Here is a 59,995-nt window from a genome sequence, read left to right as displayed (position 1 = left end):
ACTATTTTTTGATTCCAGGTAACATATTCAAAGTGAGTGGGACACCTCAACTTAATAACATTGTGTTGCAGTGCTCCCAATACAACAAATGATTTTTAATACTACTTCTGTTTCATTTTTATTTCTGTCCATTTGTAATTATTTTAGTGAATTGCTCACTGGAGTAGTTAGTCACTTGCACTGCTGTCTATGCGGAGGCTGAAAGGATAACTAATAGCACTAAGCATATTCTTCCTACAACCTTTCTTACACCTTCTCACAATAATTCTGCCAATTATTTCAAAGGCAGGAAGAGGAATTTTAAAAAAATACTTCTCTTGAAGGCAGGAGATATGCAGTTGACAGATGCAAAAATGAAACAGCACAAGACATTGCAACCTGCAAAAGGGATAGTTAATAAATACATCACAACTTCTACTCTCAACTAATGACTATTTATGCTTGCGCTGAGAATAATGTATGTATTGATGCAATGCAAACAGGATGTTCAGTGATGGATCCATGTAAATAAGGCCCAGAATAAGTTTGGCTGACGTTTCTTTATCTGTCAGAAATAATAAAAGGATTTCTAGTAACAAAATTCTGCAACTCATCAGGCAATGCAGAGAAGTGAATGCTTACTTTTTTTTTATTTTATTGCCAATTGTGTGCAACAAACAAAGCTAGAAAGGAACTGCAACATTCTGATGTTCCACAGATTAGTCTGTCTGTCGTTCAGCTCTGTAAAAGTAGTTGCACAGCGTGTAGAATTCAGCAGGTGGAATGAGGAACAAACTGGAGGAACATCTGCATGAACATATTGAGTCTCTGCAATTATAAATCCAAAATAGATGTAGTTTATGTACAAGACAGAATATTGACAATATTTTGCTTTCTAGACATTTAGTGGCTAAAATCTTGCAGCAAAACTGAATGAGTGTGAAACAGTTAATTTTTTTGAGAATCAGGCCTACTGTCAGACTTTGCTGTCTGTTAGCAGCAGCTGATGCAACAGCTAAACTTGACTGCTAAAGCTCTCGATTAACAATACAGCATCCCAAGATCAACTCCCACCATGATAGTTGTGAAATTCAAACTCAGTAATAAGCTGGCTTTAACAAATATAAATAAGGATCACCTGAAAATTTGTGGATTAAAATAGCCAGTCTGATTGTCTAATGCATGCGATAGGAGGTGTTCTGTCATCCTTACCCGGTCTGATGCATATGTGACTCCAGATCTACCAAAGATTTTGACTCTGAAATAGCCCGTTGAAGTATTCTGTTCAATGGCAATAAATGCTGATTAATCAGGTGATGTCCATTCCTGAAAAATGAATTAAAAAGAAATGAAAGGGGAGAAAGCAACATCTCCCTTGCTTAAAAATACACTCATTGACCATGTTACTAAGTATACCTGTACACGAGCTCGGTGATGCAAATATCTAATCAGCCAATCATGTGGTAGCAACTTAATGCATAAACGCATGCAGATACAATGACAAAGTTCAATTGCTGTTCAAACCCAGCATCGGAATGGGGAAGACATGTGATCTAAATAATGTTGGCCGTGGAATGATTGTAGTTGCCAGACAAGGTGCTTTCAGTATCTCAGAAACTGCCAGTCTCCTGTGATTTTCACATACAACAATCTGCAGAGTTCATAGAGAATGGTACAAAAAAAGTCAAAGAAACATCCAGTGAGCAACTGCTCTGTGGGCAAAGACCCCTTGTTAATGAGAGAGGTCAGAGGAGAATGGCCAGACCGGTTCAAGCTGACAGGATGGTGATAGTAAATCAAATAACCACGCGTTACTATAGCAGTGTGGAGAAGAGCTTCTTTGAATACACATCAAACCATGAACTAAGACCAGAAACATACACTCACTGTTGCAGTTCAGAATAAAATGTTTGCTCTGCAGCCGTGCCCACTTTCCACTATCTACCTGTGTGTGAAAACAGAAGCAGTGAACAAAATGATAGTTAGAGCTAGCAGTAGGTGAGCCACCAATTAACAATGCAATCTGCCCTAGTGATACAAATTGCAATCTATTTAACGTTCTACCAGGAGGACTATCTGCTGTCCCTCCATTGGATCAAATTTAAATGGCCATGTAGTCACTTCAAGCTGAGTTTCCACATGTCTTGGTTGAGTGGTATAGTAATAAGTGGTATGTTTTCATCCATAGATAACACCAATCCTAAGGCAGACAAGATTTTTACTTTGCCTCATTCACTCTAAGTATTAAAATCAAACCTATCATTTAAAATCACCCTGCATGGTTATGGAATATAAATTGTGCTATACTTTGAACTTAATGGTTGTTATTATCTCCTCTGACACTCATTCTTCAGGAATGCAGCACTTATCAAACTGAGAGAAATTCTAATCACCATTAAATATTCTTCCTTGAGGCTGTGCTCATCTTCCAGTCAACTGCCATTTAAAAGGTCTTCTTTCTTCTGATTGTTGATTACCAATTTGTTAGTTAAGGACAACATAATGTACTCACCTATATTTTATTAATTCTTCCAAAGCTTTAATAGTTTGTGCAATTAATTTGTGAAGTTCTGCGATCCTCATATTAATATCCTTGAATATTTACGATGACAATCCCAAAGGGAGTGATCAGTTGCCCCAGAAATTCAATACTGAGGCATATTAGGAAAGAACAATACAGTAGTTAAAAACCAAAGATACTTTCAAATTAAATCTATACACCAAAGTTTGAAAATACTTGAAAGTCAAGTCCATGCAGTTTTGCTTGGTTCAGAATGGTGATGTTTTAGACAGACTTTTCTCAGTTAACCTAAGATATGAATTTTTTCTATTCACAAAACTTAATTGAAGGTTCATGTTTTACAACTGACATTTTTTCACTATTAATAATCCTTATCTTCTGACGCATGAATTTCAGTAATTCAAATCAGTTTCACAAATTAGGCTAGCATTGAGTAGTTAAAACTATTCAATGTGGTAATATCTTACAATAAAAAAACAAATCCTGACCTCATGTGAAATATAAACTCATGCCCCCTAAGTCCCTCAATAAACATCTCCCCCTCCTTAGCCCAGGGAACTGTTATAACATTAGGAATTGTTTCTCTAATAGGCATCATGAACATTATTCAGACTTCACTGCACTAGCCTCCAGACGAGCCATATACTTCCCCACTTGTTGTTTATCATCTTGTGCATCTTACACTATCATTAAGTTTTCCTCCCTTCCATGACATCGTGGACCTTCTCTTGTAGACGTCTCCTCTCCCTTTTGTCTTCACATCCTAAATCTTCTTTCACTTCTAACTTCTTCCAGTTCCGATGAAATGTTATCAGCCCGAAATATTAACTGTTTTTCTCTCCATGTCTGAAAGAGGGGTTGAAAGGGATAAGTAAGAAAATGAAAGGCCATTTGTATGCACAGTGGAGGTTGAATAATATGTGTTAACCTCAGTCAAAGCAATAGTTCAGAATGTTAAAATCAGCCCCTTAGCTAGGAAAGCACAGATTTTTGTCAAGAGACTTGGTGTGCAAGTACATATGCTTCACTTAGGGTCAGAATCTGATATGGCTACAGTATCATACTCTGATATACAAAAAAAATCGGTGCTGCCCATTCAAAGTTGCAAAACGTTACAATCAGGCAGCAACCCGCGATGTGCTGGAGGGACTCATCTGGACAGGAAGGTCTCAATCCAAAGACTTGACAATCCATTTAACTCCTCCAGCACACTGTGTGATCCACCTGCAGTCTCCTGTGTCTCCTTTAAGATCAGGAGGCAGGCTCTGTGATCCGAGCAACGTCATCTATAGCAATGGAAAGCAGAACGTTTATTGGGAAACTGACGAATGGAGGCAGGTGATGGGTGAGAGGGTCACGTAGCATGGGGCAGCACGGTAGTGTAGTGGCCAGCACAATGTTTTACAGTACTAGCGACCCAGATTCACTTCCTGCTGCTGCCTGTACGGAGTTTGTATGTTCTCCACGTCACCACCAAGTGGTCCAGTTTCCTCCTGCAACCAGGAGATGTACCAGCTGGTAGGTTAATTGGTCAATTGTAAATTGTCCTGTGGTAGGGTTAAATTGAGGGACCGCTGGGCAGCGTGACTCGAACGGTGGATAGTTCGGTAGGAAGGTACTGTTATTGTTCTGGTAATCTGCAGTTCTGAGGAGGTAAACAAAGATCTCCAAAGTGTCCAAGAAAGGGAGGTGTTCAGAAAAAAGTTAGAATCTTCAGCAGTACAACCTATAAACTTTTGTTGATACACAATAGCAAGGAGGACATGCCACGTTAGCCTTACACCTTACTAACAAAGGTGATTTGCAAAGTTCTGTCTGTCATCTTTGATGCACATTCACATTCATGGCCACAGTACCGTTATCCAATTACTGCTACTGATCTCTAAAGTTATTTTTGAAAGTAAAATGAATGGTTAAGCTTAGCAGAGCCTTTCAAAAATACCATGGCAGATTAACCAGCATCATTGTCTAAAACACTGTTGGGATGCAAGGTGATCTTTTCTTGCACGTTGTCATATCTTCATCGTTTATCTGGTCACCGAACAAAATATGACATAGCAAATGGAAATTCACCCCAATGGGTGACCCTTCAATGTCAAGCCCTCAGTAGAGGCTAGTCTGAAATGTTGGTAACACTTACCTCAGTGTGTAACTTGTATATTTCTCAGTGCCTACAGGTGAGTGTTTTGTCAGAGAGCTGGGTGATTAAACTTGAAATTTTCCTTTCAGTCACCAAAGAGGGACTTTGCAGACTAATTATTCAAATATGAAGGTTTGCATTTGCCTAGTAAATACAAACTAAATTTGGCCCTTCCATGCTTCAGTCTACCTTTCCAACTATATATTAATTCATAATTAGCAGCAAACGTCTCTCCCTTACTTTAAATTCCTATTTGCATGTGGAGTCACTTTCTTCAGTTCTTAGTTGCTGGCATTCAAAACCAAATAGAAAATTATGAAATAGGTTAAGGATCAATGGTGCAATCATTTACCTTTGTTTGTCACCTGGTTCCACCACAAGACACAAAAGTATCACAAAATTTTATATACTCAAAATACAACAGGAAAACTGAGCAAATTATTGTTCACAAGTCCTATATTTAAAGTTGCTCCACTAACCTGCTCAATCAAAGATCCATTTGCACGTGATCCCGGTCTTTCAAAATTATTTTATCTTCATTTTAATATTTTTTCAACATTTAACCAAGACCAATCGGATTCTAGGTATAGCACGGAAATTAACCTTTACAAATAGATATTCAGAATGGAAAGCCTCCATCGGAACATTCGATGCAATTTACACAATCAATTGTTACAAACTTTATGGTGAAATGGAGGATTATCACAAAAGGACTTTGAGAGCAGCAAGACTGTTAGCATAAGCTTATTATTGTTCAATCTTCTTTGATCATCTCACAGATTCTAAATTTCTATTCAGAGGCAAAATCAGAATCGGGTTTGATATTGTAGGCATGTGTCAAAAAATTTATGGTTATACAGCAGTAGTACAGTGCAATACATAGTAATAAAAATGAGAATTACACTATTTATTTAATTTAACTATATAGTGCAAAAAAACTTGTGAGGTGGTGTTCATGCGTTCAATGTCCATTCAGAAATCAGATGGCAGAGGTGAAGAAGCTTTTCTGATTTGCTGAGTGTGTGCCTTTAGGCTCCTATACCTTCTCCTTTACAGTACGAATGAGAAGAGGGTGATGGGGGCCTTTAATGACGGCTGCCGCCTTTTTGAGGCATTGTCCCTTGAAGGTATCTTGGGTGCTAGTGCCAATGATGGAGCTGACTGAGTTTATAACTCTCTGCAGCTTTTTCAGTCCAGTGCAGTGGTCCCTCCATACCAGATGGTGATGCAACTGGTTAGAATTCTCTCCACAATACCTCGGTAGAAATATGCTTTAGTCTTCAGTGACATACCAAATCTCTTCAAGCTCCTAATGAAATATAGCTGCTGGCATGTCCTCTTTGTAATTGCATCAATATGCTGGGCCAAGAGTAGATCTTCAGAGATGTTTATACCAAGGATACTATGTCTTTGATATGATTTACTTTGTTTACCTGGAAAACAAATTAGCAATGTACTGGAGTTTATTTCATTATTGGAAAATAAATTAAGGTTACATTCTGTTTGATGGGAAAACATTTTAAGCATAGTTTTTGTTTGCCTGTTATGATTAAAACTGCAGTTCAAGGAACTACTTCCTAAGAAGCAATGAGATGGATCTTTGGTTGCCATGAAGAGTTGGTTCTGCATGGAGAGAAGGAAGAAGGAATGGAGGTGGGATAAAGTCTGATCTGTTTGTAGAGATAAGAACATAGAGAAACTGTTGCACATATGCAATATATCGATGCAGTTACAAAACAAGGCAGAACAGTCACTATATTTCATTAGGAATTTGAGATTTGGTACATCACCAAAGACTCTTGCAAATCTCTACAGAAGTATGTGGAGAGCATTCTAACTGGCTGCATCACGGTCTGGTATGGGGATGGGGGAAACTGCACAAGATCAAAATAAGCTGCAGAAAGAGAAACAGGAAGCTGAATGCACACATTTAATGTTTTAGGAACAGTTTCTTCCTTTCTGCATCAGATTTCTGAACAGGCAATGAACCCAACAACACTACCTGATTATCTCATTATTTTTGCTCTCTTATAATTCATAGTATATTTTATACATCACACTGTACTACTGCTACAAAACAACAAATTTCATGACATTTTAATGACAATAAACCTGTTTCTGAAGATAAGCAGAAACAGTCATGCTCCAATGAAGCTTAATATAGGCTTGAGAAACAGCTCCTCATCTTCAGCCCTGGCCTGGTACGGCCCACAGGACTTTGCACTGAATTCAACACTTTCAAATAACCAGCCTTTTCAGTTTATGCCAGTGCTGATGTATCATTAACTCAGTATTATTAAATTTATAAATTCACTGATGATATCACTATTGCTGGCAGAACTCAGAGGGCAACAAGAAAACTCCCAAGAACTAGATAAATCCGTCAATGTCAGCAAGACCAAGGAATTGATTGTGGGCTTCAGGAGAACACCCACCAGTCCTCATCAAAGGACATTGGCTTTGTGGCAAAAAAAGCACATCAGCATCTCTTCCACATCAGGTGACTGAAGAAGTTTGGCATGAGCCCCCAAATCCTCAAGACCTTCTACAGGGGCACCATTGAGAGCATCCTGACTGGCTGTATCACCGCTTGATATGGGAACTGCACCAGTCTTGATAACTGGGCACTGCAGGGAGTGCTACGGACAGCCCAGCGCATCTGTGGATGTGAACTTCCCTCCATTGAGGACGTTTACAGTGGCAGGTGCAGAGAGAAGGCCTGGAAGATCACTGGGACACCTGTCACCCCAACCATCAACTGTTTCAGCTGCTTCCGTCTGGCAAACGCTGCCGCAGCATTAAAGCCAGAACCAACAGGCTATGGGACAGCTTCCTTCTACAAACCATTAGACTTTTAAATTCACATGTCTGTACATTGCGACAGAGTCATAACACAAAGATTTTTACTCCATCACCTTGTGGGATGGATATAAGATTTAAATAAACAAACAAACAAATACATAAGGATAAATGGAAAGAGTGAGCAAGTACCTGTGGAGAGGTCAGCATCTCAGAGGGTCTATCTTGGGCCCAACACATCAATACAAACACAAAAAGGCAGGTGAGCAGCTCTAAATCTTTAAGAGTTTGAGGAGATTTGATGGGTGACTTACAAATTTCTATAGGCGTGGTGGAGAGCATTCTAACTACTTGAATCCCCGCTGAGTATGGATCCTCCAGTGCACAGGATTGCAAGAGGCTGCAGAATGCTATGGAGTCACTCAGTGTAATCCTCCCCACCACTGAGGACACCTTCAGGAGACGGTGCCTCAAGAACATGGCATTCATCACCAAAGACCCTCGTCATCCAGGACATGCCTGAAAACTCACACTCAACGATCCAGAAACAGCTTCTTCCCCTCTGCCACCCATGACACATGGACACTCCCTCGATATTCCTTGTTTTTGCATTATTTAATTATTTCTGTAATTTATACCTGACTATGTCTTTGCTCTATCTTGTTGCTACAAAATAATAAATTTCATGTCATGTGTTGTGTAAATGATAGTAAGTCAGATTCGGATTCTGTTCCTCTCTGCATTTGCTATCTGATCTGAATTTCCATCGTCCTTGTTTATTTTGCATTTGCAGCAATGATTGGGTTCTGAATCTCCTCACTCCAGCTGTCTTTTTTTCTCCACTCTCAATTATTGCCCTCTCTTCAACAACTTCTGTCACCTGGGCAATCTAACTTTCCACCCTATCATAGGCATTCCCTTTGTTCTCTCGACCCATTCCTCTGCCATTTACAACATGCCTTACTCTCACTTTTCTGACCCTGAAGTAAAGTGAGCAACCTGTTTCTCTTCAAAACCATCTGAGTTATTTTAGAAAAGCAGAAAAAGTCAACTATGATATGAACAAGTGGTAGTATAGTAAGCATCAACCAAACCATTTAATTCTAGATAAAATTAGAAAACATCATTCAATTTTAACACAATTTGTTATAATTAGATAAAATTACCATTGTGTGTATTGAATCATACTCATTCATGAAATTCTGCTGCCTCAGCTTGTGAACCAATCCTGTTGCACCCACTTCAAATGTAGAAGGTTGTATCGAGTGTCAGAACAAGAATCAGGTTTATTATCACTAACATATATCATGAAATGTGTTGTTTTCTGGCAGCAGTGCAGAGCAAGACAGATCCACAATCCACACGTACTCAGGTCTCAAGGAGGGGATGTGATTGCAGAGAAAAGTGCAAGGGCAAAGGTTTTGAAACCAGTTGATTAGTTCTGAGGGGCTGATTGAATGCTGAGATGTAAATGATAAAAATATATAAGTCAGACTGACTTATATGTTTCTGTTGTCCAAAACCAAGTGGAGAATCAGTGAGAATGCATCTGCTGTATATCTCTTCCGGCTGTAGGCAACTTGCAGCGGGTCCAGGACATGGATCAGGCAGGAGTTAATTCCCGCAATAACCAGCCTCTCAAAACACAGTAGAAGTGAGAGTGCTGGGCGATAGTCATCGAGTTAGCTCACCCTGCTCTTCGTGGGTATCAGTATGATTGATACCCTTTTGAAGCAGGAGGAACCCCTATCTGCCGTAGTGAGAGTTTTCAGACATCCTTGAACACTCCCGCCAGTTCATCAGCACAGGTTTTCAGTACCCCGCTAGGCGATGCTTTGCAAGGGGTCACTCTCTTGAAGTATGTTCCGATATCAGCCTTTGAGACTGAGATCACAGGGTCGCCAGATCATATGGAGATTCAAACAAGTGCGGTTTTATTCTCCCTTTCAAAGTGTGCATAAAAAATGTTGAGCTCATGGGGGGTGGTGAAGCATCACTGCCACTTATGCTGTAAGGTTTTGTCTTAATGGCACACAAGTAACGGCACACCAACCCTTCACAGATATCGTACATCCAATTGTGTCCATAAGTTCAATCATTCATTAAAATATAGAACCCGCAGCATGCAATCTATAGCTAATTACATTTTGCCTGACAAGATAGTCAGATGAAAAACAAATAAGCTTGAACGTGCTCTCCTCTGCTATATTACAAATGTAACATTACACAGGGAACATCATTTTTTTTCCTTCTGGTGCTTAATTACCACATTTATCTTAAATGATTCAGAAACACATGAAAAAAAACATTGCAAGAAAAATATGTTAGCTGCTGTGGACTTCAAAATCCTGACAGTGGAGTCATTAGTCAAAATATGTTTCAGATAATAATAAATGCTATTTACTTTTTGTTCCTAAAAATAGCTTCTTTGTCCATGATTTATCATAAAGATTTGAGTGTTCTAATATAGTCTAACTGTGAAGCTTTGTTAATTGAAGGAAACCTACAACAGTATTTCCAAGAATCAGTACACAGAATACTGCTGTTTTAATCCATATTAATCTCTTTAGGTGTATGGGTTTTCAAGGGAAGGGTATCACCTCTGTAGGAGAGGTTGTTATGTCCATTCTGAGCAGCTCATTCAATTTTGGTCCTCACTGGACTCTCAACTCTCACCTGTGGTTCTAAGTAGCTGTTTGCACATGACAGCGGCCACACCACTTTGAAAGGTGAGAGTAGCCAGTGGGCCTCACACCCTGGTGAGACAGGAACATACCTGTCCCAGCATGTGAAGACAGCTCTGGTGGACTGGGCAATGAGATCAACAGTGATACCCAACAGCCAGGAAGGCGGTTCTGTAAGGTTTCATAGAGATCGAAGAGCATGACATGGCACAGAAGAGGCCATAGTCATCTACTGCATCCAAGGAAGTCCCCAGTTTGTGATAAGAACATAAGAAATAGGTGCAGGAGTAGGCCATTTGGCCAATCGAGCCTGCTCCACCATTCAATAAGATCATGGTGATCTGGCCATGGACTCACCTCCGCCTTCTTGCCATTTCCCCAGAACCCTTAAATCCCCTACCGTGCAAAAATCTATCCAACTGAGTAAATATTTACTCAGTAAATATATTTATTATGGTGAATTCCACAGGTTCACTACTTTCTGGGAAAAGCAGTTCCTCCTCATCTCCATCCAAAATCCACTCCCCCGAGTCTTGAAGCTATGTCCCCTCATTCTAGTCTCCCATACCAATGGAAACAACTTTCCTGCCTCCACCTTATCTATTATTTTCATAATTTTATGTTTCTATAAGATCTCCTCTCATTCTTCTGAATTCTAGTGAGTCCAGTCCTCGGCAACTCAATCTCTCCTCATAGCCTAATCCCCTCTTCTCTGGAATCAACCTAGTGAAGCTCCTTTGCACTGCCTCAAAACTCAGTATATCCTTCCTTTAGTAAGGAGACCAGAACTGCACGCAGTACTCCAGGTATGGCTCTGTACAGTTGCAGCATAACCTCCCTGCTCTTAAATTAAATCTACTTGTCTTCTTGATAGCCTGCTGAACCTGCAAACCAACATTTTGTGATTCATGCACAAGCACTCATAAGTCCCTCTGCACGGCAGCATGCTGCAATTTTTTACCATTTAAGTAATAATCTGACCTTCTGTTTTTCCTTCCAAAGTGGAAGACCTTGCATTTACCAACATCGTACTCCATCTGCCAGACCTTTACTCACTCACTTAACCCATCTGTATCTCTCTGCAGACTCTCCGTATCCTCTGCATAATTTGTTTTGCAACTCAATTTAGTGTCATCAGCAAACTTAGATATATTACACTCGGTCTCCTCTTCCAGATTGTTAATGTATATCATGAACAGTTCGGGCCCAGCACTGACCCCTGTGGCACACCGCTCACCGCTGATTGCCAAACAGAGTAACACCCATGAATCCCAATTCTCTGCTTTCTGTTAGTTAACCAATCCTCTATCAATGCTAATAAATCACGCCCAACTTTTATGTCTTTTATGTGGCACTTTATCAAACACCTTCTGGAAATCCAAGTAAATAATGTCCATCCGTTCTCCTCTATTCACTGAGATCATTATATCCTCAAAGAGCTCCAGTAATTTTGTCAAACAGGACCTGCCTTTGCTGAAACCCTGCTGCATCTACCTGATGGATCCATTTCTTTCCAGATGCCTCACTATTTCTTCTTTAATGATAGCTTCAAGCATTTTCCCAACCTCAGATATTAAACTAACTGGCCTATAGTTACAAACAGGAGAAGATCATGCTGTGTTGCTCAGATTTCCAGCATCTACAGATTTTCTCTTGTTTGGCCTATAGTTACCTGCCTATTGCCTATTTCCTTTTTAGAACAGTGGCATGACATTCACCGTCTTCAAATCTGCCAGAGAATTTTGGTAAATTATCACTGAAGTATCTACTATAACTTCTGCTGCTTTTTTTGTTCAGTATCCTGGGATGCATTCCATCAGGACCAGGGGACCTTTCTATCTTCAAGCCCACAAGCACCAGTTTGCTCAGCACTACCCCTTCAGTGATAGCTATTGTATCGACGTCCTCAGCTCCCATCATATCCATAGCATATCTTTTTGACATGTTAGACGTGTCCTCCACTGAGAGGACGGACACAAAATAGTCATTCAAAACCTCAGCCATTTCCTCATTACCCAATATCAATTCCCCCTCCTTGTCTTCCAAGGAACCTGGGTTCACTTTAGCCATCCTTTTTCGCTTATGTAATTATACAAACTTTTACTAACGGTTTTCATAATTTGTGCTGGTTTATTTTTATAATCTGTCTTCCCTTTCTTTATTGCTTGCTTGGTGGTTCTTTGTTGTTTGTTAAAGTTTTTCCAATCTTCCAGTTTGCCACTACTCTTGGCAGCTTTGTACACGTTTTTAGTTGGATTCCTTCTTTTATTTCCTCAGTTATCCAAGGCTGACTCTCCCCATCTTTACTGTCCTTGCTTTTAACTGGAATATACTTTTGTTCAGCACCATGATAAATCTCCTTGAAGGTCCTCCACTGATCCTTAACCATCCACAATATAGTCCGTGTTCCCAGTCTACAATAAAACCTCCCTCATCCTATTGTAGTCTCCATTGTTGTGGCATAATACACTGGTTTTAGATTGTTGCACCCTCCATTTGTATGAGAAACTCAGTCCTACTGTGATCACTCTTTCCAAGACTATCCCTAACTACAAGATCACTAATTTTACTTGTCTCATTGCATAGGACCAGATCTACGATAGCACATTCCCTTATCGGTTCAGTAACATGCTATTCAAGAAAGCAATCACAGATGCATTCTATGAAGTCCTCCTCAAGACTGCCTTGACCAACTTGATTCACCTAATCTATGTGTGCTCGTACCACTGGACCTGGACTTCCGACGTTGAGAAGTGGAACTGTCCCAGTGCTTCAGCTTTTCCACTCTAAAAGCCCCCCCACACAAGTCCTCTGTTGGTGTTGGATACGACAGGCAACCAACACAACTACTTAGCCTTGGAAAGAAAGGACATCATTTCTAAGTGTAGGTTGACATAAAATTAAATGGTTTCAACAGTGAGGAGAACACCAATAGACGTCAAGGGAACAAGGGCAGACTGGGAAATTGAGCATAAAATAGTCAATAAAATTAATGCAGGGAAGTGTGAAGTGATTCATCTTGTTCAGAAGGGGCAAAACAGTGTCATTGCCATAGCACAGTTTTAAAGAGATCCTGGAACATAGATACACTGTCTTTAAGGGTTAAAATAGTCAAGAGTGTAAAAGCAGGGAAGTTAATCCACAGAAGAGAAATCTGCCCACATTCTACAGTGGATGTATCGGGAGCATCCTGAGCAGCTGCATCACTGCCTGGTTCAGGAATTGTACCATCTCAGATCGCAAGACACTGCAGTGGATAGTGAGGTCTCTCTTCCTGCCATTACAGACATTTACTCCACACGCTGCATCCGCAAAGCAAACAGCATTGTGAGGGACCCCACACACCCCTCATACAAACTCTTCTCCCTCCTGCCATCTGGCAAAAGGTACTGAAACATTCAGGCTCTCACGACCAGACTGTGCAACAGTTTCTTCCCTCAAGCCATCAGACTCCTCAATACCCAGAGTCTAGACTGACATCTACATCATTCATTATTATATTGAAATTTGTCCTCTACTGTACCTATTGTTTTGTTTATTAATTATCGTACTGCCCTGCACTGTTTTGTGCACCTTATGTAGCCCTGTGTAGGTCTGTAGTCTAATGTAGTTTTGTGTTGTTTCATGTAGCACCAGGGTCCTGGAGGAACGTTGGTTCATTTTTACTGTGTACTGTACCAGCAGTTTATGGTCAAAATGACAATAAAAAGCGATTGACTTGACTTGACTTGAAAATCATGAATGATGTTAAGTAAATCCGGAGAAACCATTTCCAATGGCAGAAAGCCAATAAAAATAGAATGCGCATTTAAGGTAATAAAAATTATATTTTTTAAAGGGTGATTTGCTGTGATCTGAAATGCACTGACTAAAGTGGGTTGGGGAAGCAGATTTATTATTAACGCCCAAAATACAACCAGAAAAGTACTTGAAGGAAAGAATTACAGGGCTGTAGTGAGTGGGATTAATTGGATAGCTCTCCTGAAGTGCTGACAAAGACATAATGGGCCAAACAGACTCCTTCTGCACTGTGACATCCCGTGATTTTATAAGCTGTGCCATACCCCTCCCACTCACTGAAAAAAAAGATAGTGCATCAAGCATCCTACAATTGCATGTTTTTTGTATATTTTTAACATACTCCACATGAAGCATAAAATAAAACTATTGCAATTGTTTGATAGGAATATATTTGTACTCAAAACATTTCATTTCATCCTTTATTCTTCACTGTCAGCATATTTCTGCCACTTTCCTACACTTCATTTGAAGTGTTATATTTTTTGCTAAGATGTATTATTATTCAAACAAAGGTTGATGTACCTTTGTGCCCTACTATATTTTATTTCACAGATGAATAACCAGTAATAGCAGAGAAATCAAAATAAATTTCAAAAAATGTTCATTTCAAAAATAAGCCCCTGAGAAATAAAACACTCATGAAAAGATCATAGTTCTGATATTTTTACAAGCTTTGCTATGCTATATTGTGCAGCAGAACTTGGGAGGAGCACAAAGTCCTCCTAATAATCAGGAAAGACATTTCTGAGCAGACTTAGCATCCCTCCCAGAAGTAGTCCTGTGAATGCCACTTTAGTTCAATGATAAGTTAGGGTCACAAAGTAAAACATCTTTTCTCTGCAGAGGCAGCTGAGTCTCAGAACCACCGCTATGGCCTTTCACTTCAAAGCTTTGAATCTGAACTTTCTATTTTAACATTCAACAGAATATATTACTGAAGCAGTGACCTGAAAGGTCACACTGACTACAAGTAACTTCAAAGGGATTAGCACAGATACCTCCGGCAGTATTGGGAAGACTGTGATTTATTTTGTTTAAAACATACTTTCATCTTTTGTGTTTTATTCAACCAAAACACAAATACAGATTCTGTTTATTTTGGCATCAAACCAATAAAAGGTGAAGATTATAAAGTTGGGTGTTGGGTGATCATTCGAACAGAAATAAAAAAAGAAACTTTTGCTACCACTGCAATGAGTCACTGTAGGAAGAGTACTGATCAGCCAGGTTCTGATTCTTCATCTAGTTAATAGATAAGACAGGTCAAATATAAAGGTACTACAGCTGGGATCTTAAAAACAAATGTGTTGTTTGACCCCATTTTACTTAAATCTCAGGGAGTCAAGTTAACCCCTATATTTAACATAAACATCTTCCCCTGTCACTCCTCTTCCTTGCAAACAAGATCCCTAATTGAGCTGACTTTGCCGAGTTTGGAATAGAAAGAAAATCTAGAAACAAAACACAGTGATGCACCATCAATAACTCACACTGAGACATAAGGCGAGATATCGGCTTTTATTGACTGGAAGAAGGAACCAGGAGTGAGTGTCTATCATAAAATACCCTGGAGACTGAGGCCGAGCGTCAGGCCTCAATCACCTTTATACAGGGGTCTGTGGGAGGAGCCACAGGAGCAGTCAGCAGGGGGCGTGTCCAGACAGGCACATAGTTCACCACACACAGCTATCACACAATGAGACACCTTTTAAGCAATGGGAAGATATCATTAAACAAAATAAGAATCATTTAGTTATTTTCCCTATAGTGTGAAAATTCAAATGGAATGGCAACTCAATTTTATTTGCAATATTCTGTGCTGATTTGAAAATATTGTCTGCTACCTGTGAACGGCTGAAGCTAGAGTCTGCAAATGAAGAGAATTCTGTCGGTGTCGGATGTGTTAGCTAAGGAAGATTAGAAAACCGGCTAGAAAGATTTCCAGTAGGTAAGTAATGGCATACATTTAACAAAATACTTCAGTATTCTCAAATATTTCAACTTTTCAGAAATAAATGATTCAGTCACGTGCTCTCCTCCTTGTAGATCAGGGCTCCATAATTCAGTGCCTGCTTTGAAACAAGAAATGCCACTAAACCTGCCTTTGAATGAACTGCTGGAGTCCTAGCAGTGAGGCCTACTGATTCTAAAGGTGGTGAGATCCTGGCCTGAGGGTGTCATCTCTGCACTGCAGGACTGCTTTGATAACACAAACTGGAGAATGTGCAGAGAGGCTCCTACCTATGACCGTTAACATTGAGGAATATGTGGATTCTGTGACCAGCTACGCAGAGAAGTGTACTGAGGATGTTACCATCATGAAACATGTCCATATTAGGGAAAATCAGAAGCCATGGCTTACTGCAGAGGCCTGTGCCAGGCTGAGGGATCATGATGAGGCCTTTAATTCGGGAGATGCGTTAGCTCTCAGAGGAGCAAGAACTGTGCTTTCCCGCTCCACCGGAAAGGTGAAATGGGTGCATTCTCGGAGTATTTATAGTTACTTCTGTGTTACCTGATGCACCATCAATAACTCACACTGAGACGTAAGGCGAGATATCGGCTTTTATTGACTGGAAGAAGGAACCAGGAGTGAGTGTCCATCATACTATGTCCTGGAGACTGAGGCCAAGCGTCAGGCCTCAGATCGCCTTTATACAGGGGCCTGTGGGAGGAGCCACAGGAGCAGTCAGCAGGGGGCGTGTCCAGACAGGCACATAGTTCACCACATTACCAGAGCCAGAGGCGCCTGTTGCAGTGAATTCAGAGGATTACAGGCTGCGTCTACCCTGTGCATCAGTGACCAGGATACTTCACTCCCTGAGAGGCTGAATGTCTTCTACACCCAATTCGATGTGCAGAACGAAGTGCTGGTGAGGAAGGCACACTCTCCCCAGGGGAGCAGACACCCCACCTGGCTGAAGCTGAGGTGAAGAAGACCCTGGCTACAGTCAACCCACACAAAGCTGTGGGGTCCGATAATATACCAGGTCAGGTTCTGCAGGAGTGCGCAGCCCAGATGACAGATATATTCAACATCTCTCTGGAACAATCCATTCTTCCCTTAGTTTTCAAGGTGGCAACCTTCATTCCAGTGCCAAGGAAGGTGACAGTAACCTGTTTATTGTCCAGTGGCATTAACATCAATCATTATGAAATGTTTTGAGCAGCTGGTCATACCTTTCTCTCGGCTACATTAGACCCTTTTCAGTTCCCTTATCGCTCAAGTCAATCCACTGAGGATGCAATAGCCTCTGCCCTCGACTCTGTCCTATCCCACCTGGAAGATGGGCTCTCACATGACACACTGCTGTTTATAGACTTCAGTTTGACATCCAACACCATCCTACCCCAGAAACCGGTGGGGAAACTGTCCTCGTTGGGTCTCAACACCTCCCTCTGTAATTCTTAACAGTAAGGCCACGCTCAGTCTGGGTGGGCAGCAACATCTCTCGTCCCATGATGCTGTGCACTGGCGCTCCCCAAGGCTGTGTGCTCAGCCCGCTGCTGTTCACACTGCTGAGGCATGACTGCATCGCAGGATCCAGCTCGAACCGTGTCATCGAGTTTGCGGATGGCACAACAGTGGTTGGCCTTGTCAAGAATGATGATGAGATGGCGTGTAGAGAGAAAATGGAGCAGATGGTGGATTGGTGTGAGAAGAACAACCTAAACCTGACTGTGGAGAGGACAAAAGAAATCATTGTCAGACAAACCAACCCCCTCTACGAATATGTGTCTCCTCCACAGAGCCCCCAGTGCCTCAGAAGATTGAAGCAAGCAAGAATCCTACCCCACCATCTTAACTGTGTTTTACAGCAGCACCACTGAGAGCAGCCTGACAAGTTGCATCGCCATCTCGCAGGGAGCAGTCGAGTACTGGACCCTACAAACGACCGTGAGAACAGCTGAGAGGATCATAGGGGTTCACTGGGGGACATTTATCAGGAGTGCTACATACGCAGGGCCCTTAGTATTATTAAGGATTCCACCCATCCATCCAACATCTTCTCTGAGTTTCGAACATCAGACAGGAGACTCCGACACACAATAACAAAAATGGACAGGATGGAAAACTATTTCTTACCTCATTAGGCTCTTAACTCCCAGCCGCATTGTATTCAAAGTGTCACTGGTTAATCTGTTCCGTACTTTACAGCATTTAATATTATTGCACTTGAGCTTGTTACTTATGTGTGGTTCATTTGAGGTTTTTATCCTTAACTTCATAAGTTATCATGTGTTATGCATGTTAAGTGCTTTACACCCTGGTTCGAAGAAATGTCTAATTTCTATATACATTAGAATCAGAATCAGAATTGGGTTTATTATCACAGGCATGTGATGTGAAATTTAACTTATCAGCAGTTCAATGCAAAACATAATATAGAAGAAAAAAATAAATACATAAATCAATAACAGTATATGTATGTTGAATAGATTTTAAAAATCTTGCAAAAAGTAAGGTAGTGTTCATGGGTTCATTGTCCATTTAGGAATCGGATGGCAGAGGGGAAGAAGCTGTTCCTGAATCACTGAGTGTGTGCCTTCAGGCTTCTGTACCTCCTACCTGATGGTAACAGATGGAGCTGATTAGATTTACAACCTTCTGCAGCATCTTTCGGTCATGTGCAGTAGCCCCTCCATACCAGACAGTGATGCAGCCTGTCAGAATGCTCTCCATGGTACATCTTTATAGGTTTTCGAGTGTATTTGTTGATATAACAAATCTCTTCAAACTCCTAATGAAGTATAGTCGCCGTCTTGCCTTCTTTATAACTACATTGATAAGTTGGGACCAGGTTAGATCCTCAGAGATTTTTGCACTCAGGAACTTGAAGCTGCTCACTCTCTCCACTTCTGATCCCTCTATGTGGATTGGTATGTGTTCCTTCGTCTTACCCTTCCTGAAGTCCACAATAAGCTCGTTCGTCTTACTGACGTTGAGTACAAGGCTTTTGCTGCAACGCCTCTCCACTAGTTGGTGTATCTCGTTCCTGTACGCCCTCTCATCTTCATCTGAGATTCTACCAACAATGTTTGTGTCATCAGCAAACTTATAGATGATACTTGAGCTATGCCTAGTCAATATACTTTACATACGTGTATGTAGTTAAATGACAATAAACTTCATTTGTCTTGACTTGTCACTGAGGTAGCATAAACACAACAATCCCTGTTGTAATGAGTGACTGGGTTGCATTGCAATCAACATCATAAAGAGCAAAGAATTGATTGTGGGCCTCAGGAAGGGGCATCAGCCCTCATTGAGGGGTCAGGAGTGGAAAGGATGAGCAGCTTCAAGTTCCTGGGTGTCAGCTACTCAGAGGGTCAATTCTGGACCCAACATATTGATGCAGTCATGAAGGAGGCATGCATGAGGAGTTTTAGCATGTCACGAAAGACTTGCAAACGTCTACAGACGTACGGTGGAGAGTATTCTGACTGACTGCACTACCACCTGGTATGGAAGTATCAACATTCAGGATCACAAGAGGCCATAGAGGGTTGTCGACTCCGCCAGTTCCTCCCACCGTGAGGGGCATATTTAAGAAGCAGTGCCTCAAGAAGGTGGCATGGATTATTAAAGTCCCTCACCATCCAGGACAAGCCTTCCTCGTGATAGTCCCATCAGGGAGGTGTAACAGGAGCTTGGAGACCCATACAATATTTTAAGAACAGTTTCCTCCACTCCACCACCAAATCTCTGAATGGACCATGAATCCATGAACACCACCTTGTTATCTATCGTCCTCACTGTTTATATATTTCTGTAGCATAGTCATTTTCCATTTTGCACTGTATTGCTGCCACAAAACAACAAATTTCATGACACCTATCAGTGTTAATAAATCTGCTTTTGGTTTTGATTCAGATTCTGTATGGTTGATACGTTTCTGCCAAAGCGGTTAAAAAGCTATTTATTAAAGCTAGTTCTAGTAATAGCTATTATTAAAGCTATTATTAAACTATTAAAGTTATTTAAACAACTATTATTAAAGCTAGTGCTTTATTCTTAATGTTAATGTGGTTTTATTGTTTCAACCAATTATTTCAAAACTACTTTTAAGTTGTTTAGCAATGCAGTTTATTTTAGGTGTTATCTAGCCAACTTTCAAAGCAGACATGTGCTTGTTGCCTCTGCTAAAATAGCCCCTCTGCTGTGCAGAACCATACTGATGTACCAAGGGCTGAGCTCAGCTCCCAGCAGAAAACTGCCAGAGGCTTCACTTCAGTGAATGGCCTGTCCCAGGGATGGACAGCAATGACTCTTGTGCAACGGAGTACTTCCTAATTTATCCAGCTCCAGTCAGTATGACTTGATAAGGAAGGATAACATGTCTGACTCATTGTGTAGAGCATTTTAATGTTGAAATTCCAGGGTAAGACTGAAAGATTTGGACAATTTGATTTTCAAAAGGCATTTGATTTGGTAAAACACAAAAGAGCATTACACAAAATCACAGCTCACAAGGTTGGGTTAACATTTTATGACAAAGAACAGATTAAAAGACCAAGAGAACAGAGTGGGAGTATATTAAATTTTTTAAAATGTAAATGCTGGAAATCTAAAATACAAATGGAAAATGCTGAAAGTACCCAAGCAGGCCAGCCAAAGTAAACTGCTTCTTTTGTGCACATGGCTTCCTTCCCAGTGCCAGGATAGATTGCTGATCAGTTCATCCAGTGGCCTACCTCTCAGGCTGAGGGGCCTGCTACATGTCATGGGCACCACACACGCGGCTGGCCCAGTATGTGTCTTGGACACCTTTCTTTCTCTCCTTCTGGCAACCCCTGTACAAAGACCAAAAATTTAATATTTCAGGTTGAATATTTCAGGTTGAAAACTGTGAAGGAGGGAAAATATGCTTCTTTGGGGTATACAAAGGATGCTTTGAGAATGCAGACCATTTTAGAAATGGAAGTAATAGAAGTGGGTTAATTCTACGATCAAAAGAGTGAAGCACACTATATTTTTTTCAGAGTAACACACACAAAATACTGGAGGAACTCAGCAGGCTAGGGAGCGTCCGTGGAAAAGAGGAACAATCCACATCTTGGGCTGGGATCTTTCATCAGTTGACTGGTTCCTCTTCTCCATAGACGCTGCCTGGCCTGCTGAGCTCCCGCAGCATCCCGTGCATGCTGCTTTCGATTTCCAGCATCTGCAGATTTTCTCATGTTTGCGATATATTATTTTCAAAATAGGAGAGTATGATTATTTTTCAGAGTAAGGTACAAAAAAAGAGATATTTTTAAACAAAATAGTTATTAGAAACTGTCCAGAGAACAGTAACCATAGAAACTACCTGACACTGTCATTAGCTAGCTAATCTATTACAACATTGCATATTGTAGGTTGATCTTGATCTTGACTTTATGTAAAAAGTGTGACAGTAAATCAAAAATTGCATGAAAAAGAAAAAAATATATATTTTTATTTCTATTGGGTTTTTTCTTGAAGACACAACTAAGTGGGATCTTCAGAAGAGTCGGAATTTGTGGAAGAATTGAAGCTGTGCAGGGAGGTGTGGGGAAGAAATGGGTGAGGAAGTAGGGATTTTGTGAGAGCTGAAAGAAGTTGGTGAAGGAGAATGGAGGAGTGGAGAGTGGGATAAAGTCAGGAAAGAATCCCGATGAAGGGCACACATCGCCACAATTTTGAAGAAAGCGGCAAACAGGAAGAAGACAGAAGGAACTTTCCAAATCAAGTTGGACAAAGAAGTTTCTCGGTAGAATGAGGATGAGAATATAGCAGAAATTTGAGGTAATCCGTTTCAATACAGAAAAAAAACCAAAATGCAGAATAATTTTAAACTGTGAGATTCAACGGTGCTCATAGTCACCTAGATGTCCTTGTACTTGAATCATATGCAGGTACAGAAGCAATTAGGAAGGCAAATGACATGTAAACCTCAGGCAAGGAGATCTGAGTACAAGAATGCCTGGGGAGGCAGGAATTTCAAATGAGAGTGAACAGTTTGGGATGCTCTTGCTTGAGTTGAAACAAAATGTTCAACATTTTGATAAGGCTTCACGGGGCTCCTCATTGAATAAAAAACTGTGGAGATCTAATCTGCTGGATTATCTACCGTTTTTCTCTATCACCTCATTCAACTAGTAAAAATCATCAGGGAGAGGTGAGTGCAAACCTTTAGTTAGGACAGGTCAATGGCCACAGTTGTAATATAAAATCACCACTTTAGATAGAGAAAGGAAAATTGGTGGGATGGCAATAGTTAAAGAATATTGTGAATTCTAGATATTCTTTCTAGCATAGTTGTTTAGTTTACAGAAGCCTTTCCTCCTAATTTGGAGTCATGAGTTCAAATCCGGCTACAGTAACAAGTGAGAGGAAGTTAAGCAAATCTGGAATAATTGGGAGAAGGAGGGAGAATAGGGCTGAGAGGGAAAATAAATTAGCCATGATTGAATGGCAGAGCAGACTCAATGGGCTGGCTGGCCTAGTTCTGCTCCAATGTCTTATGGTCTTATAAAAGCTGGTATCATTGATGATGAGCATGATGCCACTGAATTGATGGAAAGACCCATCTGGTCCACTAAACGTCTGAGAAGGAGGTCTACTTTCTTCACGTGACCTGCTCTGTATGGCCCCATGCCTGTGGCAATACGATTGACCAACTACTGCCCTAATTGAAAACGGAGACTAGATGCCAGCCTAGCTCATGATGCTCACATTCTGTATATGAGTTCAAAATGATTCCAAATGAGACCATTACATAACTTTAAAACACTCCATTAGCTTCAAATGGGGCATGAAAGCGACTGGTCTGAGAAGCTAAAGCCAGTACATATGGCAATATCTCTGATGAGAGGCTGTTCCCTTTATTATGGATGAATCGTTTTCTGATGGGAACTCAGTGCTGTTTGCATGAATTCTGAAGCATGCATAATTGCCCTGAAAATTGGTAGTGTGAAAAAAAACTACATTACATAATTGCAATATCTGCCAAAGAACATTTTGACAATATCCAATAGTCAGCACAGCGGAGTTAGGAGCATAGTTTCACTTTTTGACAGCATTAAACAATGAAAATAAAATCATACATTCATAATTCAACTGAGACTGCGATTTTATGGTAAGATATTTAGTTCTTCCTTAATGAAGCAATGATAAAGTTGGCAAGATACCAGGTCAGTTGTAGCTCTAAAAGGGTTCAGATTACAGCCATTTCTACACAACATTGAGATTCAAAGTTTTATGGCCATCTGGTCCAAAATTCTTGTGCCATGACAGTCTGCAATACTAAGCTGCCTATATTAGATCAACAAAGAGCAAGTTTCATATTGTCAATATCTCTGTTTCCTACAATCTCTTTGTTAAATGAAGCAACCATTTCTCTCCAAAGAAGTCACCTCTTCCTTCCACAGCCCTTTTCCACTGAACTGCTCACCACCTAACTTTACAACTCATCCCACACTCTCTACTGAAATATCTTCTCCGTATCTTCAATTATCACTTTTTTCAGTACAACAAAAATAGCCTTGAATGCTACTGTTCACTTCCGATCTCTGTTTGTAGATGTGTATCAAAATCTTCCCACAATCTGGCTTCGGCTCCACCAAAGGAAAGATCAAAGCCATGTGTCAAATAAATGAACCCTATCTCAGTCTTCTTGACCTGTTTGATTGAGGGTACCATTGGCTTCCAGTGCAACTGCACTATGGTGTAATTAAGTGATTGCACTTGCCTGATCCCAATTTCAGTTATCCAATCATTGCTGAAGAACCGCTGACTTCATGCACTCATGCTAGTATTTCTTCAATGATCTATCGTTGGCCTTAAGCCATTTTTATCCAGATGCCGATGCATGGCAACACTATCCTTACTAGGCAATTTAGTCTATCAAATCCATGCATTCCTAATGCAGCAATTCCATCAACCCCATGTCTCAACTCCTTTGTTCTCTGTAGTCTGGCAACAGATGGTCTCATTCATGTGACCATCAAATTCCTTTTGATTCAGTTGCCACTTATCTGCACTATGGTTTAATTTACAGGAGTCAAGTAATGGACCAGCTCAACTTTGGGCCATAGGATGAAAGAAGAACACCCCAGTGGTCTCGAGTAGAATGCAAAAACTTCACACTGTCAACACTCAGTCAGGATCGAACCTGGCTCCCAGGAGTTGTGAGATACCAGTATTGACTGCTGTGTGGCCATGGAGCCCTTTGTGAAAGTACAGGGTCAATTTCCATGTGCCCTCTGATGGCATAGAGCTCTACTTCATCTTGCTTGCTCCTTCTGATGTTTCCAAATCATTAGATGATTTACTCCTCATCAGAAACACTTTTTTTAAACAGCCACTAACTCCAGCCTTCCCACTGGACACTATAGGACTAAACCAGACATACGGTATAAATATTTGTGCCTCAAGTTGATCTTCGGAGCATTTATGCACAGCACCACTAACATTACCCAATTCTAAATGCGTAATACAAGAGTAGACCAAACCCAGTGCTGCAGCAGTTCATAGATAATTGAAACCTTATCCAAGACCTTTTTAAACACTAGAGCTGCAGTCTACTATTAAACACGTTTCTTGTTTTCTATAAACATGATTTGAAAGCTCAGCAAATTCACAACTGGCTACTTCATACAATCGCCATGGTTGTGATTCTACTGCATATTGGCTTCCAGTTAAGCAACACAATGGCTTTAATATTATTTTCTTTTATATCGCTATTTAAATATGGAATATCCTACCTAATTCTCTCAGCAATCTCATTTCTCTCTTTTACCTTCAGATACTTCTGCCTCTGATGAAGGTTTTGATCATATTATCATGAAACTCAGCATTAGCATCTGTTTGATAACTCTATTACAATGTAATACTATACTAAAGAACTAGGAGAAATGGAAATTACTATTGTTATTGTTTTGTACCCTACTAGACCGAGTCTGCCCAGCTTCATTTACAGTCCAGCCACTGCATTAGAAAGCAAAGACTTATATTCCATTATTCAAGTTCTGATCTCAGAGTTAAGGACAGTCTAATAAACTACAAAGACATTCTTCTTCTAGTTTAGTTGGATACAAGAGGCTGTAAAAACAATAGCAAATGGAGAGTGAGTTAAAACTTTATTTTATTTCTACTTCCTCAACAAGTGTAGTTTTAAAAAAACATCCACTGTTTGACAAAAAAGGGAAATTAAATTCTAAATGTTTTGACATCTCTATTAAGAAGTAGCATTTTCTATCATATTGCACACTATTTCATTTCCATGGGCTTCAATAGAGGAAAATGACTATTATCGAGATTCTTCAGTGGCATTTTTGATTTTGCAGCTCAGTTAAAAGTCACAAGTGGGTATCTTAATTGGGACCTCTATTAAATTAAAACATTTGGTGAAACTCTCAGCAGTCTGGAATTCATGCTCATTTTAATGCAATATGCATAAGGCTGAGAAATTAATTGAATACAATCAGCAAAATTTACTAAAATGTTATAAGTGGCGTGCAGGTGCACCTCGTTTATAGGCAGACCTTTTGCTACTTCTTTTGCTGTCCATTTGAGAACTGTAAATTTGAAGGCTCTATTTTTACATGCTAAAGCAAGAAATGCAATGTACTGCTTCTTACTCAGTTTTCAGTAAATTTGGTTTTCACTCATTGGTCATTTTGTACACCATTAATATTTACATTGCATTTAGAAACATTATTCAAAATCAGAAAAGTTAGTTACATCTTTGAAAAATAATCCAGATAATTTACTACATATTGGTTTGGAGAAGAACTACATTTATTATTTAAAATGATGAGCAGGAACACTTACAAATGAAAATTGCTTTTACTTGGACTTCATTATAACTTTGAAATCGTGCTGTCTCTCTGTGTAAAGAGCTTCTGGTATTTATATCAAATGGGACTAAAGAACGGTAGAAGTAATCATATGAGGTAAGAGTCTAATTCTTATTTCAAAGATCCTTCAACATTTCCAAAAATGAGATTAATAATTTTTCAGGACAACATTTTTTAATTTAAATAAAGCTATTTCAGATCAAATGTGTTCAATATATGCAGACAATACACAGTGACTGAGAGCAATTTTAGAGGACCAATTCAGGGATTTAGCAGGCCAATTTGTGTTTTCTTTAAATTTTCTATGAATTGCAATAGCACCTTTATCATGCCATACTTCTAATTATATTTGAGGGAACTCATTTAGTGTGACATATTTTCTGTATTAGTCAACAATATCAGTACTTGGAAAGGACAGAGGAAACAAGCAATGTTAAAATAACAAGGATTTATAAGAATGGATACAGTATCCATTGATCCATTGAGAATGATCCAGCACAGGAAAAGTTTATTCAATACCTAATGGCTGGGCTAATTCTTTTGAAGGAGCTACTAATTAGTCCCACTCCCGTACTTGAACATAGAAACCTACACCCCAGGCCCTTTGGCAAACCATGTAACCTGATGCACCATTAATAACTCTCTGAGACGTGAGGCGAGATATAGGTTTTTATTGGCTGGAAGAAAGAACAAGCAGCAATTGACCACCACACTACATCCTGGAGACTGAGGCCAGGGCTGTGTCTCCAATTGCCTTTATACCGGGGTCCATGGGAGCAGCCACGGTCAGTGGGAGGATCCACAGTAGCAGTCAGTGGGGGGGGGGGGGGCCTGTCCAGACAGGTATATGTAGTTCACCACATAACCTACTCTAGAAACTGCCTAGATTTACCCTACTGCATAGCCCTCTATTTTTCTAAGCTCCTATCTAAGAGGCTCTTAAAAGATCCTATTGTATCTGCCTCTACCATGCACCCATCACTTTCTGGGTGAAAATCTAACACCATCATCCCTCTGTAGCTCCTCGTGTTAGCCATTTCAGGTCACCTCTCATCCTTCGGCACTCAAAGGAGAAAAGTTTGAAGGAAGAAAATTGCTTTCTTTGAATATTAATCTTGTTCCACTTAGTAGGTACTATTGAACGTGGTTCTATTGCCCATCAGGTGCAGTGTATTCCAAATCACATAATTTAACTGTATGAAATAACTCAGTGTATTCCCTCTGCTTCTATTGCTAAATACTCCAAATCTGTGGCCAACTATTAACAACCCCTTTTCATTCTTTCTACCTAAATGAATCATTACTTCAGTCTTTGTGTGAAATGATATCTGCCATGAACCTGCCTGTTTCACCAATCTGTCAAATGTTGGTCCGTTGCTCTGTCTGTGCACAGGCCTGATGGCCTCCCTACATACACTCAGAAGACTCACAAAAAATGCAGAATTGCAGTACCAATACATTAGGAATCCAACTGTATTTTGTAATCAAGCTTTTGATAAAATTTCACTGCTTACAGTGTACTGAACTGAAAACTACATTAGGATTGTCTTTCAAGTAGGAGCAGAAAACCACGGATTAAAACTTTTGCAGGGAATTGCAGTCATGATCTATGAGCACACTGAGTGCAGTGACTCAAATAGTGCATGATGCTGATTTGCACAAAACTGCATACAAGGTTTCCAAGAACACTAAACAGGACTCAACATAAAATTAGGACAAAGGCTCTCGGCCCAAAACATCAACTGTACTTCTCCCTATAGATACTGCCTGGCCTGCTGCGTTCCACCAGAATTTTGTGAGTGTTGCTAAAATTAGGGCCTGCTTTGGTTTGAGGACTTTTGGGCCTTCATCAGTTCGAGGTATTCATCTTTTACTAGGTAGATATCTTTTTTATCTTTCTAACAATGCTGCTCGCATCCCTCTCTGGCCATGTCTTCAATTACTCCTCACAAACTACAGCCCTACCGATCAGTCATCGAACTAACCCCAATCAGCAGTTTGAATTTCACCCTTCCTCTGCTCTGCCATACTTTTGATTCCATTCTGCTCCTGATCCTCTTTCCAACCTCCTTCAGACAATTTGCATTCTAATTATTTCTTTTCTACTGTGTCTTCATAAATCTTCTTTCCAACCGCCACCCAGCATTAATTCTCTCCAAGTCCACCCACCTCCTTCTGAAAATCTAGGCAGCTCATTCTCACGGCAGCCTGCACTCTGCAAAGACAGAAGATTATAGAAGAAAGACCAGCTGCAACAATGCCCTGGGCTTGACTGATAATAAAATATACAATAGGAGTAATCTCCTGCATTGGACTGAGTAAAAAAATACCACAAGACAAATTTCAAAGGGCATTCCTGTACATTCCAGCTTACTGGTTGTGAGGCGGAGATTTCTATATCTGCAGCTTAAAAGAAGGCTTTCTGTCTGTATCAAAATGTGTTGTCATAGAGTCATACTGCACAGAGACACAGCACAGGCCTTTTGACCCACTATGTACGTGCCAGCCACTTACACTAATTCTACATGAATTTCATTGTCCCTACATTCTGTCAACCCTCCCAGATTCATCAAGGAGTCATAAAGCAATAAAAACAGGCCCTTGGCCCATTCAGTCCAATGCAACCTCCCTACTTTACGCCAATCCCATCTTATTCTCCCTGCATTCCCATCAACACTTCCAAGATACTGCCACATTTAAGGGAAACTTGCAGTGACAAATTAACTAACTGACCGCCAATGGATGTGGGAGTAAACTGGAGCCTGCGGAGGAAACCCACACGGTCACACAGGGAGTGTGCCGACTGCACATAGAGAGCCTCCAGAACCAAAGCAATGAGCCCAGGGCTCTGTCTCTGTAAGGTAGCAGCTCTACAAGTGGCGACACTTGTTTAAAATATTTCTGCTCCTCCTGCACCACTCCACCCCACCCCCACCCCCCACTACCAACAGATGTAAGAGGAGGATGCTGCTTGATCATGCAAACAGCACTCTCCTCCAACAGAAAAAGAATGACAATCTTCCTCAGCAGCGCTGGCAACATCCAAACAGGAAACCAATTGCGAGCAGTTTGGCAGCTTGTGGCAAGATGTAGCAGGTACATCAATACACACAGCAATGCCAAGGCTGAAAGTGAGCAAGATGTTGAAACCTCATCAGATTACCCCAGTGAAGGCCTCCAGTAATTTCCTTACAGTAACAGCTTGAAAGAATTGCACACACCACAGCAAGGGATAATGATCAGGACACACATTATTTTCTAGTCTGCTGAATGATCACCATGTACTAACATTCTGCAGCAATGCGGTTTTGATTTATATTTGTTCAGTAAATGTATTTATTAAACAGAGGTACTTCAAAACACACATAGCATGCTCACAACGTTCAGCAGAACAACACACAGCCAAGCTACAACTAAACAAACCCTTTTCTCCACCCACCCACACAGGGACTGGAATCCAACCCCAGCTCAGACCATCTTTGGGACTTCGACCTCCAGACCAGGGCCAATTAGATTTCTTAGAGTTACAAATGCAAAGGAGTTCCCTCCAAAAAAATACCACTCCATTTCAGTTGTGCTGTGTATTACATGGAAACGAAGGCGGCTAGCTTATTCACAGCTTAAGCTTTGTTTGCAATAAACAAGTAGTTCTGGCTTCTCACATTACTGCAAGGCTCTATTTTAATGAAAATTACTTAATTCCACACAGTATAAAAGATGTCAGATTGTCCTAAAGCTGCTCTTTTATTGATTTTCTTTGTGATTGACTTGCTAGCTGAATATGACATACTTCAAACACTGCCTGACCATCATTAAATATTTTGGCCACAAGTTTTTCCTGTTACGGGTATCGGCTCCCATACATGTTGGTTGATGAGTTCCATCTTTTAAGACCTGTGCTTTATGTAATGTTTGTATTTTTGAACTGTTGGTCATGTGAACATGACACAAGCTTTGCCACACAGTAGGATGTATCTCTCAGGTGGCTGGGATTGGGTGTTTCATCAAGTAACCAGGTATTCCTATTTGTACCTTGACTAGAATTGCCTTCATATTTTGCACATATGCTTTGCTGAGAATCTCAGCATCCATGATGACACAATCAAAATAGTCCAAAACCAAATATAAAAATGATTTTCTGATCAGACAATGATTATGGATGGTCCATCTCTGTAGGATGCACACTGTGAAATGTGGCTGTGTTCATATAACAATTGAAGACAATATGAAGTAAATAATTGAGAGTCATTGGGAAAACAATACGAGGGGTGATTAATAAGTTTGTGGCCTAAGGTAGAACGAGATGAGTTATTAACTTCAAACTTTCTGCATTATCACGTAAAGAATTGAACTGCACGTGCATGTAACGAGAGCGTCTTGGACCTGCAGGTGGTCCACAGCAGGGGTGATTGATAGGTTCGTGGCCTATGGTAGAAGGAGATGAGTTATATAGCTCTCATTACATGCACGTACAGTTCAACTTTTTGAGTGAAAATGCAGGAAGTTTGAAGTTAATAACATCGCCATCTAACTTAGGCCACAAACTTATCAATCACCCATGCTGTGGACCACTTCTGGAGGTCCAAGACGCCAACTTCTACAAAGAAGGGATCTGTATGCTCCATGACCGCTGGACTAAGTGTGTAAACGTAGGAAAAATAAAAATGCTAGGTTTTCTAAAATTGACTTCTTCTACCTTAGGCCACAAACTTATCAATCACCCCTCACATTCACTGATGCTTGTCATGCATTAAAACAACTTTTAAATTTCAAATAAAATCCTTGGGGATAGAATTTATGACCACTTGGAAAAACATGGCCTAATTAGGAAGAGTCAATATGGCTTTGTATCTTACTAACACGAGAATATCTGCAGATGCTGAAAATCCAAAGCAATGTACACAAAATGCTGGAGGTAATTTTTTGTGTGTGTTCCTTTGTGTCTTACTAACTCGGACTGAGTTTTTTGATGAGGTGATGAGGTTGATTGATACAGGTAGAGCTGTAGATGTTGTCAGCATGAACTTTAGTAAGGCGTTTGACAAGTCCCTCATGGAAGTCTAACACAGAAGATTAAGATGCACGGGATCAGTGGTGAATTGGCCATTAGATTCAGAACTGGCTTGCCCATAGAAGTCGAAGGGACTTATTCTACGTGGTGGTCCATAATCAGTGATGTTCCACAAGGATTTGTACTGGGAGCTCAGCTGTTTGTAATATATATAATTGGCATGGATGAGTAAGCAAGTTTGCAAATGATACAGAGATTGTTGGTGTTGTAGATAGCATAGAAGACTGGCAAAGAATGCAATGGGATATAGATCTGTGCAGATATTGGGGAGAAATGGCAAAATGTGAAGCATTGCACCATGGTAGGTCAAACTTAAAGAGACAATACACCATTAAAGTCAAGACCCTTAACAGTGCTGATGAGCAGAAGGATCTTGGGATCCAAGCTTATAGACAATAGACAATAGGCGCAGAAGTAGACCATTTGGCCCCTCGAGTCTGCACCGCCATTCTGAGATCATGGCTGATCATTCACTATCAATACCCAGAACCTGCCTTGTCCCCATATCCCTTGATTCCCCTATCCACCAGATATCTATCTAGCTCCTTCTTGAAAGCATCTAGAGAATTGGCCTCCACCGTCTACCGAGGCAGTGCATTCCACACCTCCACAACTCTCTGGGAGAAGAAGTTTTTCCTCATAGCTTATAGCTTCCCTGAAAGTGGCTACACAAGTTAATGGGTTGGTTAAGAAGGCATATGGCATGCTTGCCTTTATTAGTCGAGGCACTGAGTTCAAAAGTCAGGAAGTAATGTTCCAGCTTTATAAAATTCCAGTTTGGCGGCAAATGGAGTATTGTGTACAGTTCTGGTCTCCCCATTATAGGAAGGATGTCAAGGCTTGGAGAGGGTGCAGAAGACGTTTATGAGGGTGTTGCCTGGTTTTGAGGGCCTATGCTATAATGAGTGGCTGGACAAACTTGGGTTGTTTTCTCTGGAGCAGCGGAGGCTGAGGGAAGATCTGATAGAGATGTACGAGATTACAAGAGGCATAGATAGAGATGACAGACAGTATCTTTTCCCAGGGTTGAAAGTCAATACCAGAGGGCATGTATTTAAAGTGAGTGGGGTTAAGTTGAAAGGAGATGTGAGGGGCACGTGTTTTACATCGAGACTGGTGGGTGCCTGGAATGCACTGCCTGGGGTGGTGGTACAGGCAGATACATTAAGGACTTCTAAGAGATATTCAGATAGGCACATGAATATGATGAATTTGGAAGGATATGGACATTGTATAGACAGAGGGAATTAGTTTAATTAGCCTTTTGATTGCTAATTTTTGGTTTGGCTCAACATTTTGGGCCTAAGGTAAAATGATTTAGAAGTTACTATATCATCTAAGGCTCCAAGCCATAAGACCTTAAGACATAGGAGCAGAATGAGGCCATTTAGTACAACAAGACTGCTCCGCTATTTCATCGAGCCCGATCCATTTTTCCTCGCAGCTCCAATCGTTTGCCTTCTCCCCGTATCGCTTCATGCCCTGACCAATCAATAATCTCTCAACCTCTGCCTTACATATACATAAAGACTCGGCCTCCACAGCCGCCTGTAGCAACAGCTTTCATAGATTCACCACTCTCTGGCGAAAGAAATTCCTACTCATTTCCATTCTAAAAGGACACCCTCTATTCTGAGGCCGAGTCCTCTCATCCTATACTCTCCCACCACAAGAAACATCCTCTCCACATCAACTCTATTGAGGACTTTGAATATTCAATAGATTTCAATTAGATAATCCATCATTTCTTCTGAATTCTAGTGAATAAAGGCCTAGAGCCATCAACGACTCTTCATATGACAAGCCGTTCAATCCCTGGAATCATTTTTGTGAACCTCCTTTGAACCCTCTCCAGTGTCAGTACATCCTTTCTAAGATGAAGGGTCAAAAACTGCTCACAATACTCCAATTGAAGCTTCACCAGTGCTTTATAACGCCTCAACATTACATCCTTGCTTTTATATTCTAGCTCTCTTGAAATGAATGCCAACATCACATTTGCCTTCCTCACCACTGACTCAACCTGCAAATTAACCATTAGGGAATCCTGCACAAGGACTCAAAGTCTCTTTGCACCTCAGATTTTTGAATTTGCTCTCCATTTAGAAAATAGTATTGCTTTTATTTCTACTACTAAAAGTATATGACCATACACTTCCTAACACTGTATTCCATCTGCCACTTATTGTCCATTCTCTCAACCTGCCTAAGTCCATCTGTAGCCTCTCTGCAGCCAACCAGCAGCCAGCAGCCAGCCAGAAAAGGCTCCATTTATTCCCACTCTTTGCCTCCTGCCAATCAGCCACTTCTTTATCCATGCCTTATCTTTCCAGTAATACCATGGGCTCATGTTTAGCAGCCTTGTATATGGCACCTTGTCAAAGGCCTTCTAAAAATCCAATTACACAACATCACTGATCATCCCTTGTCTATTCTCTTCAAAGAATTCCAACAGATTTGTCAGGCAAGATTTCCCTTGAGGAAACCATGCAGAATGTGACTTATTTTATCATGCGCCCCTAAGTACCATGAAATCACATCCTTAACAATCGACTACAATGTCTTCCCAACCACTGAGGTCAGATTAACTGACCTGTAATTTCCTTTCTTCTGCTTCTCTCCATTCTTGAAGAGTGGAGTGACATTTGCAATTTTTCAGTCTTTCAGAACCATTCCAGGATCTAGTGATTCTTGAAAGATCATTACTAATGCCTCCACAATCTCATCTTTTTCAGAACCCTGGAGTGTACACCAGCTGGTCCAGGTGACTTATTTACTTCAGACCTTTCAGTTTCCCAAGAACCTTCTCTCTAGTTATGGCAGCTTCACACGCTTCATAACTCCTGACACTCTGGAAAGCTTCTACCAACACTGCTAGTGTCTTCCACAGTGAAGACTGATGCAAAATACTTATTCAGTTCATCTGCCGTTTCCTTGTTCCCCCATTACTACCTCTCCAGCATCATTTTCCAGCAGTCCGATATCCATTCTCACCTTTTTACACTTTATATATCTAAAGAAACTTTTGGTATCCTCTTTAATATTGTTGGCTAGCTTTGATACAGCAACAAATGTTCGAATCAGTAAAATGAGCAATGAAATTACCATTTGGTGCAGAAACAATTTTGGCTTACCAGTACCTTCGGAGAAGGAAATCTGTCATCTTTGCCATATGGATGTTTCCAGACCCACCAGTTTGAGTACTTCCTCACTTCAGGGATGGACAATCCATATCCATATGCATGAAACATCCATATCTTATAAGGGAATTAATTAAAATTATAATAATTGCACAAGAGGGGAGGTTTAAACAAAGATGATTAAGTGCAAGGAACTTATTTCAGGTGGTGCTTATGAGATGTCGCAATATCCTCTGATCACATGACTATATAAATCTACACAAAGAGACAACAATGTTATTGTTTTATAAGGATGCGTGTAATTACAGATGCCATCAAAGATGTTATAAAACCTTCTGGCAATGTCATCTATGGAATGCAACTCAAACCAGTGAATAGTGTTGTGTTGGTAGCTTGGAGTTTTCAATAATTACTTTTGACAGTTAATAGAGAAATGCAATATTTTCATTTCTTTTATTTCTGTAAATTATTGTTATATGACATTTTTATTTCAAATGTAAATTTGTGCACTGTGTAGACTTACAGAGATGACATCATCTTTCGAATTTTGCTGGTGGGATGAGATGGTGAGGGGGATACAGACAAAACAATAGGACAAGTCGTGTGGGTTGAGTGGCCTAGTTCAGTGCCATTCTACTTACTTCCATCAAAAGGATTAAAGCATGGTCAAATACATTGCTTAACTCTGTAAGTTCTGTTAAATTTTAAACAATACTTCTAAAGTTGATTTCTGAATTTGCTTTATATGCTGTGAAGTTTAATACATGGATGTTTATTTGACTTAGTTTTACTTCTTGCATATTTATGATGTTCATAAGTGCCTCTTTGTGAAAACAGCTTACCAGTCAAACAGGAAATTCATCAGCACACTCCAATGGCCTGAATGATTTTACTTAGAACCATGCATGGTTTTCTTAATGTTTTTTTAAGAAAACTGCCAAATACATATTTTTCTAACCTGCACAATGGCTTTATGATCTATCCCAATGTTTATTATTTTATAGAAGTAAACTGAACAGAAAGAATTTTCCCTTTTTATTAGTGCTAAAATAAGCCCATCATATTATGTCTATAAGGATTATTATTTTCAATAAGTATGTTAGAACAGCAAATTTGCAAATGCTCTCAAAATAGATGGCTATATCACAAACAGGAACATGTTTCAGAAAGCTGCCAATCATATGTTAAGTATAATCTGAAGAGATATAAATTTACTATCTGGATACCTACTGCCCCCAAGAATTCATCCAAAACAATAGGTACTGTAGAATGCCCATGTCAGTGTTTGATCTGTTGTTGAATAACAAATATTTGAACACTATTTACAAGACTTGGCTCATTCGATGTTGTTATACTAACTACTCATTACATCCATCCTTTAATGCTCCTGCTAAATGCTATCCATCCTTATTCATACAGTTTCCTAAAAAAAACCATCAAAATTCTGTCATAATAGTTTCATGTCGTGACTTTGGAAGGGCATGGTTGGAACTTCTAAACACATCTTGTTTACATGATTTTCACCAAATTCCCCAGATTTCCTTTCACAATCACTCTGGGAGTTTAGAAGTATCCTGAAAGGATTGGTAGCTCACTAAGTATAGTGAAAACTTTATTTTTATGTCGTGTTTTATATACGAAAAGGCACTACCTTACAGTTTTACCATGCTTAGTGAAAATAAATATTCTTTAGTCATACTCTGCCCACTGAATGCCTTCATTGTTCTATCAAACTCTTTGACAGAAGGATAAAAACCTTTGAATGTCTGATGTTGGCTACCTTAGGTCCATTACTGGTTCTCTTCTTGACCTACTATAGGTTGCCTTTAGAGCAAATCGCTCAGCTGAGGATGCAGTTAACTTGTGCCTTCGTACATTCTTCAGCATTTGGACTCCCCCAACACCCATGTGAGGATCTTGTTTGTGGATTTTAGCTCCACCTTCAATACTATGGTTCTAGAGTTGCTCCACACCAAACTAACCCAGTTACCTCTACCTTACAGTATCTGTCAATGGATTACGAACTTCCTGACAGGAAGAAAGCAGTTTGTAAGGCTGAGCTCCTAAATGTCCGATCCAATGTCTATAAGCAGAGGCTCTCCCCTGGGCTGAGTTCTGTCATTCCTCCTGTTCTCACTTCTATATGTGACTGTACTTCCACAGGCAAATCTATTAAACTCCTAAAGTTTGTGGATGACACTACTGTAGTTGGTCTCATCTCTAATAATGAGTGACTTGCCATTAAACAGAGGTAGAGTGTCTTGCAGCCTGGTGTGCTCATAACGACTTGGAGTTTAATGCTATCAAGACAGTGGAAATGAGGACTGACTTCAAATGACAACCTCTTATCTGCCACCCTCACTTGCAAATTAATGCTCAGGCTGTGTCAGTAGTTGAGTCATTCAAATTCCTGGGGACTATCATTACCAATACATTGAAGTGGGACAAGTACGCTATGCTCATTACTAGGAAAGCCCAGAAGAGATCATTCTCCCTACGCAAGCTTAGGAAACTTAACATCTCAGAGTGTATTCTGATGAATTTAAACTCGGTCATCATTGAGAGAGTTGTGACTAACTCTATCACTATTTGGTTTCCGGCTGTCCCATCCCTCTCCAAGTCCCGGTTGCAGTCCACTCAGAGAAGAAGACCATCGGCTATCATTTTCCAATATTAAAATACCTGCTTGTTGGCAGAGCGAAGAAAGAGAGTTGGAAAAACTACTGCTGACTCCACCCACCTTAGCAGTCACCTATCGCCAAATTGCCAACAGGAAATGCTACAGATACATCACCACCAGGACTACACATCATCTCCAAAGCTTCTTTCCTGTAGCTATCCAAAGGCAACATCCCCAAGACAGGTCACAAAGCAATTCCTTTCACTTCTTTTACAGCTTCTTTTCATGTTTGATATGGTTCCACTACTGTTAGAGCCTGTAATCTACATTCTGACTGTATGACTTCGGGCCAAACAGTGTCTGAGAGGATTCCACAAGGCTGCGACCAAAACGCGCGGTATGGAGGTTAGAAAGCCTGGAGATGGTGCGTGGGCTCATGATCAACTCCATTTCTCACTAATCTCACCGATTAAAGTGCCGAGGCGGGTGTTGACCAGACTGTCACTTGCTGCTGCCAGAGAAGGGATCTGTCTGTGTCAGCCTCACCCTTTCTCATTCACTGTGCCTGAGGGGAAGACCTTGCACTCGAGTGATTTCTCTCTCCCTCAACGATGTTGGCAAACAGGGCCAGAGCAAAGTTTAATTGATGCAGATTGTACATTTGGACTCTAATTCAGTTTTTATGATGCGTTCTATGTCTAGTTCTAGTTGCTCTTTTTTTTTGTTACTACTATTAGGCGATTTTTGAATCGTGTGGCCTATAGATAATAAACATTGAGCTGAACTGTGCTGAAATACGCATTTTGTGTTTTATATTCTGTGTTTTAGTTCATAAAACTATAAGAGATAGAAACAGAAATAAGCCATTTGGCCCTTCGAGTCTGCTCTGCCATTTCGTCAAGGCAGATCCAGTTTCCCTCTCAGCCCCAATCTCCTGCCTTCTCCCCGTATCCTTTCATGCTCTGACTAATCAAGAATCTATCAACCTCTGCCTTAAATATACCCCATGACTTGGCCTCCACAGATGCCTGTGGTAACAAATTCCAGAGATTCACCATTCTCTGGCGAAAGAAATCCATCCTCATCTCCATTCTAAATAAACACCCCTCTATTCTGAAGCTGAGTCCTCTGGTCTTAGACTCTCCCACCATAGGAAACATCTTATCCACATCCATTCCATCAAAGCCTGTCAACATTCAGTGCGTCACCCCTCAATCTTCTGAATTCCAATGAGTAGAGGCCCAGAGCCATCATACACTCCTCAAACGACAACCCTTTCAATCATGGAATCATTTTCATAAACCCCTTTTAAACCTTCTCCAATGTCAGCATATCATTTTGTTGATAATGATCGAAAACCACTTAGAATACTCCAAGTGAGTCCTCACCAGGGCTTTATAAAGCCTTAACATTACATCCTTGCTTTTATATACTAGTCTTCTTGAAATGAATGCTAACATCACATTTGCCTTCCCCACCACTGACTCAACTTGCAACTAAACCTTTAGGGAATCCTGTACAAGGACTCCTAAGTCCATCTGTACAGATTTTTGAATTTTCTCTCCATTTAGAGACTAGTTCATGCTTTTATTTCTTCTACCAAAGTGCATGACTATATACTTCATGACATTGTGTTTCATCTGCAACTTCTTTGCCCATTCTTCTAATCTGATCCTTCTGGAACTTCTCTACTTCCTCCAAAACTACCTGCTGCTCCAACTATCTTCATATCATCTGCAAACTCGGCAACAAAGCCAACAATTCTGTCATCCAACTCATTGATATATAATATAAAAAGCAGACCCCTGTGGAACACCACTAGTCAGCAGCAGCCAACCAGAAAAGGCTCCTTTATTCCCATTCTTTGCCTCCTGCCAATCAGCCAATGCTCTATCTATGCTCGTATCTTTTCTGGAATACCATAGGCTATTAACTTGTTAAGCAGCCTCATGTGTGGCTCCTTGTCAAAGGCTTTCTGAAAATCCAAATACACAATATCAACTGATTCTCCTTTGTCTATCCTGCTTGTTATTCCTTCGAAGAATTCCAACTGATTTGAAAGGCAAGATTTCCCTTGAGGAAACCATGCTGACTGTGGCTTATTTTACCATGTGCCCCAAGTACCCTGAAATTACATCCTTAATAATTGACTCCAATGTCTTCCCAACCACTGAGGTCAGACTAACTGGTCTACAGGTTCCTTTTTCTGCCTCTCTCTTGCTTCTTAAAGAGTGGAGTGACATTGGCAATTTTCCATTCCTCCAGAAACATACCAGAGTCAACTGATTCTTGAAAGATCATTACTAATGCCTCCACAATCTCTTCAGCCATTTCTTTCAGAACCCTGGGGTGTAGTCCATCTGGTCCAGATGACTTATTAGACTTCTCAGTTTCCCAAAAAAACCTTCACCCCAGTAATGGCAACTTCTCAAACTTCTGCCCCAGCACTCTCGAACTTCCAGCATACTGCTAGTGTCTTCCACAGCGAAGGCTGATGGAAAGTACTTATTCAGTCTGTCTGCCATTTCCTTAACCCTCATTATTACCTCTCAAGCATCATTTTTCAGCAGTCTTCTATCTACTCTCATCTCTCTTTTACAATTTTTATATTTTGGAAGAAACTTTTGGTATCCTCTTTAATATTATTGGCTTGCTTATCTTTGTAATCCATCTTTTCCTTTTAATGAATTTTTCATTGCCTTCTATAGATTGTTAGAAGCCTCCCAATCTTCTAACTTCCCACTATTTTTTGCTTAATTGGATGACCTCTCTTTGGCTTTTATGTTAGCTTTGACTTCACTTGTCAGCAGCAGTTGCATCATTCTGCCTTTGGAATACTTCTTCCGCTTTGGGATATGTATCCTGTGCCTTCTGAGTTGCTCCCAGAAATTCCAGCCATTGCTGCTCTGCCATCATCCCTGCTAGTGTTCCTTTCCAATCAATTTCAGTAAGCTCCTCTTTCATGCCTTTACTTCACTGTAATACAGATATATCTTACTTCAGCTTCTCTTTCTCAAACTGCAAGATGAATTCTATAATATTATGATCACTGGCCCCCACGTGTTTCTTTACCTTAAGTCCTCCAATCAATTCCAGTTTATTGTACAACATCTACTCCAGAATTACCTTCCCTCTGGTGGGCTCAACCACGCACTGCTCTAAAAAGCCATCTTGAAGGCATTCCAAAAAGTCCTATTCCTAGGATTCAACACCAATCTGATTTTCCAAATCTACCTGCTTATTGAAATCTCCCATTACTACATTACTATCATGATATTTCCCTTTTGTCATGTATTTTGTACCTCCTGTTATGATTTGCAGACCACATCTTTATTTTTGATTCTTTTTGATTTTTTTTTTGTTACTGTTGGGTTTTTTTTAACGTGGTGGGGGGGTGTGTTTAATGTTTAATGTTTTACTTTGAACTGGTTGATTCTGTGGTTCTTTGTTTTGTGACACTCTGTGGGGAAGACTGATCTTCATATCATACTGCATACATAGTTTGATAATAAATATACTTTAAACTTTTGACTCCCAACATATTGATTTAGTTATAAAGAAGGCAAGACAGCGGCTATACTTTATTAGGAGTTTGAAGAAATTTGGCACGTCAACAAATATACTCAAAAACTTCTATAGTTGTACTGTGGAGAGCATTCTGACAGGCTGCATCACTGTCTGGTATGGAGGGGCTACTGCACAGGACCGAAAGAAGCTGCAAAAGGTTGTAAATCTAATCAGCTCCATCTTGGGCACTAGCCTACAAAGTACCCAGGACATCTTTAGGGAGTGGCATCTCAGAAAGGCAGCGTCCATTATAAAGGACCTCCAGCACCCAGGGCATGCCCTTTTCTCACTGTTACCATCAGGTAGGAGGTACAGAAGCCTGAAGGCACACACTCAGCGATTCAAGAACATCCTCTTCTCCTGTGCCATCCGATTCCTAAATGGACATTGAAGCTTTGAACACTATTTCACTTTTTTTAATAAACAATATTTCTGTTTTTGTACATTTTTTAATCAATTCAATATACATAATTGATTTACTTGTCTATTACTTATTTTTAAAATTTTTATTTATGATGATGATTATTATTTTCTATATTATGTATTGCATTGAACTGCTGCTGCAAAGTTTATGCCCCAACTGCAGCCTTTCCTGCTGTCATTGTTCTGTTAATAACTATTTGGGCTGTTTATATGTTCACAGTTATTTAAGTTTGATTACTGATGTTTGCACACGTTAACTTTCTTTCAGCTGTTGTTTGCTCATGGCTGTTTGCACTGTTGACTTTTAAGTTGTTGGCTGCTAATGTGTTGTCTACTATGCTGTTGTCCTGTGTTGTATGCTTAGCACCAAACCACAATCATTTCTGGCAATAAAGTGATTCTGATTCATTCACACTGACAGAAAGCAAAAAGTAAACAATGATTTTGCATGGTTTAACCCATTCCTTGCTCTTACCTGTTGCATTTTCCCTGCGACTACTCACATTCTTTGAAGTTGAACTTGAGGTCTTGCTGGCATCAAGGCTTGTGAGTGAAAACCAGACATCATACAGTGGATCCCAAACTCCCAACTCAGACCATCCTGTTGTCATTTGGACAACTTAATGGTAACAAAGAGCTTTTTAACTGATTTAAAATGCCTCATTCATCAAAAAGGTAGGAAATCAGGTTTATATAGCTATTTAGAATGTTAAAGACAATATATTTATATAAATAGCAAAACAAATTAACTTAAAAGTAGCTCAGTGACCCCATCCAAGGCAACGGAGTCAGTCAAGGCTCCATTGGGATGAAGGTAAGGAGCCTGATAAGAGGTAGATCCAGCATCCCCAGCTCTGTTGAGCTCTACCCATGGACTGATTGCTGATTCCGGGGGCAGAAACCGAGGACAGGTGTACTTGGATCAGACCTCCAGTACATTCCCAACCTGGGTTGCAATGCACTGGCACAGGAACACCTGACCCATGGATTGATTGCAGCTAACTAATATTTCACATGAATCTATAAGCATATGATCAGTATAATCTTTTTCTTTATAGGTATAATGATCATTAAGATGGCGACGATAAGTGGCAACTCTTTGCTCAGTTAAGAATCATCAAATATTCCCATTTAGGACTACTGCAGTTGAAATCTACAGTCACTGCCATTAATATTTCAACAAGCAGCATTGTTTTCAGGCAATTAAAAGAATCTATTGATCCCTTAACCATCAGGCTCTTGAGCAAAGTGGATAACATCACTCAACCCATCAGTGCATTGTCCCCACAACCTATGGACTCACTTTCAAGGAGTCTTCATTTCATTTTCTCAACATCTATTGCTTATTTATTTATTACTATAATTATTATTTTTTCTCTCCTTTCTATTTGCATAGTTTGTTGTCCCTTGCACTTTGGTTGTTTGTCCATCATATTGGGTGCATTTCTTTCATTGGTTCTATTGTGTTTCTTGGATTTACAGTGTATCCTGCAAATGCAAGAATCTCAGGGTCGCATATGGTGACATATTTATACTTCGAAAATAAATTTACTTTGAACCATGTGCCTGTGCATCAGCCCTTCAATATGATGCCAAAGAGAAGATTATTAAGCAAAATTAGGGCACAGCACTGGCCTGAAGTGACAATCAGTTAAGGGACAGAAAGCAGGGATTATGAAGTTTCCTGACGAAGAGTCTTAGCCTAAACTGTTGACACTTTATTCCTTCGAAGTTCATTTACTACAGAATACAACTCTGAGATGTGCCCTCCCGCAGCTAGCCATGAAACAGAGAAACACTATGGAACCGCTCCCAGAAAAATTTCAAACACCCAATGCGCACAAAAAGGAACAAATTGCACAAATGACAAAAAGCAGCTGAACAGCACATAGAATATCAGTGTCAAACAGGAGACCAGGAGTAGTCCAGGTCTAGATTAAACTGAAGCTTAGTTCAGTTCAGCGCTGCTAGCTGACTGCAAGCCACAGAGCCAGTCTTCACTGAAGCACCCCGGTACTTACCCATCGCCCCGATCAACCCGTTCAAAAACAGCAAAAAAGAGTAACCAGAAACTGGTAATACATGCAACGTGAACCGCAAAGTCCCCAAAACTGAGTCCAGAGCTGTAAGCCTCACCAATCAGTCTTTGTAACATGAAACCCAGGACTCCTGCATTTTCCTCTGTGAGCATAGAATAGTACAGCACATTACAGGCCCTTCAGCCCACAATGTTGTGCTGACCCTCAAACCCTGCCTCACATATAACCCCCCACATTAAATTCCTCCATATACTTGTCTAGTAGTCTCTTAAACTTCACTAGTGTGTCTGCCTCCACCACTGACTCAGGCAGTGCATTCCATGCACCAACCACTCTCTGAGTGAAAAACCTTCCTCTAATATCCCCCTTGAATTTCCCTCCCCTTAACTTAAAGCCATGTCCTCTTTTACTGAGCAGTGGTGCCCTGGGGAAGAGGCACCGGCTGTCCACTCTGTCTATCCTTCTTAATATCTTGTATACCTCTATCATGTCTCCTCTCATCCTCCTTCTCTCCAAGAGTAAAGCCCTAGCTCCCTTAATCTCTGATCATAATCCATACTCTCTAAACCAGGCAGCATCCTGGTAAATCTCCTCTGTACCCTTTCCAATGCTTCCACATCCTTCCTATACTGAGGCGACCAGAACTAGACACAGTACTCCAAGTGTGGCCTAACTAGAGTTTTATAGAGCTGCATCATTACATCACGTCTTTTAAACTCTATCCCTCGACTTATGAAAGCTAACACCCCATAAGCTTTCTTAACTACCCTAACTACCTGTGAGGCAACTTTCAGGGATCGGTAGACATGTACCCCCAGATCCCTCTGCTCCTCCACACTACCAAGTATCCTGCCATTTACTTTGTACTCTGCCTTGACAGACTTCAAAAGTGTACCACCTCACACTTCTCCGGGTTGAACTCCATCTGCCACTGCTCAGCCCACTTCTGCATCCTATCAATGTCTCTCAGCAATCTTTGACAATCCTCTACACTATCTACAACACCACCAATCTTTGTGTCATCTGCAAACTTGCCAACTCACCCTTCTACCCCCACATCCAGGTCGTTAATAAAAATCACGAAAAGTAGAGGTCCCGGAACAGATCCTTGTTGGACACCACTAGTCACAACACTCCAATCTGAATGTACTCCCTCCACCACAACCCTCTGCCTTCTATAGGCAAGCCAATTCTGAATCCACCTGGCCAAACTTCCCTGGATCCCATGCCTTCTGACTTTCTAAATAAGCCTACCGTGTGGAACCTTGTCAAATGCCTTACTAAAATCCATGTAGATCACATCCACTGCACTACCCTCATCTATATGCCTGGTTATCTCCTCAAAGGACTCTATCAGGCTTGTTAGGCACGATCTGCCCTTCACAAAGCTATGCTGATTGATCCTGATCAGACCATGATTCTCTAAATGCCCATAGATCCTATCTCCAAAAATCTTTTCCAACAGCTTTCCCACCACAGACATAAGGCTCACTGGTCTATAATTACCCGGACTATCCCTACTACCTTTTTTGAACAAGGGGACAACATTCGCCTCCCTCCAATCCTCCGGTACCATTCCTGTGGACACCAAGGACATAAGGATCCTAGCCAGAGGCTCAGCAATCTCTTCCCTCACCTCATGGAACAGCCTGGGGAATATTCCATCAGGCCCCGGGGACTTATCCGTTCTAATGTATTTTAACAACTCCAACACCTCCTCTCCCTTAATATCAACATGCTCCAGAACATCAACCTCACTCATATTGTCCTCACTGTCATCAAGTTCCCTCTCATTGGTGAATACTGAAGAGAAGTATTCATTGAGGACCTCGCTCACTCCCACAACCTCCAGGCACATCTTCCCACTTTTATCTCTAATCGGTCCTACCTTTACTCCTGTCATCCTTTTGTTCTTCACATAATTGAAGAATGCCTTGGCGTTTTCCTTTACCCTACTCGCCAAGGCCTTCTCATGACCCCTTCTTGCTCTTTTCAGCCCCTTCTTAAGCTCCTTTCTTGCTACCCTATATTCTTCAATAGACCCATCTGATCCTCGCTGCCTTCTTCCACCTGACAAGATTTTCCACTTCACTTGTCACCCATGGTTCCTTCACCCTACCATTCTTTATCTTCTTCACCGGGACAAATTTATCCCTAACATCCTGCAAGAGATCCCTAAACATCGACCTCATGTCCATAGTACATTTCCCTGCAAAATCACCATCCCAATTCACACCTGCAAGTTCTAGCCTTATAGCCTCATAATTTGCCCTTCCCCAATTAAAAATTTTCCTTTCCTCTCTGATTCTATCTTTTTCCATGATAACGCTAAATGTCAGGGAGCAGTGATCACTGTCCCCCAGATGCTCACCCACTGACAGATCTGTGACCTGACCCAGTTCATTACCTAATATGGCATTCTCCCTAGTCGGCCTGTCAACATACTGTGACAGGAATCCATCCTGGACACACTTAACAAACTCTGCCCCATCTAAACCATTGGAACTAATCAAGTGTGAATCAATATTAGGGAAGTTAAAGTCACCCATGATAACAACCCTGTTATTTTTGCACATTTCCAAAATCTGCCTCCCAATCTGCTCCTCGGTATCTCTGCTGCTACCAGGGGGCCTATAGAATACCCCCAGTAGAGTAACTGCTCCCTTCCTGTTCCTGACCCACCCATACTGACTCAAAAGAGGATCCTGCTACATTATCCACCCTTTCTGTAGCTGTAATAGTATCCCTGACCAGTAATCCCACCCCTCCTCCCCTTCCCCCCCCTCTATCCCTTTTAAAGCACTGAAATCCAGGAATATTGAGAATCCATTCCTGCCCTGGTGCTAGCCGTAATGGCCACTACATCATAATTCCATGTATGTATCCAAGCTCTCAGTTCATCACCTTTGTTCCTGATGCTTCTTACATTGAAGTACACACACTTTAGCCCTTCTACCTTACTACCTTTACACCCTTTATTCTGCTTCTCTTTCCTCAAAGCCTCTCTATATGTTAGAGCTGGCTTTACTCCATGCACTTCTTTCACTGCTCTATCGCTCCGGGTCCCATCCCCCTTGCAAATTAGTTTAAACCGTCCCAAACCATGCTAGCAAACCTACCTGCAAGGATATTGCTCTCCCTCGAGTTCAGGTGCAACCCATCCAATCTGTACAGGTCCCACCTTCCCCAGAAGAGATCCCAATGATCCAAAAATCTAAAACCCTGCCCCCTGCACCAACTCCTTAGCCATGCATTCAACTGCCATCTCCTCCAATTCTTACCATCACTATCACGTAGCACTGGCAGCAATCCTGAGAACGCCACCCTTGAGGTCCTGTTCTTCAGCCTTCTGCCTAGTTCCCGAAACTCACACTTCAGGACCTCATCCCTCTTCCTGCCTATGTTGTTGGTCCCAGCATGTATCATGACTTCTGGTTGCTTTCCCTCTCATACCAGGATGTCGTGCACCCGGTCAGAGACATCCCGGACCCTGGCACCCAGGAGGCAACAAACCATGCGGGTGTCCTTCTCACGTCCACAAAATCTCCTGTCTGTTCCCCTGGCTATAGAGTCTCCAATGACGACAGCTCTCCTTTCTCCGTCCCATCTTTCTGCACCACAGGGTCAGACTCAGTGCCAGAGGCCCTGCCACCGTGGCTCACACCTGGTCGGTCATCCTCGCCAACAGCATCCAGGACGGTAAACTTATTAATCAGGCGAATGGCTACAGGGGTGCTCTGCACTACCTGTCTACTCTCCTTTGCTATCCCCCCCTTGGACTGTCACCCAACAACCTGCTTCTGGCAGCCTAGGTGTGATTCCCTCCCTGTAGCTCTCATCTATGACTGCCTCATTCTCCCTTATGAGTCGAAGGTCATCCAGCTGCTGCTCCAGATTCCTCACACGGTCTTCCAGATCGCCCAACCTCAAGCACTTCTGGCAGATGTGACTCTGGGGGAGAGGGGAGCTCCCCCAAGACTGCCACATCTCACAGGAGAGGCATATCACCGTCTCAGAAGGCATTGCAAAGACCAGCTAGCGAGAAGGAGAAGGGGACGTGTCAAACGCAGGAGAGCAGCTCCAAACACCGGCATGTCCTTCGCTCTCATCTTCGTCGACTTCAAGCTTGCTTGACGCCTCAATCGGAGAGAAGGAATGGAGTCAATCAAGAACTCATGCCCCGTCTCCGGGCTTCCAGGCCACCAAGCCACACAGTCTGACCCCAAACTCATTGAATTCCCTTGGAGAGAGCGAAGTGCCACATCGCTCCATCAAACCAAGAGCACAACACCAAAACACTGGTCATGTTATTCGCCAGCACCATCTTTCTGTAGATGCTACCAGACCTGCTTAGATCACCCAGCATTTTGTGTGTGTTGCTCAAGATTTTCAGCATCTGCCGAAGCTCTTGTGTTTATAAACAGGTTATATTTGCATTAAGGGCTGTGACAAAGAGTATTGCAGTGATCAGTGCTAGTTCCCAGTTGTTCAGAATCCAGTTTAATGATTTGCAAGAGTGGATCATGCATTATATATCTAAATTTGCTAAAGACAGAAGATAAAAATAAAATGCTGGAAACACACACCAGCACAAGTGGAAAGAGAAACCAACTTAAAGATTCAGCTCAAGGGCTGTTGATCAGAAATGTGAAAGTGAGAAAATAAGTTAAAGTTGCCAAGAGGGTGGGGTAGAAATGGATTGGTCAAATGAAATCTTACTCATTGAGTGAGGTCATGGTTACTGTAATGATAAGCTATGACCTATTAATGATTAGGAAGGGTGTGTGTGTGTGTGTGTGTGTGTGTGTGTGTGTACACACGCGAGAGAGAGAGAGAGAGAGAGAGAGAGAGAGAGAGGAGGATGAATGGGAGGGAGTCACATACCGAGAAAGGGATGTGTAAAAATTATGAACTGCAAGTTAGTGCTGGAGGAAATATCCATGTCAAGTTAGTGTCAGTGGAGAGGGGAAAATTGTATTACGGATGGACAACCCACAACAGAACTAGCTAGTCCTGACACAGAGAAAGTAAGTTTACTGAAATTGATCGATTTGATATTGAATCCTGAAACTTTCGATGTGCCCTTGAATCAAACGACGAATCAGGTTTAATATCACTGGCATACACCATGAAATTAGTTAACTTTATGGCAGCAGCAGTTTTATTCGCCCTTTCAAAGCGAACATAAAAGGTGTAGAGCTTGTCTGGTAGTGAAGCATCACTGCCATTCATGATATTGGGTTTTGCTTTGTAGGAAGTAATGGCCTGCAACCCCTGCCAGAGTTGACAGCAATTGTGTATCAGGGTTCAATTCCCACCATTGCCTGTAAGGAGCTTGTGCTTTTTCCCGGTAACAGCATAGATTTCCTCCAGATGCTCCAGTTTCCTCCCACATTCCAAAATGTATGGTTAAGGTTACTGAGTTGCAGCCAGCACAGTCCTCACTGATTTGTTTTGACACCAATGATGCATTCCAGTGTATGTTTCAATACTTCAATGAAGAAGTATTGAGTACAACAGTTGAGGTGTTACATTGAAATTGTATAAGATGATGGTGAGGCCTAATTTGGAATATGGTGTGCAGTTTTTGTCACCTGCCTACAGGAAAGGATAAGATTGAAAGAGTAAAGAGAAAATGTACAAGGATTTTGCTGGGATTGGAGGACCTGAGTGGTAAGGAAAGATTGAACATGTTAGAACTTTATTCTCTGGAACATAGAAGATTGAGAGGAGATTTCATAGAGGTATACAAAATTATGAGGGGTATAACTAGGGTAAATGCAAGCAGGCTTTTTCCACTGTTGAATGAGATTACAACTAGAGATCATGGGTTAAAGGTGAAGCTGAATTGCTTATAGGGATCATGAGGGGAACCTTCTTCACTCAGAGGGTGGTGAAACTGTGCAACAAGCTGCCAACGCAAGTGTTTTCAATATTTAAGATAAATTTTGATAGGTACATGAATGGGAGGGATATGGAGGGCTGTGGACTGGGTGCAGATCAATGGGAGTAGGCAGTTTAAACAGTTTGGCATGGACTAGATGGGCCAAAGGGCCTGTTTCTGTGCTGTAGCTTTCTATGACTATGTGACCAATAAAGCTAACTTTTTATAATCTTTATAATTCCACCCTGATTCTCCTACCACCCAAACACTCTAGGAGGAAGTTACATTGGCCCATAAACCTACCAACTAGCGCATTGCTGAGGTTGGTAGAGGAAATGGCAGGACCATACAGAAATGAAGTGAAGATACAATCTCCGTACAGAGAGCAATGGGACCCTTGGAGCTGCAAGAGAACAACACAGCCTGCTGTGTCACAGTGCTTTAGGAGCATCTTGAAGCAGAAAGGAGAGGTGGCAGGAACAGGGAATGGGAAGGCTTAACGAGAGGGAATTCATGTTGTCAGAGATTCATCAGCTGAAGGATCAGCTTCTAATGGTGGAACAACTAATCTCATCGATGAGCATGAAACCGGATTTAGGGAAGCTCAAATGCTCTGTAGGCTCAGAGGGCTGGAGACAGAGTTTACTGAGACGGGAGGGGCTGGTGTCATTGGGGGACTCAGAGGGTGAGAACTCTAACAATAGCCAGGAATCAGTGGAGTACAGTTGGAAGAGATCGGACCCAGCCAGCAGATTTGAATGAACTCGAGTTTATGAGCAGCAAGTGACAATAGGAACTGTTTGCAATAATCAGGGCTAGAGGAAACAAACATAAGGATGAAGAAACAAGAAACTGCAGATACTGGAATCTGGGGCAAAAAAAATATATAAAATGCTTTGGGAACTGGGTGGGCCGGGCAGCATCGGCGGTGAGGAATAGAGAGCCGATGTTTCTAGAGGAAAAATGAAACACCTGGCAAGCAGGAGGTCCAGACGGCCTTGGCGGTGGAGTCCAGGAACCTGGCAAAGCGGTCCCATGATGGTACCCGGTCTCTGCGATGTACGGGACACCACATAGGGAGCAGGAGGTGCAACAACCAGTACCCAAGGATTTGCATCTGAATGCTTGTCTCACCTGGAAGGGCTGTTCATGGAGGTGGTGAGATTGAGGGCGTGGGGACGGGTGTTACACTTCTTACAGGGGAAAAGTGCATAGACAGAGGGACAACTGGGCTAGAGAATAATCCCCACAGAAAGGAGTGGGGAGGGGAAGAGGTGACTGGTGGTGGAAAAATGGGAATTTCTGCTGCAGCTGAAGTGAGGCTGAGGTGGAGTCAGACAATATTCTGGAAGTAAAAATAGGACATCAGAATTATATCCTATATACATACACACACATATATATAATCGAAAACACAAAATCAGCTCAGGTATGACAAAGTGGGCATGATGGCACAGAGGTTAGCTCAATTGCTTTACACCGCCAGCGATCATCAATTGGAGGTGAATTCCCACCGCTGTCTGTAAGAAGTTACTTCCTGTGACCACATGGGATTTTCTCCAGGGATTTCCACCCACATTCCAGAGGCATAATGGTTAGGGTTAGTGAGTAATCCACACACAAAACACTGGAGGAACTCAGCAGGCCAGGCAGCCTCTGTGGAAAAGAGTAAATAGTCGATATTTTGGGCCAAGACCCTTCATCAGGTCTGGAGAAAAAGAAGATCAGGTCCAAGTAAGAAGGTGGGGGAGGGGAGGAAGGAATACAAGATAGTAGGTGATAAAGTGAAACCAGGAGGGGTAGGGGTGAAGTAAAGAGCTGGGAAGTCGATTGGTGAAAGAGATACAGGGCTGGAGAGGGGGAATCTAATAGGAGAGGACATAAGGCCATGGAAGAAAGGGAAGGGGGAGGAACAACAGGGGGAGGTGATGGGCAGGTAAGAAGATACAGTGAGAGAGGGAAATGGGAATGGTGAGGGAGAGGAGGCAGGCCATTAGCAGAAGTTTGAGAAACCGGTGTTTATGCCATCACATTGGAGGCTACTCAGATGGAATGTAAGATACTGCTCCCTTTTGTAGCAACAATAAATTTCTGCTAATCCAGCTTTTTTTACTTACTATTACTTACTGAGATACAGTGTGGAATAGGCTCTTTTGGCCCTTTTGAGCCATGCCACCCAGCAATCCCCTGATTTAATCTGAACCTGATCATTGGGTAATTTACAATTACCAACTAACCTACCAACTGGTCCGTGTCTGGACTGTGGGAGGGGACTGGAGGAAATCCATGCAGTCACAGGGAGAATGCACAAATTCCTTACAGGCAGTGGTGGGAATTGAACCCAGGTCACCTATACTGCAAAGCATTGTGCTAACCACTATGCAACCATTCCCCCCCCCCCCATTTTGACAGTCTCACAATTTAGACACTAGGGAAAGTTCAATGTAGTAGGCAAATTTGTAAATCTGGGTGTCTTTACAACCATACAAAACTGATGTAGGACTTTTAAGTGACTGTTATTGAAGGTTGAAATAGCAAAGGGAATGATACAGAAAAGGAACGGCAGGCCTTATGAGGCATTCTCCAGCTAAAGAAGGAACTAGCTGAATGTGATCTCATCATGATAGAATCACAGAAAAGTACAGCATAGAAACAGGCCCTTCAGTCCATCTAGTCCAGGCCAAAACCATTTAAACTGCCTCATCCTATCGACCTACACCAGGACCACAGCCCTCCATACCCCTACCTTCCATGTATCCATCCAACCTTTGCTTAAATTTGAAATCGAGCTGTCATGCACTCCTTGTGCTGGCAGCTCATTCTGCACTCTCACGACCTTCTGAGTGAAGAAATTTCCCTTCATATTCCCCTTAAACTTCTCACCTTTCACCCTTAACCTATGACCTCTGGTTGCAGTCCCACCCAAACTCTGTGAAAAAAGCCTGCTTGCATTTATCTTATCTATACCACTCATAATTTTGTACACCTCTATCAAGTCTCCTCTCAATCATCTACATTCTAAGGAATAAAGTCCTAACCTATTTAACTCAGGCCCTCCAGACCCGGCAACATCTTTGTAAATTTTCTCAGTACTCTTTCAACTTTATTTACATCTTTCCTGGAGGTAGGTGACCAAAACTGCACACAATACTCCAAATTAGGCCTCACCAACATCTTACACAACTTCAACATAACATCCCATCTCCTGTACTCAATACTTTGATGGATGGTAAAGAGGAAGATGGTAAATGATCAGAGGAAGATCATTTGGTCTCCTAAATCAAAGGTTTGAATGTTGAGATGTAGATTACCTTTGGCATGATCACGTTACCTTGATATTATCTTTAATCTGAGCTGTTTAGTTAAAGATGGAGGACCCTGATTACTGAGTTACAACATACTCAAAGCTCTGGGTCATTCACAAAGGAATATATTAACAACTTGTTTCAGACTTCAGTTAGTATGTATTACAGTGGCAAAGTAAGACATTTCTGTTTGTACCTCTGAACTAACCTTAACAACATTTTTTTTTATATAGGGGGTTTATCAGATGTAGGCATAACACTAATAGACTTACCATGTGCATTCTTAAGAGGCATCAAAGTTGTAAATCAGATTATCTGCATTTAATACTCAACACCCACATTCTTCTGAAGATTTGCCTTTACATAATTTTAACAAGCATTGTTCTTCCCACGCACAATCACCCAATTATAAAACAAATGAAAAATCTTATCACGCGCCTTAGATTTAAAGGAACACATTATCTTAGCACCTGTAAGTAGACATTGGCAATTGAAAATTAGATCAAAATACATTACGTGAAATGCATTCAGCTCTCAACTGTGAGAGATCTCAGTTCTGAAAAATTCGAAAACCTCCCAAGCACCTACAACTCAGATCAAAATCTATGTACCCACATTCTCTACTTGACATAACTAAATGCTCCACACACTCAACTAAAGAAATGAGAAATGAGAATTTACTGGATGGCATAACTCAGTAAGTATAAAAACAAATGACTGACATTGAAAGCAAATGGCCTGTCAATATATCAGAAAGTCCTAATTTCTCTTGTTTGGAATGAAACGTTCAAAGCCCCAGAACAATTAAATCCCAGATCTGACAATCTCAAAATAACTTGCAAAATTGGACATTCTTAAGGCAGTTGAATCAAGATTTCTGACATCTTTTATGTTGTGCTAGGAGTGACAAGAATGGGCTACAGTGGGAGAGAGTGGGTCAAGATGCTTGGGCACTGGGTAGTCCAGATGTGTTTTTTATATGCAGGATTTAATGCTGGACAGAACCAACAGCCGAGTCAGAGCTGCTGAAAGGATAGTTGCTGACTTTGTGATAAGTGATAATGGAGAAAGAATTTTTTATTCAGATAAGGTGTAGGAAGGAAAAGTGTGTCGTGGTGTGAAGGGATATTACAATCGAACAGCAAGAGTCATATGGGAAATGTTTCACAAGCAGATCCCTGCCCCAAGAGCGCAGCTCCAATGCAGGAAGATTAATGACCACAGAAGTTTAGAAAAAATGCAATGACAGCATATTTTAATCTACTACTTAGTCCTTTTAGACTATAGACGAATGTTAACATTTTAAAAATCCAGCAAGGTAAATAAAGCTATGTGGGAATTAAACACACAATTGAGACCCTTTCTCTTCCCATGGAATGACTGAGTTATATATATTGCTGTGAAATCTTAAGTTGCAAACATAACTTTTAAAATTTCATCTTCTATAAATATCTGTAAGAGAGAAATTATAGCTCTCCAGTGGGTGTCATTTAAACCCTCTGTCTCAGTACTCATCCAGAGAAATTGACATGTAATTCATGTGAGTGACAAGCCACAGAAGGACAGCACACATCCATTCATCAACCCGAAGGAAGGAAGAAGATAGTGGGCCCACTCGACAGATTTAATGAAGGAAGGATATTATGGAAGGCCATAGTCAGAAAGAGTTACAGTTTCATAAGATTCATTTCAAGATCTCTGTACGAGCAGATACGCAAGAGAATGCCATTTTGCTGAAAATTTTCTCCTTTATTTCTTCCTGATGAAGAAAGCAATAATAAGCAGAGAGGAAGTAAGACTCAGAAGCTGTTACACAGAAAATATTCATCATTCACCCACACTGTAATTTACAGTTTCATTTGCACTAAACTGCCCAAACAGATATAAATAGCATGAACACAGAAAAGCAGCACAGGAAAAGACCCTACCGACCATTTTGTCAGGGCCAACTTTAATCCCATCTGCCTGCGTGTAGTCTGTTCCTGAATTGAGGTTAACCCCTGAAAATACAGATGTTAAAAAGAGCATCGATTGCACATGAAGGTACAGCAAAACCATTCGGATATTGTTTGACAAATAGAAAATTTATCTCACTGAGACCAAAGACAACGAAAATAAGAGCATTTCCATAATTTCCATACAGCAAGAAAACATTGCTTGGATCTAGATGAAGGTAAAGGCCTCCTACACACAGAAACTTATATGAATGTTAAGGAATGATCTTCAGGATTTGTACACAATAGAGAGGAATATCTTAATATCCAGATCTCAAAACAATTCTACATGACAAACTAGCCTGTGCTCCAGCTTGGCAATTCCCAGAATGACCTGCAGCTGGAAATGACTGCAGTATTAGATGAAATTAGTGTGGTGAACTACGCGTGCCTGTCTGGACACGCCCCCCTGCTGACTGCTCCTGTGGCTCCTCCCACAGACCCCTATATAAAGGCGATTGAGGCCTGGGCCCGGCCTCTCAGTCTCCAGGACGTAGTATGGTGGTCACTCACTGCTGGTTCCAGTCAATAAAAGCCGATATCTCGCCTTTATGTCTCAGAGTGAGTTATTGATGGTGCATCAATTAGTCCAGATGTTCAATGGGATCTACATCTGGAATGTAAAGTATACAGTACACCGGGTAGATTTTGTGTGTGCATTTGGAACAAGCAGGCAAGGAGGTTGTTCTACTCCTCAATGTCAATGCACCTGTATAATAACGGACATTTGGATGTTGTATAGAAGTCACACAATAACCAGCTATTGAAAACTCTTATCTTTAGTTGACACAAGGAAATCATCTTTAACACTACAGTAAAATCTTCCACTTAGATACACATTTCTATACAAATATCTAGAAACTAAAAGATCTTTTCTCCTACATTTTCCTCCCACATTTGCACCATCACCAACATTCACCTGTTTTTCTCATTTCTCAACTGGGGCCTTCTATGAACAACCAAAGTCCGTTAAGCATATCCAATCAATTCACCTCTCTGAGGAATTGCTTGCAACTCCTTTTACCGGTTCTGGCACGTCAGACGCATCACTAAAAGGCACCAAGTAAAAAGTTGAAGATTCACCTCCAGTAATCCACTGACATTCCCCACAATGCTGATTTCAGTGTGTGAGAAATAGGAGTAAATAGTTTTTGAAGCAGGTAACTGCTATCGTGTATCTACAAAGTCCATGCTTAAAGTCATGCAGCTTTGGAAAGAATTAACATCTACATCTCGGGCTTTTGTAGGGAATTGCAGAAGGAGAGAATTGGAAGCCAACATTCAGTCAACATTCAATCAGTCGGTAATTTGCATGATGTATCTGTTCTGTAACACTTGGTTTTATGCAGAATTGTGAACAGGTAAATCCAATAAATGAGGAAATCAAGATGGTGCTGATAAGTGGCCACAATTTGCATGCAGCTCCAAAAGGAATCATCAAATATTCCCTACTACAGCTGAAATCCACAGTCACTGCCGTGAGTACCTCGGAAAGCAATATCATTTTAAGACGTTTAAAAAAATAATTGATCTTCAAAATCAGCAGACCCCAAGCAGCAGACTCAGGTTGCAAGTGCAGTTCCCTTTTAAGAAAATGGAAGTGAACAAGGTGCGCTGATCTACGTGTACGATTGAAACGCAGAGGCCTTAGAACCCCACTCCCAACTATCCTGCTGGTGAATGTACTGTCTCTGCAAAATAAAATTGAAGACCACAGAGCAGGATTGCAACATGAGAGGGATGTCAGGGACTGCTGTGGACTTTGCTTCATGGCTAACACCCGCCATTTTGGATGCAGTGATGTAGTCTGAAGGCTTCACCAGTCACTATAAAGACAGATCAGTTGAGTCTTTTAAAGGTAAGGGAGGAGGAGAACGCTTCATGATCAACTCATCGTGGTGCACAGACATGATGTTCTGTCTCAGTCTGGCTCACCTGACCTGGAACACCTAGCGTTAAGTGGCATTCATTTTATCTGCCAAGGGAGTTTTCCAGCATTCCACCTCAGACTAATATCAGGCAAGTAATGGAGGTGCTGGGCACTGTATTCACCAGTCACAACACTCTGCACCCTGAGGCCATTGCGGTGGATTTCCACCAGGCCAGCTTGAAGAAGTCTCTGAACAACTACAACCAACATATCACCTGTGGAACTGGAGGAGCCAACACTCTTGACCACTGATACGCCAACAAGTGGAGTGGTGTCGCAGCAACAACCTGGCACTCAACGTCAGTAAGACAAAAGAGCTGACTGTGGACTTCAGGAAGGGTAAGACGAAGGAACACATACCAATCCACAGAGGGAACAGAAGTAGAGAGAGTGAGCAGCTTCAAGTTCCTGGGTGTCAAGATCTCTGAGGATCTAACCTGGTCCCAGTATATTGATGCAGTTATAAAGAAGGCAAGACAGCAGTTATACTTTATTAGAAGTTTGAAGTGATCTGGCATGTCAATAAATACACTCAAAAACAACTCCTACAATGGGTGTTTTTCTTAATTATTATGAATTGTACTTTAGATATGTTTGCTTTGCACTGTATAAACCTCTTTTATTGTTTTTCTTTGTTTTGTTGCATTGTAAAAACTCATTAAAAATTAATTTTAAAAAACTTCTATAGTTTTACTGTGGAGCACATTCTGACAGGCTGGATCACTGTCTGGTATGGAGGGGCTATGTACAGGACCAAAAGAAGCTGCAGAGGGTTGTAAATCTAGTCAGTTCCATCTTGGGTACTAGCCTACAAAGTACCTAGGACATCTTCAGGGAGTGGTGTCTCAGAAAGGCAGTGTTCATTATTAAGGACCTCCGGCACCCAGGGCATGTCCTTTTCTCACTGTTACCATCACACTCAGCGATTCAGGAACAGCTTCTTCCCCTCTGCCATCCGATTCCTAAATGCACACTGAATCTTTGGACACTTCCTCACTTTCTTTTAACATGCAGTATTTCTGTTTTTGCACATTTTTAATCTATTCAATATATGCAATTCATTTATTTGTTTATTTATTATCATTATTAGCATTTTACTTTTTTTTCTCTGCTAGATTATGTATTGGTTTGAATTACAGCTGCTAAGTTAATAAATTTCATGTCACCTGCCGGTGATAATAAACCTGATTCTGATCCTGATCCTGTTACACCAGCATCAAGAACACTTACCATACCATCCCACTTTGGAAAGTCGGATCACCAGGCTGTACTTCTGTGGTGAACTACATATACCTGTCTGGACACGCCCCCACCGCTGACTGCTCCTGTGGCTCCCCCCACAGACCCCTGTATGAAGGTGATTGGAGGCACTGCTCCTCCCTCAGTCTCCAGGATGTTGTGTGATGGTCTCTTGCTGCTGACAGTGCTTTCTTCCAGCTAATAAAAGCCTAACTCTCGCCTCACGTCTCCGAGAGTTACTGATGGTGCATCAACTTCTACTCCTGGTGTTTTGACAGAGACTAAAGGCAGCAGCACCAGTGGTGAGGATTAAGAAGGTAGGATCAAGGCAGGCGACAGAGCACTTACAGGTTGGCTTTGAGTTGTTGGACTGGACAATATTCAAGGATTCATCTTTGAATCTGAATGAATATGCCACAGTTGTCACCAATTTCATCAGAATCTCTGTGGGTGAGGGTGTGCCTTTCAGAACATACTGGACATACCTAAACCAAAAGCTGTAAATAAACCAGGAGATTCATAGTCTGCTGAGGTTTAGATCTGTGGCATTCAAGACCCGTGATCGAGAACTACACAGGAAGTCCAGGTATAACTACTCTAAGGTTGAGAAAACAATTCCAAATGAAGTTAGAGATGGAATCGGATGTGTGTCAGCTCTGGCAGGGTTTGCCAGCCATTACTTCATAGAAGTGACACCTAACATCATGAATGACTGTGATGCTCCATTCACAGATGAGCTCAATGCCTCTTATGCACGCTTTGTAAGGGAGAATAAAATCACACCTGTGTAAATCTCTGCAGCATTCTCTGTGTGATCCCGTAACCTCTGTCTTGGAGGCTGACGTCACATCATCGTTCACAAGGGTAGAGCAGAAATAACATCTCTGATGCACCATCAATAACTCTCAGAGACGTGAATTGAGATAGGCTTTTATTAGCTGGAAGAAAGAAGCGTCAGCAGCGAGAGACCATCACACAACATCCTGGAGACTGAGGGAGGAGCAGTGCCTCCAATTGCCTTTATACAGGGGTCTGTGGGAGGAGCCACAGGAGCAGTCAGCGGTGGGGGGGGGGGGTGTCCAGACAGGTATATGTAGTTCACCACATTCTCCTCCTCGACAATCGACACTGGTGCTCCTCAAGGATGTGTGCTCTGCTGTCAATACACCCACAATTCTGTGGCCAGGCACAGCTCAAATGCCATCCATAAATTTGCTAATGGCACAACTATTGGTTGATAGAATTTCAGATGGTGACGAGGAGGCACACAGAAATGAGATAGATCAGCTGGTTGAGGGTTGTCACAACAACAACTTTGCACTCCATGTTAGTGAGAGCAAGGAACTGACTGTGGACTTCAGGAAGGGGGAGTCGAAGGATCACACACCAGTCCTCATCGAGGGACCAGCAGTGTCACCGTCTCTGAAGATCGATCCTGGGCCCGACATATTGATGCAATTACTAAAAAGGCACAATAGTGGCTATATACTGTTAGGAGTGGCTACATATTTCTAATTCTGATTTATAGATTTTAAAAATTATGTATTGCAATGCACAGCTGCTGCAGAACACCAAACTTCATGACATCTGCCAGTGATATTAAACCTGATTCTGATTCTGAAATGGAAAACAGTAAAATGTCAGTGTGGTTCACTTGTCTGCCACTTCTAACCTCCACTGGGACAGGCAATCCTTATAAGTGAATAATTAACCTTTAATAATACTTTTCAATATAATTATTTCAGCAAGAGGAAATCATTATTAAAAGCTCTTCATTCACTGCGATATGTAAACACCGGTTAGAAAGTTCCACAATTTATCAGATTTCGGAAGGGAATCATATTCCTCACACGCTCAATACGCACCTGGAGTGCACCGCCTATCTGTTCAGTAACCTCACAAAGGTTCCATAGCCATTGAAATCTCATAATGCCTCTATGCAGCGAGGTATTAAAAGGAGCTCCTCCAGGGAAATTAAATTGGGTTGTGAACAATGAGATGCCAACAATCAGAGGTAAAAGAGGATATCTGAATCAGGAGGTGGCAAGAGATAGATGATAGCAAGTACTAAACAGTTTGCATAATGCACTCATAGCTGTCAGAATCCAATCGAGTGAAATGGGTACAGCACCTGGTGAAAGTTAGTTCACGGCAAGACTTGAATTACCGCAGAACAGCAAACAGGTAAGCTGGTGACCTACTTTTTGACAGTTAAACCAATTGAAATCACAAATATTATTCATCCGGTTCTTGCTCCAGTCCACTCCAATTCTTCAATTTTTTTTTTATGCGTGCTGTATACTGGTTGTCATTTTGTCATGATCATTATTTTCTTATGTGAAATATAGGAGAGTACAAAATCTGTAGAGGATTACAGGACAGTACAAAGAACATTTGAAAAAATAATGATTGAAGAGATGTCCACAGGGAACAAATACAGAATACCAAGGTGTCTGTGAGTTTCACAGTGATTTGCCCCGCTAATGTGAATGAGACCGAGGCTTTGGGGCCTCTTTGGCTGCTCCGAGCATTTGACTCAATTCAGTTTAGAATGCTGTTGCTCGCTTCTATTGTTTGCATGATTTGTGTTTCTCTCTTCCTCCACGCATGGGGTGTCAGTCTTCATTTTTTTAACTGGGTTCTTCCCGGTTTCCTGCTTTGTGGCTGCCTGTAAGCAGACAAATCTCGAGGTTGTATAATTTTTACATACTCTGGTAATAAATGCACCTTGAATCCTTTGAACATATGGTACATAACCTGTAACAAGACCAGTGAAACAAGGACTAAAACAAGTGGAGTAATAGAGTCATAAAGCGTGATAAAGACTTCTTGACCCCACTAGTCCCTACTGACCACAGTGCCCACTCAGCTAGTCCCTGTTTCTCACAATCAGCCCTTATGTCTCCAAGCCCCACGCGCCATGTATCCACCCAAGTGTTTCTTCAGTGATACTGATGTACCACTTCATCTGTCAGCTTATTCTAAATATTTGCAACCCCCTGTGTGAAAAAGTTTCCCCTCCAGTCTCTTTTAAAT

At 41.2% G+C, this 59,995-nt stretch overlaps 2 long non-coding RNA genes across 3 annotated transcripts; both read right to left on the bottom strand.

Moving 5' to 3' along the window:
* Positions 1-637: 637 nt before the first annotated feature.
* Positions 638-2,333, bottom strand: LOC132404644 (uncharacterized). Of its 2 annotated transcripts, none has more exons than XR_009515622.1 (3): positions 1,867-2,333; positions 1,192-1,305; positions 638-807 (listed from the first exon to the last, which is right to left on the bottom strand). It is a non-coding gene; the product is annotated as an uncharacterized LOC132404644 (long non-coding RNA). The 2 variants fall into 2 exon arrangements; XR_009515625.1 differs by lacking the exon at positions 1,867-2,333 and adding an exon at positions 1,396-1,413.
* An 18,127-nt stretch (positions 2,334-20,460) lies between these two features.
* Positions 20,461-37,176, bottom strand: LOC132404650 (uncharacterized). Its single transcript, XR_009515637.1, has 3 exons — positions 37,045-37,176; positions 33,959-34,075; positions 20,461-20,719 (listed from the first exon to the last, which is right to left on the bottom strand). It is a non-coding gene; the product is annotated as an uncharacterized LOC132404650 (long non-coding RNA).
* Positions 37,177-59,995: the final 22,819 nt, after the last annotated feature.

The sequence above is a fragment of the Hypanus sabinus genome, chromosome 2, assembly GCF_030144855.1.
Source record: "Hypanus sabinus isolate sHypSab1 chromosome 2, sHypSab1.hap1, whole genome shotgun sequence".
Classification (NCBI taxonomy): domain Eukaryota; kingdom Metazoa; phylum Chordata; class Chondrichthyes; order Myliobatiformes; family Dasyatidae; genus Hypanus; species Hypanus sabinus.
This window is presented reverse-complemented; position numbering and strand designations above follow the sequence as displayed.